At 52.1% G+C, this 60,430-nt stretch overlaps 1 protein-coding gene across 2 annotated transcripts; it reads left to right on the forward strand.

The window, feature by feature from the left end:
* Positions 1–20,709: 20,709 nt before the first annotated feature.
* Positions 20,710–59,693, forward strand: LOC122383572 (phosphatidylinositol 4-kinase alpha-like). Of its 2 annotated transcripts, XM_043370122.1 has the most exons (41): positions 20,721–20,948; positions 21,365–21,484; positions 22,215–22,428; positions 22,602–22,781; positions 23,080–23,353; positions 23,630–23,789; positions 23,930–24,107; positions 24,507–24,716; positions 25,029–25,129; positions 25,445–25,601; positions 25,880–26,072; positions 26,398–26,596; positions 27,308–27,417; positions 32,035–32,194; positions 32,759–32,785; positions 35,201–35,360; positions 36,231–36,373; positions 36,784–36,917; positions 37,201–37,302; positions 37,670–37,843; positions 38,189–38,354; positions 38,745–38,939; positions 39,292–39,517; positions 39,814–39,971; positions 40,263–40,391; positions 40,901–41,100; positions 41,383–41,570; positions 41,800–42,020; positions 42,356–42,545; positions 42,934–43,055; positions 50,939–51,118; positions 51,506–51,626; positions 52,489–52,632; positions 52,870–52,999; positions 53,353–53,512; positions 54,148–54,273; positions 54,658–54,780; positions 55,003–55,126; positions 55,498–55,657; positions 57,933–58,028; positions 58,275–59,693. In XM_043370122.1, exons 2-41 carry the CDS (start codon positions 21,386–21,388, stop codon positions 58,402–58,404), a joined length of 6,264 nt encoding a protein of 2,087 aa, XP_043226057.1. In that variant the 5' UTR covers positions 20,721–20,948; positions 21,365–21,385; the 3' UTR covers positions 58,405–59,693. The 2 variants fall into 2 exon arrangements, with proteins under 2 accessions (XP_043226058.1, XP_043226057.1); XM_043370123.1 differs by lacking the exon at positions 32,759–32,785 and having other exon boundaries at positions 20,710–20,948.
* The last annotated feature ends 737 nt before the right edge of the window (positions 59,694–60,430 follow it).

Consider the following 60,430-nt stretch of genomic DNA (forward strand, 5'->3'; position numbering starts at 1 on the left):
TTTGAAAAGCCAGACAAATGTAAGGGAATGAATGTCATTTTGAAATATGAACTGATTTCTAATCATTAATTTTTATTTTTAACTGTTTTTATCAGCTAAAACTATTGCTGCATGATTATTAAGAATGCATGTCTACAAGCTAATGCTGAATTTCTGAAGATAACTAGAAACTCTGTTCATGGGCACACGTCAAAGGAACTATAACAAGGACATCAATTTCCTGCGTCCACCCTTCCCAGTTTCACATGCATTTCCCCTGTACCACGTGCCCCCACGTGCCGTCCAGCCGTCTGCCACGTGCCCCCACGTGTCATACATGCGGCACGTGTCCGACAGAGGGGGTGGTACCCGGGGGGAGGGCGCGGGGAGGGTGTCTGTCCACACCTGTACGGGTCGTATCGGCCGGACGCGTCGCCCCGGACGGCCGGCCAACACCTTATCAATCTGCCGCGCCTCTATAATGACGGACATTTCATTATCTCATTACCAGTCCAATTAATAGCGGGTAACGAGAGACCTGCCGGACTAATAGCGGGCCAGGGCGGACTGATAGTATAATGAGAGCCGAACGCCGCGCTGGTCGGTCAAACGGCTCGCACTTGTTGGAAGCACCGGTTCGGGCTGGGGTTCTGAAACGATCCAAATTCGACCTACAGATAGTTCCAAATTTGGCCTCCAACGTGGTCCAAAATCAGCCACTGAAACGGTCCCAAAGTCAGAGTCAGCCTCATTTCGACGTAGATTCGACCCTCACACCTGGCCGCCAGGAGTCGGTCACAAAGCTTGACCGGCTCCAAAAACTTTCTTAATTCGCCTTCGCCTTTTGAGTCAGTCGCGCTGGTGCTGGCCCCGCCATGGTGGTTCCTGAACTTGGGATCGGCACTTGTGTCGGGCATTTCCTCCAACTCGGTCCGAACTCACTCCATGAAGCCGGCCGGACTTCGGCCTTGAGCTGGGGATCCTGGATCGGGTTTATACTTCTTTTCAATAAATAGGTACCTATAAGGCACTGGCACACTTCAACTAAACCGTTATTTCCTGCTTATAAGGCAAGTGGATGCTAGTAACTAGGACTAGATTTGGCATCGAGCTCCACTTGTATTATAGATTAACTATTGATTGGATATTTTTAACGGAGAACAATTTATCAAGGCGCTGGCACGGTTCCCCGGTGAAAGAATTTCCATCAATGCTGCGATCGCCCGCTTCCTTCATATATCGGTATTCCTCCCATCTCACTAACTGTGAAACAGATTCTTCTCTGCCGTTAAACGCTCGTTAGGGCGAAATTCTTGCCTAAATACTGTCATCCAACCGGATCAACGTTTTGGTCCATTTGCTAAATGAGAGAGCGGCCCGCTCGGGCGAGCAGTCCGCGGCCGGGTGTTTCGGCGAGCTGCCACCAGGCGGCAGCACCGGCCGCGACCGCCGAACAGCCGCCGCCCGCTGAGGCCTGACCGACGCGTGAAGCGGGGAGACGACGGGGCTTGAGCGATGCGAGAACTCGATACCAGCTACGAAGGGAGCTGATCAGAGAAAGCAGGCTCCTCTTCCGGAAAGGAAGACGAGGTTAAAGGTGACGGTTACAAAACTTGGGCTTATGACACCACACTGAAGACGGTGATTAGACACCTTCGACGGAGAATTAAACACGACTGGAGCTTTACCGTGAACGTTCTCAGCAGCGTTCAGAGACCAGTGGTTTCTGAATTCTGCATGCAGTGCACTGCTCACTAACGGCCATATTCGACGCTTCCCGAAGCGCCACGACATGCGGTCGGCGCGCTACGCTGTCCGTTCCAATGGCTGTTGGTAAAACCGGTAAAACGATGCGAGCCGTTGGGAAGGATGAACGGTCTCGTTAGTCGATGGTGTTCAGTTTCAAGCGCTGGTTAGCGCGCACGGGCCAGCAGGCAGAAGGCCACCAGCGAAGCGTGTCGCTGTGATAAGTCACCAGATCATTTGGATTCCACCCTGTCCACGCCGATAAACATTTTTGAATCAGTTTTGTGTCTTGTCAGCTTGACATAGCTATACAAGAGATGTTTCCTAACTAGAAACATAATAAATGTCACTTTTTCATCGAGAAGCATCGTAATTTCGATCGCGAACCCAATTTCACCGAATCAAATAACTTAACGAAAAATAGTTGTGGCAGTGAGAACTCCATTCCACAGCTGTCCAGCTGAACACTTCTCCATACCCGCCCGGCTCTCTCGGTTCTTCGGCCCTCTGCTCTTCTTCCCCTTTTCGCTCTTCGACCCATTTATATCCCACTTCCACCCAAGTGCTGTCGGTGTCCTATCCGACATTCTCCAGCTCAGTCCCGTCCCATTCCATTCCGACCCACCCCTGAAGCAGACACCACCCTTCGTACCAGCCTCCGCTCAAGCCTGCCGTCTCGCTCACTCCCTTCCCAGTCCCCATCCCTTCTCCCTCGCCAGCCAGCCCCGCACATTACCTGACGATGACAGCCGATCATTAAGTCATCACACCATCAAAGAAGTGTAAAAATACCCTCCCATTATCCATACTACAAGTGCAGCCTGTAATCTGAATAATTAACTCAAAATACTTAATAATGGCCGGCGATTATATTTTTATTGGCGTCTGGCGGCGCTATCGGAACGAGAGCGATCAGCATGGCCGGGAGACAGCTGGGGGGGGGGGGTCAGGTGAGCTGTGCTAATTGGGATAATCTAAGGACGGTAGGGCTGGCCCGCGCGCAGTCCAGAGTGGATGACAGAGCTGACTGCAGACCAGCAGTTCACGGTGGACGTTGGGATGGTTGGGTGTATCAGTACATGTCACAGCACTGTCCGACGGTACAGCATAGCTTCAGGCGTTTGACACGGCCATCTAGCGACACTTATTGCAGCTTTCATGGCCGACTCTTTCCAATGAACAAAATGTTAAGTGTTGGATATTTGTAGACTAAAAAAAAATATCTAACAAAAAACGACCGTATTATCTCAAGTCTTAGCCGCAGGATAATAACGTCAACATTGCATCATCTTGACACCAAGTTCCTCCCAAATGTCACTATGAGATGAGATCGGGTCGCAACACAAAAGCAAACGTGTGTAAAATGTGATTTTGTTTCATGATTGCATGGGGTAAGCCACGTCATGCTGCTTTCATGGACCATCTCTCAAAATGTTTGAAACTAAATCCGAGCCGTGATGAAACCTACTGTCATCGTATGAAGTGTGCAGACTGTGAAACGTGCCGTGATTGCATCAGGTCATTTGAAGGCGGTCTGGGACTCTTCATACAAAACGTCGGTTATAAAATGGATGTTCAGATGTATAAGCACAGCGTTATGAATAGCCTATCACGTCATGAACAGCGAAATAAAGGCGTCAAGACTAAGAGTGACTTGTATACCCGGCCATTATTTGAAAGTGTGAACATGGTTTTTACGACACTACGCTTCCCAACTCACACCGTTGTAACTACTCGTAGTTAGCTAAAATGGCGAGTGAAATTGCACGGGCATTGTAAACGAATCAGCCAAAAGCTATCACTGGTTTTCGCAATGAAATCGAATATTGAATCGTCAAAACATTTTCAACTATATCGACTCAAAACACAATTCTAATTTCCCAATATATAGCATTATTTAGTGGTAAGAAGTAGTTATGTTTCAGAATCCCGGCGCGGTACGACACGGTACGGTTCTGATACGGCACGGTACGGTACGGCACTGGCTCGGTGCGATATGACACGGCACGGCGGACAGCTGGCGGACAGTCGCCGCCGACAAATTGGCCACCCATGACGGCCGGCGATAACTCCTCTCCTACTAACGAGCCGCGGGGACAGGCCTCCGTCCCTCCCTGTCCCTCCCCTGTCCCTCCCCTGCGTACACAGTGGCCGGTGACCCTAACAAATTAGCCACCTTCCGCTGTCAGCCAACGGCCCCGCTCCCCGCGCACGGCCGGAGGTCAGGGGTCACCGCTGACCTGCGCTCGTCACACGCCGGCGGCGAGAACTGAGACTTCCGGACGGCGCGGGGGGATGGACAGCGGGGTCCTGTGTCACAGCGCCGACACCGACACCGCCGGCGTGTGAACTGGTGTTCTGACACCTAAATCAACATTAACGCGATGGGATGGCTACTTCAAAAGCGAGCCGGGTCGTTCTCGAAGATATAGTGGATGAACGTTTTCTAACATCTTTTTGGGAGAATGATGTTGGGACTTGGGAGCGTGGCCCCTAACCTGTGTGCCACCCAAGAAGAGTTTCATTTGGAACGTTTTTGAACGGCAAAAAGAAAAGACTGATTTGGTTTGAAATTTCATTTCAAAAATCGTGGCCTTGATAGAAAGTTTCAATTTATTGTGGCCACCATGCATTGAGTGCAAGATATTTCAGATGATCGGATCGTCAGCCGCCCCTCTGTTTGACCCTGACAAGCCAATTCTTTTTCAGAGAACTATGTGCTATTGTTGAGGAATCACCATAGCCCGATTGTAAAATGCAATACAACAGCTGCTAGGTACATGTTCTATTCAGAACGCCAAACCTTCAGAACGTCAAACTTAATTTCCCTAAACTATGTTCAGCTTTCCATAAAGATCTTGTAGCACATATTTTCAGCAGCTACTTGCTCTAGGATCACCCGTGTTGCTGGGTGCCACCTGCACTAGGTCAGAGGCAGCCTCCTCCATCACTCCCCCCCCCCCCCCACTTCTCGGACAACTGAGAACCGGCCCACATCCTCCCCGGTGACGCGTCTCGCGGTCAGAGGTGCCGCCCGCCGCCCGGTAGCCGGTGCACGGCTCACGTTACGGGCTGTTTTGCCGCGCGACTCGTCACACCGTGACGGGGGTCAGCGACGGCGCCTGCCTGGCGCCAGCCGTCACGGATGGGGTACGGCTCCTCTGCCGTCCGACCCTCCCACTTGTTACCCTTTCCTCCCCTAGCCCCGACCGGGACTCGGAAGCTGCCACTGAAGGTATTTGGAAGGTGAGAGGGCTCTTCAACGCAGCAAGCTAAATCCCTTGATGATCTCCTAATGCCAATCTCAGATTGATTTTTTTTTACATAGGGCACTGGGCTCTGCTTCGTTTAGAATGACTTTCAAAATAAATTTCCTTTATGTGCGTAGTATAAATTTATTTTCTTTATGAATTTCTTTCTAAATTTATTTTCTTTATGCTTCGACCGGCTCTGGCACTCAGCTGTTCTGCTCCGTGCACACGAACACTTACCTAAGAGAAGCTGGGCCCTCTTGACTAAATGGTACGCTCATTTAACTTCCCGAGTGCGCTTTGCTGGAGCGTGGTCAGATGCTTTCGCAATTCGTCGTGGGGTAAGACAGGGAGCTCTCTTGTCACCATGCTTAACAAACATGTTCTTCATGCCACTGATTCAGGAGCTTGATGACTCTCGCCTCGGCCCCATCCTGTTCGGTCACCATATCCCAGTAGTGGCATACGCTGACGATATTCTTCTGATGTCCGGTAACACGAGTGATTTGCAAGGCATGCTGAATGTTGTTACTAGATTCGCGAGCAAGTGGAGGATAGATTTTGTGCACAATTCGCCTAACATGACAAAAAGTCACAGCTTCATTTTCGGCGCAGAGCTCATTACGCAAATACCCCGCTGGCATCTGTGTGGGCAAACTCTCCGATACCAACCAAAGACAGAGCACCTGGGAGTCCAACTGAGCTCGCAGTTACAGGGCGCCAACCAGGTAGCCGAACGAATCCGTAGGGGCAGAGGCGCATTTTTCGGTCTGTCCCCAGCTGGCATGTTCAGTCCGTTTCTACCGGGGGCAGACAAAGCCTTTCTCTGGCGTGCGATTGTGTCCCCAACCATGCTCTATGGCTGCTCTATTTCCCTTTTGAGTTCCGCGGACATCGAACGCTTAGAACGGTGGCAGGCAACTGCGCTTAAGGCAGCGTTAAGACTACCGCGAAGTGCTCATCACTCAGCGCTGATGAAAGCACTTAACATCCCCAATGTTCAGGCACTGTTGCGCCGCTCGCAATTTGCTGCCCTCAGGGATGCTTTTGATGGGGACCATCGTCTCCGTGACGTTTTGTTTAGTGCATTAGCGCGAATTTTTCTGAACACAAGTTCTACGAGACATACTGGCTCGATTGTAAACCATGTGCTCGCCTTGTGTGATGGAAGCCTTGGTAGCATCGTCAGGATCGCTGGCGGCCACGTATCGCCCGAGTGGGTAACATGTCCTACTGTCCCCTGTGGCTTAACCGACTCACTACGATGGCTGATGGCCCAGAACGATGCCTGTGCCTGGAGCCTCATCCTCATCAGACTGTTGACATGCGATGCTCTCAATCAAGGCCATTCATAGGCCCCGTCGGCTGAAAAACTGATCGTACTCGTAGTGTATGTAGGTATAGGTGTGTATGTGTATGTGTACATGTATATGTGTTTGTCCGTCAAGGATGTTGTAATAAATTGATGATGATGATGATTTATGCGTTTTCTTAAAGGGACCCTCCCACCTTAACATTAAGGTGGGAGGGTCCCTTTGTTAGTTTTGAGTTGAGATAGCCAAGTTTGCGGCCAGGCTCAGAAACCACCATTTATCCTGGTCGCAACCCCCGCAGCTTTATGGTGTTCAAGAAATTTCTTCCCTTTACTTGCAGGGTGGGACCAGCGTGGTCCCACCCGGAATCTGAATTACGGGAATTACGGGAATCTGATGACGTCATCAGGCTTTCGAACGTCCCTTAAATGTTTGACTAAAACGTTTTGTAGCACGCGGTGGTATATGCTGCTTTGCGCGCAACAAATGCCGCACTTTCAAATAAAGTCGCTAGGAACAGCGGAGATCCCAAAAAGTAAACAAAAGTAAAAGTCTAATATCTTGAAAACCGGTGAATATTTTTCGATGAAATTTGGTAGATATTCGTTTTTGCTCTTTCTGAATCGAGCGACATCACTTTCATGCCAATTCATTAACTTTTTTGAAGGTGGGAGGGTCCCTTTAAACTTTTTTTATCAAATTTGACGAATCGAAAAGGCGTTCCAAGCAAATTACCTACTCAAGTTTCTCCCGCTAGATGGCACCAGTAGTAGACGCCTGAAGGTATACTGTACCGCCGTACTCACCGACGAGCCTCAGGGCGGACGACACGTTTACCGTTTACAGATGTTGGAGGTGGTGAAAACTTTTTCTGAAGAGGTGTGAAATGAAAGATGGATTTTTTTAAATAAAAACTCTCGTTATTAGCCATTTCCTTGCATTTTTCGTCTTGTCTTATCCCTCACCTCGGGGAGTTATGTCGTTGTGTATTCGATCCGTTTATCTTCCTATATGCGAACCGTTTCCCAGCGAGTGCCGGTGTTTTGCGTCCATACCCTGATTCCATACCCCGTAACCGTACCCGGCATCCGTGTTCCGTATCCGTGCCTCCCTAAATCCGTGTCCCGTGTCCGTGTTTGCTTGTGACGCCCCGGGCCCGTCCGGCCGCGACATTATCCGGCCCGACGCTCGTCACGCATCCGGCAGCAGCATTTCTCCGCCATTTTCCCCGTCATTTCTCGCAGACGTCATAAGCCAGGCGCAATTTACCGCACACTATTCATAACTCTGCGTCAATCCGTGGCATAACTGACATCCTAATTAATTCCTTTCGGGCGGCGGGCGGGGCCGGCCGAGCTTCCGGCAGCGGCCACCGCCGGAAGGGCGGCGCCACCGTCGGGCTGTCTGTGCCGGTTACCGTCTCTCCCTGCCTGCGTCTCGTCCGTCTGATGCTGGTCGACGTGGATGTCTGCCGGGCGATGGCGAAATCACGGGCCTCGCGACAGGTGAGAATAAGCGTGGCGGCGCGGCGGCGCTCTGAAGAGGCGGTCGGCGCTGACGGGTCGACAGCCGCCGGGGAGAGGGGCGGAGGAGGGAGCTCCTCCCGGCGCTCCCTGTCGGACCAAGCACCGCGCGAGGCTCGTGCCGTTTTTGTTGTCGGCTTGCAGTGGCGCGGCGGCGCTGCAGGCGAAGCAAAACAGCGCCAGGAAGCCATTACCGGGCCGGTCGGCCGGCCGGACTCCCGCCGGGTCGGCCGGTGCCGAGGAGGGGCCGGTGCTGCACCGACACACCCCGGCCAAACCCGAACCAGGCCAAGTGTTGACAGCTCAGTTATGACCTGAGCCCTTTGTCCGGGGCTCTGCTAAGCTACCATATGCTACTGTGTGGTTTGCTTACAATGTTTACAGCTGCCATTGGCAAAGAAACCTTGCGGTTGCTTGCAACACTGGCCAGGCCCAGGCCAGAGCTAATAAGAACAACTTGTTATGGTTTCCAGATGTAATTTTACCTCCCCTGGCTTCTATTTCACCTTGACAGTATGCTCAATCGTGGTTCCCTTCCGTGTCCAATTCAAGCCGCCTTTCTTCCTCTTAACATCACAAGGCAATGCTGTCCGCATTCCGTCACCATCGCTGCCCCACCCGTCTCCGTCTCAATGTGCCGACCACTGCTCCCGATAATCCTCCGACCACACCACCCGCCCCACGGCTCGTTACCAGCCCCTCCCATTCAACCCTGCCCCCTCAGCAGTCGCCGCATATGACACCAAACGCGGGGGAGCGAGCGCCGCCGTGCATCGTCCGGTTTCCGCCCCTCCTCTGACCGATGGCGGTGGCTCGCGTTACTGCGCAAACATGATTTGTCACAGGGTGCTCCGGCGTCGGTGACCCGTCCTGACCCGAGGCTCACAGATCCTGACCCGAGGTGACCTGACGCAGCGCTCCCCGCCAGAGTGGCGCCGTGCTGGTGACGGAATGGTCTGACGCCGCTAATTCGTCGGCTAATGAGTGTAGGTGACCACCAGGTGTTGGGCTTCATGCAAGTTCATCCGATCGTGAACATATGATGGAACATGACAAGGCTTGGCTTGGGGATGAACAATGATGGCATTTTATTAATATTTCAATATAATAATAATAATTTTCCTATCTCATATCGCATTTACTACGCCCGTAGTCACTTGTCTGCCCTCCCGCCCTGCCAGAAGCCATTGGGACAGTAAAGGGACCTTGTTCTAGGACTAGCTGCTCCAACTGTTCCCAGTCTCGTTGTCAAATGTCCAGCTGCCACTGACCAAAGACGGGACGATATATGGCAGTCGGGTCATTCCACGATAGATCGACCAAAGCCGTACACCCTCATATTTTATTTTTTGCTTAAAATTGGTCTAATGGGTTGTTATGAACGGGGAAGCCAGCTGTTCCAAGGATTTTTTTCTTCGAACAACGGTTCCCGAGATATAGCCTCAGGCAATTCCTGGAGGTCACGCTGCAACCCTATGTTTGGCGGCTTATAACTCAGAAACTGTTGGTTTTCTATGGTAGAAATTTTATATGGTTCAACTCGCAATCAACCAGCAAACGTTTTGGCTATCTCGGATTTTCGATTTTTCAAAATTTTAATCACGTGACATCTTGATCTTTTTTTTTCGAAGAGTGACCTTGATATTTTCTCAACTGAAAGTCGCAATTTTGTCTGATGACGATTAAAGACTTATCAATTGTCATTCATATGCGACAATAAAAAAGTGGCTTTCGGCCTGCATTGACCTGAGATCAGGTCATTTTTACCTGTCCTTTATAAGTCAATGGCAGAAATAGGTATCGGCTACCACCGAAACGCATCTTACCGGTTCAAATACTTTTGAATCATGTTGAGTTAGGCTATTATTGATGGCACTGGTGCAGCTTTGTATCAGTGACCCGCTGAAAGGTCATCCGAGGTCACGCGTTGAACACACAATAATTTTCCGTTTTTGGCTGTACCTTTTGATCTAATAAAGAAAGAGACGTAAAATAGGCACCAATCCGTTTGCTTTCGCCTAGCGCCAGTTCGTTTTGAATTTCGATACCGATGACCTGAGGTCATGTCAATTTCTTGACCACCCCATTATAAGTCAATTGGGGGAAAAATCAGCTCCATTATTTTTACACTAAAACGCGTCGGAATTGCCTAATATACCATGAGTGACTCCATATGCGACTAACTTTGACTACCTTGAGACCTTGTTTGCTCTTGGTCAACTGTGACGTTGCTCTTGGGTCATGTGACGTCATTAAAGGTAGTGTGCCACCTTTGAAAGATTTCCCATTTTATTTTCCCTAGGATAAGAAGCTTCTAGTTTTACCTAATATCGCAAACAAAATAAAAAATGGGCCTGGAATAGTGCCTTTTTCGCCTAAAAGTTTATCGGTTTTTCGATATGTATAACAACTGTAGTGGGCTGACCTGCAAACAGGCGTCGGCAACAATCGCGAATGCGGCGCACATGTGACAATAAGCAAAGGTCATTATAGAGTTACGACGTACGGGAATGAGTTATCAGCTGTCTAATCGTAGACGACACAATGTCGAGCCTTAAACTGTAAGCCTGTATTGGTATTGTTTCTTTTATTTGGCTGTCGAACATTATTTATGGTTTGAAATATGATTTTATGTAAAATAATTGATATGAAAAAGCCGTCTCTTAAGTTATGACCCCATTTCACCACACGCAAGTGGCAGAAATGACAATGATCAGCTGACGCATTTTTCTTGGCCGAAGTCAGAGCGCGCGGCCCGACGCACCACCACCGCACCACAAAGTATGAGCAGAAGCCGCGCCCAAAGCCAGGGCCCCGGTAACGTGAGGTAGCCGAGTCGGGGCAGCGTGCGCTGACCCAAGCCGGGGCCGCAGCTTTGGGCGCGGTCTACCGCATCCCCGCGGGCAGCCCCGGGCTATCACATGACACCGGGAGGACGCGCGGCCCCGGCTTGGGTCAGCGCACGCTGCCCCGACTCGGCTACCTCACGTTACCGGGGCCCTGGCTTTGGGCGCGGTCTACCGCACCACCTAACAGGCGTGTTCGAAACCGCAGGAGATGATGATGAACGGGTTTATCGAAACTTGACTGGATGAGCATATCGGTAATAGCGATTTCAGTGTGTGCATTTATTGTTTATAGTGGTGTGAAATGTAGTTGGGGTACGACCGACAACCCGTCGGGGCGAATTTCGCACTGGGGTACTCAAAATTTGAAGAATTTAAGACGTTTCCATGAGTTTTGAAGGCATGGATAAGTTCTAAAAATCCGGTTCTCCTTATCTGGGCCATTAACTCCATACGGTCCAGGAAAGGTGGCACACTACCTTTAAAGGTCACCAAATGCTTTTTGCTAATAACTCCTTACAGCAGGGTTACCAACGAGAATTTTTCTAAATCCCAAGATCGCCGCGCGAATTTCCCAAAATCGAGCTCCATATCCCAAGGTCGACAGGACCAAATCCCAATGTGCATCCCAAGGTCTATAGAAACCAAATATAGAGCAAATAAAGTCTATTTGACGTATTTTCAAATCTTTGGTTGACTAAATAAATCAATATCGTTAACATAACTTGCATTCGGCACATGGTTACACACACAGACATACAGAGGCACAGCAAGTTACTTGTCTGGGTTTTACGTTTATTTCCCGTTTCACGCGGTTTCAGTCTGGCGGCAAAACCATCCAAAATGTGCGCTCTTGACTAGCATCGATAACCCGAACAAATATCGGGATTCGGGACAGCTCACAAAAATATCGATATCACAACACACGGTATAATAACGAATCGAGCCACGAGATGATCACAAAATGATGAATCAAAATAAATGAATTTTTTATGTGGGCGAGGATGGATGACATGATTATTATTAATATAACGAGGCTTGAAATGATCTCACGCATGTCAAAGTGTTTTTATTTTAGGCAAAATAAATATCTAAAACAGTAAAAACGCCATCATCAAGTTTGAATAAATTAACATGTTTTTGATTTTCAAAAGCTAGAGCACAATCATATTGTTCCAGGCATCCTCATAGCAGCTCACTTTTTTAAACGTATTGCAATACGTTGCAAATAGTGTGGTACATTGCACATGGCAAGTAAATAATGTACAACAATGTATCATTACGTACGCTACAACATGACATGCACACAATATATCATAGGTACAACAAGGTCAATAAATCTCATCTCAACATCAGCCGCATACATCATCAACACCCGGTTGCAGTAAACATTGACATTATAATCATATTGAAAGACATTGCCGCTGTTCTTAGCTCGATTCCAGTCAACCAGTCGTGAGTCGGGCAAGTCAGTTAGGTGCATGTGTACGTGTGCGTGTGCGTGGTAGAGTAAACATGTGAAACAAAGGGTAGAGATAAGTGAGTGAGTGTATAAGTTTATGAGAGAGTGAGTGAGTGAGAGAGTGAGTGTGTGAGTGAGTGAGGGGTGAGTGAATGAGAGAGGTGTGTGTGTGTGTGTGTGTGTGTTATGACCTATGGTTTACGAGCGTGGGGCCATGAGCTTTTCATCATGTTTAATGTGGGCCTTAGGTCTCTAACCCGCGCCGGGCCGGTGCTCTGAAATTCCGCGCCGGGCCGCGGGGGTGTTTGAACACCCCCCCTTCTAACTCGGCTCCTGGGCCACGTAGCGACACGCGGTAAGCGGCAATCGAAAGAACGTCAAAAATAAGGACAAAAACACTTCGGTCATTTTTTGGGTCAGGTCAAAGGTCAGGTCACCAGAGGTCACCAAAGGTAAAATGTTGACTATTTCAACATTTTGGAAACTGCCAACGGCTATCTCGGGAACCGATAGAGCTACAGCACCGCAAAAAAGCGCATTCGATAGCCCTTTTACAGACCTTTCTGAGCAATGTTCTCAGATTTGACCTCAGGTCAACGGTTAAGCCTCCAGAGGGCAAAAACTCCAAAAATAGCCGTTTTTACGAAAAACGTTTTTTTCGGCAATAACTTTTGACTCAAAAGAGCTATGACATTACTTTTGCCAGCATCGTGTTCCTCTCGTCGAGACGCGTCGAATGAACTATCATTTGACCTTGAAAGGTCAACTTGAAAATTTGACCTCAGGTCAAGGTCATGACCTGACCGGAAAAGGTCATGTTGCATATCAATCGATCCGCAACGTCGAGCCGAACACATCTAAGGCGTTTTCAGCGCTCTAGCACGCCTCTATCAGAAGTTATCATCGAAAAACTGTTAGATTCTGTTCGTGACCTGAGATGACCTCGGGGACATAACGAGGGGTCACAGTTGCCATTTTCTGGTTCAGTGTGTCTATTTTACCTACATCTCGATGTTTGAGAGTGTCTAGAATAGCGTTCGTGCAAAACAGGCGCTTTTCTATTTTCTCCCATTGACTTATAATGGAGAGGCCGCAAAATTGACCTGACCTTAGGTCACCGATATCAAAATTCCGAGATATACATTTTATAGATAGTGTTGCTCTAATCAATCGCTGAAAGTTTCAAGGCAATCGTTCAGTCGGTGTAGCTATGACGAGCATTCTTATTTTTTCTGAGGTGAGGTCACTTGGCGTGACCTGGTGACCTGACCTAAGGTGACCTGGGTCTGAAATTTTCACAACATGTGCGGAAAAGATGCACAAACAGGTGTGCCAAAAACGGCGGCGCTCCGCGCCGCCGTTTTTGAGATATCTGCGAAAAACCGCAAGGGGGGGTGTTCAAACACCCCCCCCCCCCGGCCCGGCGCGGGCTAATTTTGATGGATTCAGTGATTTTTAGTTCAGCAGAATCCCGTCCCCAACCGATTATATCAATAGTAAAGGCGGAGTTGATTTCAGTGCTACTTGCGTTAAAGTGCGAATCAGCAATATGTTCACCTAGTGGGGTGTCTGGTTTTCTCAGGCGAGCGTCACTTAGGTGCTCGTTGAATCGATAACGTACAGGGCGGGTGCTTTCTCCGATATAAAATTCAGTTCGTCCGTTTCTTTCACAGAGGCTACAGGTAATTTTATAGACTATGTTTTTCTTAGTACACTTACCCTTCAGCCCACTCTCACAGGTGTGACAGTGCTTAGTCCGGCTGGGCAGGGCGGTTTAGAGAAGGCGGAAGAGATAAGTTTGTTTCCTATTGTGGGACCACTAATCCAGGCTACTTTGATATTAGTTTTAGATCTTCTCAAAACACCATTGACTCTTCTAACGACGTTTTCGTCTAAATAGGGAAGCCGCATGAATATCTCGTTTTCTTTGTTGCGCCGAGTTTTACGTTCACTACGCTTGCGAAGGTTATTCTTTATGCTCGTGTCTAACATGGCTGTTGGGTACCCGTTCTGCTCAAACAGAAGTTTTACCCGCTTTACGCTGCGATCCCTCGTTCGGTCGTCAGATGACACCCTCATCGCTCGCTTGATCTGGGAATTGAGAACGGCCTTCTTGGTACTCATGGGGTGGGCGGACGTAAAGTGGAGAATGATCGGGGCTGCCATCGGTTTAAAGTATAATTCCGTGGTGTACTCACCGGTGGGGTATACTGTTATGAGGGTATCTAAGAAAGGAAGTTGACCGGTGCTGAAGGTAGACTCCATTGTGAAGCTTATGGATCGGTTGTAAGCATTAATACAGTTGAAAAAATGGTTCAGGCGATCAATCCCTGCTATGAGGATGCCTGGAACAATATGATTGTGCTCTAGCTTTTGAAAATCAAAAACATGTTAATTTATTCAAACTTGATGATGGCGTAATGCCGAAAGCTTGTTTTACTGTTTAAGATATTTATTTTGCCTAAAATAAAAACACTTTGACATGCGTGAGATCATTTCAAGCCTCGTTATATTAAAAATAAATGAATGCTGACGCCCAACGATCTGTATCCTGGCTTTGAGTTGCTCGCTCCGCTCTGCTTTACCCACCGATGACTCCCGCCTCCAGGGAGATGCCTCTTCGGCGGCTGGCTCGCGGTACCTGCGGGAGGGTCCACCTGCGACGGCGTCGACTATGGTGTCCCTAGTCGGCTCGAACTTTAGAGTAGCCCGCACTATACGATACGATACGAGTTGAAGCATGATCCGTCGGGCGTCATCCGTCGGGCGTCGCAATTCGCAAACGGGCGGCCAGGCCGGGTGTTAAGCGACGCAGAAGCCACTGGGTATTTCGCTAACTGCCTCACTTGAGAGCTGAGACGGGAGAAACAAAGGGTCTGTTCCAGTCGCACTTCCTAACACCTCTAAACTCCTCCAAGGTTGCTTCCCTGTTCCAGTGGCAGCTCTAGCCCCCACAAAGCCAAGGAGGGCCCTGCTCCAACCTCCTCCATCTAGCTCTTGGAGGAGTTTAGAGGTGTTAGGAAGTGCGACTGGAACAGACCCAAAGTGAAGACGCGTCAAATAAGGATAACTTATTCGTGCTTCGTTGGTTCATGGTTGGTTGGTAAGGTACAGTGAAACCAAACGAAAGAACGCACGGATGTGTTCGTCCAAAAAAGGACGGTTTACAAAAAAAAGTTAAGTTGTGTTAGATGTGTTCCTGATTCCTTTGCTTGATCTTTGTTAATACTTTTCCTTTTTTCAATGATAACAATGTGCTAAAATTAGCGGCAGTCGTAAGCTCGGGATAAATCCCAAGGTTTGCTGTTGAATCCCAAGGTCCCAAGGTCTGGTTCAATATCCCAAGATCTTGGGACAAATCCCAAGCTTTGGTAACCCTGCCTTACAGGTTTGAGATACACCCGCGCGGAGAGGCGCATTGTGTTCAGCTCGTCAAGGCCCATCGAATGATATAGGTATATGATGACCTTAAGGTCACGTGACCTAAGGTCAACTTTTGACCTTGACCTTTTGAGGTCAACATACACATGTTTCGATGCGGATCGACGAGAGAATCATGATGGTGCTATTAGTTTGTTCCTAGCTTGGACACTTCGAAAGTTATTCGAGAAAAACTTCATATATATGTAGTGCCGCCATTTAGACTTTCTTTTTACCCCTGTGACGTCATCTTTGACCTGACCTGAAAATGATCTGAGTAAAAATTGTAGACCTTATCCATGTGTACCCTCTGCCGTTTACCGCTTGCCGCTATCTTGCTTTGTTCTCGAGATCTCGCTGTCGCTCCCGCTCGTAATAATGGGAAGGTCATAAAAATGACCTGACCTGAGGTCAACGCAGGCCGAAAGCCACTTTTTTCACTTTGTTCTCGAGATCTCGCTGTCGCTCCCGCTCGTAATAATGGGAAGGTCATAAAAATGACCTGACCTGAGGTCAACGCAGGCCGAAAGCCACTTTTTTTATTATCGCATATGAATGAAAATTAATAAGGCTTTAATCGTCATCAGACAAAATTGCGACTTTCAGTTGGGAAAATATCAAGGTCACTCTTCGAAAAAGGTCAAGATGTCACGTGTTCAAAATTTTCAAAAATCGAAAATCCGAGATAGCCAAAACGTTTGTTGGTTGATTGCAAGTTGAACCATATCAAGTTTTTACCATAGAAAACCAATAGTTTCTGAGTTATAAGCCGCCAAACATAGGGTTGCAGCGTGACCTCCAGGAATTGCCCGAGGCTATATCTCGGAAACTGTTGTTCGAAGAAAAAAATCCTTGCCACAGCTGGGTTCCCCGCCCATCACAACCCATTAGACCAATTTTAAGCAAAAATAAAATATGCGGGTGTAAATTTTATTTATTTTTGGTCGATCTATCGTGGAATGCCCCAGTCCCCGCCTCCGGACTGACCTCGCACCGCCATGTTTCTGCGCCGCCACGACCCTATTATCATTACCCAATCGCTTAGCGCGGCTTTCGGCGACGATCCAGGGATTTATCTTTATGAACCGGCGCTACTTTGTTATGGAGGCATAATGGCTTCATATGCGGGCTCCCGCGGCGCTGCCGGCTTTACCGCAGAAATAATATGAATAAACGAGGCGTCCTGAAAGATTCATAATTGCCTAACTTGCTCCATATGCCAAGCCGGTGCCTGAATGTTTCCCTTAATGACACAATGAATATAGATGCTCCCCGGCGCGGAATGGCGAGAGTCCCAGACGATAAAGTTTGCCACTATAAGACGGCAGGCCCGATAAAGGCGCGAGGGATTGCCGCCGGCGCCGGTCTATTGTGGCGCGCTTTTCTCGCCGGGGGCGTTATTAATAAAGTTGCCCGTTTATCCGGCTCGGTGGTTAATTGACGCATTGTCAGATCTGCTGGATGATTAAGCATCTGCGGGATTTAGATGCCAACCAAAAAATACATGCTGAGCTGAAAGAATAAGCAAACAGTCCGTGCCCGTTGCCCCCATGTAATACGTGCATGTCGTGCAATGTGCATGCTACCCCAATGTAGGTAATACCTAATGCTCGCATGATAATACCTGATGCAGTGCATCCCATGGAATAATACGTCCAGTGTGCAGACGCCAGTTCGCCTAAAACGATGTAGGTACTTAGAATAAGAAAACAGCTGAAAGTTAACACGCTCAAAAGTCAAAGATATTACAGGCATGAACTTAATTGTAGGATCACTATCTCCGAACTTTTGATACATGCTATTAAAATTTAAACTGTACCTACAATTACCTGTAAACTGTATAAACTAAACTGTATAATACCTATAACAGTTATCCGTCAATTGACGAGTCGTTGCCATCGCATTGCAAGGCAAATATTTCATAAAAATGTCCACATGTTTTGTCAAATCCCTCCAACGAGACGAGCGAAACATACCTATTGATAACACCGATTCAAACTTTTTTACGATAAAAATATAATTACGACTCTGATAACATAAAACCAAAACTAACTTAGTTTGTTTTAATCGGGAGCAATTAAGATAAATGAAGCTGGTGTTTCAACGAAGCCGTTCCAGCTAAACACTAACGTTTGTAAGTACTTACATATGAAGTTATAGATGGTATTGGTATTGGTAGGGATGGGTAGGGGAAGACAGGGGAACACCGACCCCCTTAACCTTTTAGGGTCTAACTAGTCACGTTATTTATGGCAACATGGTCTCTCAGTTTCATTGGATTGTCGCATTAATTTTACATACATATCAGCCAATTGTTGTCTTGTTTCGTTCATAATTGCTGATAATTCTGCACTGGCCATTGCAGGGCCTCGTCTAACATGTTAACTGGGGGGGGGGGGGGGCAAACCCCCGCAGTCACCGGCCTGCCCCTCCCCCAGTCAGGGTAAAAATGTCACTGCTGGGGGGGGGGCAGCAAAAGCGAAAAGGCAAACGAATTTTTACTGCAAGGCGTCAGTGCACATAAAAACAAATGCGTTAAAGAAACATGGATGCAATGGGAGCACATTGATATACCCGATTACCCGATTACCCGATTACAGCAATACGCTACATTTCGGGTTTTCAGGCGACCTAATTCCGTGTCCCGCATACTCTCTTTCACGTATTCTCCTGTTGTTTCTGTCCTCGGGGCGTCATTCTGTTGTCTCTACCTATCGTCCTCACTACGCGACGTCGAACTTCTTTTTTTTTTTAATTTAGTCCGAACCTTTTTTATAGGAATGATTCATAAGGCAGAGCCACCGTTAAGCGAAGCTTGTTACGGTGACCACTGACCCTGCCCTCTAGGCTCTAACCTCCGGTCGCACAATTCCAGTACTATGGCAGAATTTAGGTAGTATCCAAAGTTTAACGTGCGCACATAACCGCGCACGGCCGGTCCCCTCACTGACTTCGCCTGGCTACGGCCTGCCACCAATCGCAACCATACCTGTCAGGAGGCCCAGTAAATGTTAAGCACCCGTCGCGCTGCGATCCCGGACTGTAATAACCGGGAACGCGTGTTCTTACCACGCGGAGTCCAACGCTCTACCAACTGAGCTACGGGACCGGCAAACTCCTGGCTGGACGGTCACCGGTGTACGGCAAGAGTAGCTCCTAATCGTAATGAAGCAGGCTCCCATTCTGGGTGATCGTAAGCTCAGCCTGGTGGTCTGTCTCTGTGGACGGGAAAGACTAGTGTGGGCTACCAGAGGCCGACGTGGGTCCAGCTCCAGAGGCTGGCATTGGCCATCAGAGCTCGGCACCTGACGCTCAGAAGCCGGCGGGGCCCATTAGAAACCGATGTGGTTCGCAAAAAAAAAATATGCGTTCGTAATAAATTGCTAAGATAAGGTCAATGTTCAGGTCATTCGAGGGCATAAATTGTCCGTTTCGCTCGATTATTCTCAGATAATATTTGGTTACAACGTTTTAACTCTACCTTGCAGAACAGAGCAGCATAAGCGCATACATATACCTAAATAAGTGATGGCTCCCTTATAGCCATAACGGGAGCAAGATTCTTAGATAAACGGAAATAGGTCGCCAAATGTGCCACATTGGAACTCCGACGAACAGTAAAGCATTCATGAGAGGCTGAAATCGTAAACAAATGACCGACTTAAAAAAGGTGTAGCGGGTCCAAAACTAAGGTTTCATTCTTTGTGTGCTTATTAGGTACTGTCTGGTGGGGCAATGTGAGGTGAGGGGGTTATAAACTAATGGCAAAGGCATGGGTCGGATGGTCTATCATTTTTATTTATACCTTACCGGTGTTAAAAAAGTTCACCAGGTTTCAGGGCTGTGATGAAAAATAAGTTGCCTAAATCCGGTGAGAAAACAGGATTTGGGGGTAGGTACCCTAGGTTTGGCTCCTTGTGTCTCTGCCCCCCCCCCCATTGAAAATTTCTTAGACGAGGCCCTGGGTCATTGCCACAACACACATCCAACGGTGGCCAACGGAAGACCAGACTATATCGTCGGTCGTCACTCGTGTTTATTGTCAGTCAGTTAAAGGGACCCTCCCACCTTCAAAAAAGTTAATGAATTGGCACGAAAGTGATGTCGCTCGGTTCAGAAAGAGCGAAAACGAATATCTACCAAATTTCATCGAAAAATATTCACCGGTTTTCAAGATATTAGACTTTTACTTTTGTTTACTTTTTGGGATCTCCGCTGTTCCTAGCGACTTTATTTGAAAGTGCGGCATTTGTTGCGCGCAAAGCAGCATATACCACCGCGTGCTACCAAACGTTTTAGTAAAAGATTTAAAAATCGTTAGATCTCCGCTGACGTCACAAATTCTAAGGGGGCATACCAATGCACTAGCCCCTTAGAATCCGAAAACTGCAAGTTTGAAATTCCATATCTCCGAATTAAAGCATTTGTTGATGTTGTGAGTGCCCAAACCGGTATTTGCAGGCCATGGCCACCAATTTGGCTATCTCAACTCAAAACTAATGTTAAGGTGGGAGTGTCCCTTTAACAGGCCTCAGAACTATAGGACTGTCCGATCCGTGCTCCTGACCCGAAATCTGATCCAAGTTTTTGTACCTAGTTTTGAGTTCCACTTCTTATCGACCCTGTTAGTTGCCTGCTAGCAAGGCCGTTTTAGTGCCCTGGGCCGTATAAGAGATACCATACTAGATACCTACGAGAGCCTGCTAGTAGGTATCTACTATCTAAGCTAATCTTGGTCACCTCAAATATCGATCGCACCACAAGGTGTCTCTTTTAGAAGAATAAAATGGTTAATGGTTTCACATGATCACCTACTGCTTAGCAGTTAGCTCCCCTACATTGATATCCAGCGCAACCAGTCTAACTTTCTGTTTGAGCGTGATTCACTTTGTGCTACGAGATAAGAATGCATATAAATATATATTATTATTTTGAGGCCGTGACTCCCAACTGCCTTGGCAGTACTTTTGGTTCTTTTTTTTCTGGAAATGCGAAATGCTGTTCAGAAACGTTAGTTTGAAAAATGGCGCAACTGCGCCAAACCTTGATTGCTAAGCAACTTGCTGTCAACTAGGCATTCATATAGTCGATTGGTCGAGAATGATTCTTATAATGTAGGTGTCAAGGTAGGGACGAATACCAACAGCCTGTAGGTGGTTTTCGAAGCCGCGGCGATTATATTGCTTCCCTGTGTATTTATTATCGTTTCTTCGTAGATGACAGCCTTGCCTCATGGATTTACCGGGTCTTTCCCTTATTTGTTTTCTTTGAGAGTTGTCGTGCATGAGCCTATCTTAGCCCAAGGCTATACAAACGTTTTAGCATTATCATACCTATCCCATCTTGATCTTCGATTTTGAAAGAAGTGGCTGAAACTGGTTGCTAGTTTTTTTTAGCTGTTTCTTGCTGTAAGTAACATTTTAATTTCAGCTTGACACTTTTATTTCTGTGAAGCATCACCAGACACCAAGTCATGCATTTTTTGTGGTTTGGGTTTAAGGACGCTGTTGTTGAAGAGTTAGGGCGCGCAGCAGCTTGGCTCAAGCGTCCAACATTTAAGGACGCCTCGTTGATGAATGCCTTTTGGCGTTTGAGTTTTTTTTTTGTGTGCAGCATGCTGTTGCAATTGGTTATAATTCAACAATGTACCAGAGGTTGAAAAGTTAATGATGGAACCAAGTCATTTGTTGTTTTCGTTTCCGCAACAATAAACAACAAGTAGGTAGCCGAAAAATGTACATTAAATTAAGATATCTAGTCGTAATAGCTTGAAGTTATACATCATGATTTACTCTCAGCAAATGCCCATGTATTGTTTTTGCAGGATATAGCCATTGTGTGCAACATGTCAGGCACAATGGAAGGGGAGAGGAACTTCTTTGCCAAAGCAACCCAGCACCTGGCTCGTGCACTGGCTGCTCAGAAGGACGCCAAAATTGAGAAGGTAAGCCTCATAACTTTTGATACCAAATACATATATTTAGTTGCTATGATTTTTCCTGTCAGGTGATGACTTTCATGATAGTTAAGTACCATTAATGGTTATTGGTTGGCTATATTATTATGTATTTGATGTATTTATTATTAGACTACCCTTTCCCCTCCCAGGTGTCACCTAGGACCACCTCTTCAGTTCTTCTTTAGTTCGTCCTTCTTAGGTGCTGCCACGCCACTGGCCTCCGCCCACTATCCCACACAGGTGCAGCTGCTGATCAATCAGCCTGCTGCCAGTAGTCTGCTGACCTCCTACGACCTCCCCACCTCCTTCCTTAGGTGCATCCGCTGATTAGCCTGCTGCCTGAGGACTGAGGTATCCCCGACCGACCCCCCCCCCCCCCCGGTCCAGCCGCTGATCAGACTGCTGCTGGTGGTGCCCCTGACCTCCTATGACCCCACCCCCTCAGATCCAACCACTGATCAGCCTGCTGCCGGTGGTGGCCCTGACCTATGACCTCCCCCCCCCCCACACACACACCTCAGGTACAGCTGCCGATCAGCCTGCTGCCGGTGGTGCCCCTGACCTCCCCCCCCTCACCTCAGGTCCAGCCGCTGATCAGCCTGCTGCTGGTGGTGCCCCTGACCTCCCCCCCCCCACACACACACCTCAGGTACAGCTGCCGATCAGCCTGCTGCCGGTGGTGCCCCTGACCTCCCCCCCCACACACACACCTCAGGTCCAGCCGCTGATCAGCCTACTACCAGTGGTGCCGGCCGAGGGACCGTTCTCGGTGAACCGCCGCGGCCAGGAGGCCGTCTGGGCGCTGGCCGTGTTCCTGCTCGAGTCGGGACTGCAGCACCTCGATGCGATCCTGCCGCGGCTGCTGCGGCTGCTCGCCGCCCTGCCCAGGGCCGCACACTTCGAGGATTTTCGCGTCAACCTGTCTGATCGTAAGTGCTCAGGCTAGATTTTGACTGACTCTCCTAGTTCAACTTGTATTTGCAGTACATATTGAAAACTACGAACGCGTCTTTTTTATGAGCAATTTTTTTTTGTCGAGACTGACTGAACGCGTTTGCTAAGTGCTACTGTTCACCGCACCCCTCCCCCACCCCTCCCGCAGGCGTGCCTTCTAGCGAGCGGTTTGCCTTCTGCCTGGGTACCATGCTCTCAGACGTGGCGGCGCGCCGGCCCGACAAACGCCAGGCGATTCTGAGCGCCCAGGTGCGCGTCTTTGCCGACCTGGTGGCCGCCGTCCGGGCACACAAGGAGAGCACCGACAATGGCAGCATGGCCTCAAAAGGTGGGAGACGAGTTGTTCGTGGGTGGGTGTTTGTTGGTTGGTGGGAATGGGTAGAGACGAGTGTGCGTAACAGGGTCATCGGTTAATGAACCGTCTTATGAATGTTTGCACCTTGGAATAGGGGGTTCTATTTGGTTTCGCTTAAAGGCTGGTAAAATGTATTATTAATGCATACTTTTAAATGAATTTCGTTAGCTTCGAGCCTTGCTCTCTGTTCCAGCATTCTTGTTTGTTTGGTTACCAATGGTCTCTTTCTGTTCAATTCCAGCAGTGTGTCACATGTTTCTTTCCGTTCCAGTCCAGCTGTGCGTCACCACCGTTCCGCTGCTGATCGGTCTGGCGCGCGCCATGGGACGCTCCTCCGTCCAGGAGCCGCCGCTGTTCCTGCGCATCTTCCCCCGGCCGCTGCCACCGCCGGTGGCCCCAGCGCCGCCGCCTGTCGACAGCCGGCCGGCCAAACGCTCCTTCAGCCACTTTCGGTCCATCATTCCTCGCTCGATGAGCAGTAACTTTCCGTCCGGCACGGACCTGAGTGTGGTGGATGCGTCACGCAACTCCAGACAGGACGTCAGGTGAGGGGCTTTGCCATGCCACAGTCAACTGGTGGCTACTGCTCAAGGCTATCCTGGGGAATACAATATGACTCAATATAGTTGTTGTGACTGTTTTTTCTACGTTGCGTCTTTTGCTGTTATATCATAACCAGTTTGTTCTTTTTATGTCCGCTTCTTGACTATTCTGAACCGAGGAACTTGCAAAGTTACATTCAATTGTCGATTGCCAGCCAGCCACCATTATGTCCATCGTGTGGCTGTCTGACTGACTGGCTCCGCTGTGTGTACCGTCAGGTGGCGGACGCCGGTGCTGTCCACCCAGCCGTCCGTGCCGCTGGACCCTCAGTTCCAGTTCTTCTGCAAGTTCGGCTCCAGCTTCCAGCCCAGCCTGCCGGCTGTGGCCGGACAGCGCGAGTGCAAAAACCCGCTCGTCTTCTCCGTCAAACAGCTGGAGGTAAATCGCTACGAAGAACTATGTAGGTTCATGCGGGTCTCCGTGAAAATACTAGTAGCCACACAGCTGAACACCGCTAATGTTAGCTTTCCCTTAAGTGAGCCTGACGTTGAGCCGTCTGTCTGTGCCTTGCTCCCCAGGAGCTGTTGAGCCTGGCCAAGTACCTGCTGCTCAAGGACGTGCTGAACTACCTGGACAACCAGGCGACGGACGTGTTTGCCGCTGAGCTGCAGGTCATCTTCCCCTACCAGACGTTCAACGAGATCCTGAACCTGACGATCGCCGCCCTGCTCAGGGAGCTGCTGCAGCATCAGACTGGTGAGAGAAATGGAGAGATCGTAGTGGAGTCACAGTGAGAGATCTTTTGAAGCATCGTCGTTAGCAACAGGGAGGAGAACAAAGTACACTGGTCACATCTCAAAAGTATCATGCGAAATTAATAATGTACGGCTTGAAGGCGCTGAAAACCCAACACCCTGGCCTAAAATATCTTATCTGATCTGAGTTAATGCAACAATCACATTAGCTGGTTAGCATGCTCCTTGAAAGGTCTCCGTGTAATTAAACGAGATTGTTGATGTTTTCGGACCGTTGCTAAGCTAAATTAGCCAAATCAACACATTAAATGTGTTGATAACGAATCTGTCGGTAATATGGAACCTTATTTCCATGCACTGCCGATAGCCCATCTCACGTCGCCACATCCCCCACCCACAGACCTGCCGGCTCCGTTCACTCGGGACGTACAGGAGTTCATCAAGGGTCTGTTCCTGTCGGGTCAGACCGAGCTGCAGGGCCGCCAGCACGACGCCGAAGAGAGCGCCGACCGACGGCACGCCTACCAGGTCGTCAACAAGTACAAGCTGAATGTGCGCGCCAACGCCGCCTGCGTGGAGCTGCTCGTCTGGGCCGTCCAGGATGAGGCTGGTGAGTGACAGAGAGGGTTTCGGGGTAGGGTTTTCTGTGTGTGGAGAGGAGAGGGAAATGTGGGCCCCTTGGCTCTGCTTGTGTTGTGCGTGACAGGCCGTTTAGCTTTGATGTGGTTGGATGTCTGGTAATGGTCTGAATCAGTGATTATCGCGCTTGACGGTCTAACTCCAGTCCTGCTTCAGTCAGTATGTGCTTGACGCCGGCGTTGTGATTCTCTGTAGTGTGTTAACGTTAAAGATGTGTCACGATATTCCATTTCCTCTCAATTTCAGTAACTCTAAACGATCCTCTAACTGATTTATGTTCCAGGTGCCGACAGTCTGTGTAACCGTCTGACCGAGAAGTTGACCTCCGGTCACGGCCACCGGATGGTGTTGGCTCACATGCCGCTACTGCTCGTCTGTCTACAGGTGAGAGATCCACGTACCCTGGTAGACCAGATAATACTTCAGATGATGTGTATCTTTTGTGCTTTCAGTAGCCGATGAAATGTGTTCGAGCTGTTTCCTTGGCGATTTGTTCATCGTTTGGTCTTCTTTGACTTTTTTTATTGAAAATCACGTCTTTATGGAAGATGACTGATAATTCAACTCTGTTTGACCTATGATGTGTGACAATGCTACTTGGTCTGAATGGGTGTGCTACTCTATCGCGTGTCTGATATGTGATAATTTTATCTCTGAGCTGATCTCGGCTGATCTCTACATCCTTTCCCTTCTCCCCAGGGTCTCGGCGAGCTGGCGCAGCGATTTCCGTCGATCGCCTCCAGCTGTATCCGGTGTCTGCGAGACTTCCTCGTGCTGCCCTCGCCGATCCTTGCGCGCCTACAGCGGCAGCAGAGCGATCTCACCACGCCCGCCGGGCAGAACATTACTCTGACGGGTAAGGAAATGTACAGTCGCGGCAGCTTCAGAGCGACCTGACCGCACCCGCCGGGTAAAATATCACACTGCAGGTGCGTTTGAGGAACGCCACGCGACTTTTGTACATGCAGGCGTTGTCAGTTGGACCGAGACGCTTCCTTCCCGATTAAGCATATTAAATGATTTAACGACTATGTTGGAGACGTTTCGCTGATTAACCCTCCCGTCCCTCGCGTCAACGTTCAACGCTGACCCCATTACGCCATTTCTCCAACTAACCCCTTAGTTTCTTTCCAGTGACAGACACGAGCGGGGCAGCGCCCGGACGCACCAGCCGCGTCACTGACTCGGCCCTGGACCAGCTGAGAGACGCGGCCATCGAGAACCTGTGTGTGGCGCTCAAGGCCGGTCACTCGTACGACGATGTGACCATCAAGGCGTTTGTGGCATCCGTCTCCAACCGGCTCTTTACGGCCACCCACCGCGCCAAGTGAGACGGGATTCGGCGTTTGTGTGTGTGTGGGTGACAGAGGAGGACGGCCATTGTCAGTCCATCACTGGGAAATGATTAGCTAAATGGGCTACGGTATCTTTACCTTGATTTTTTGAAAGTTTATGTCAAAGTGTGGCGTGTATCTGTGCCAGTGGAGATTTCCATTGTTATGCCAGAAGTGTGATGTCAGTCAGTTTTTTGCGCGTCATTGTATGATTCCAGTCAGTGTGATCCACCTTAGAAATGAACCATTACGGCACTCAAGCTCGCTGACCCCCGATTATTATCATCATCAACCACTATCGCTCCGTTCCACCGCCAGCGCGCGTACGATCGACTACAACCTGATCACGTACAACATGATCATGGCGCTGGGACACGTGGCCGTGGCTCTGAAGGACACGCCGGACACGTCGTACTCGATCCTGCAGTTCTTCGTTCAGATCTTCTGCCGTCGTCCGAGCGAGGTGGACGTGCTGATTGTGGACCAGATGGGGTGCATGGTGCTGGCGCGCAGTGAGGTGAGAGGTGGGGTGTGAGAGAGGGATTGTGGGAGCTAGGACAGCAGGGGGAGGGGGAGATGTGGAGTGGCCGTGGTGATGGAGGTGACTTAAAGGTGCCAGGGTCTTGGCAGGTGAGGTGCGGATATGGTAGGCTTTCATGTGGCTGTAATGGTTTGCGTTATGATTTAGGCGCTGTTGATACTGCCTAAAGATGCTCTCATATTTCGACACCTTTTTTTAAACCCCACATTTGTTCTCCGGTGAATTTCAGACAAGTTGGTTAGAGACCTTCAAAAAAGGTATTATCACTCGATTTTTCTCAAGTTTGTCTGTCTTGGCAGATAAAGCAATATCAGAACAGGCTTACGAACACACATATTTGATCAGGATCGGACGATTGGACACTTTTAAAAGGAGATCTTTCGTGCCTCCCGGAAATTCACGGGAGAGCAGATGTGGGGTTTAAAAAAAAGGTGTCGATTTAAACGTTGTCTTGTCGAGAATCCACTACAGCTTCACTAAATGACTCCAGGTTCAATTCTGCCTGCACTTTATCGCCTTACCATCTCTAGTTTAAGTGTAATCTAATGCAAACTGACAAGTTACTTGGTTAATAGAGTTTGTTCAGGCAAAAGTTCGCTCTGGAGTATGGTACTGCTGTGTCAACTAATGGGTCCCGCTCTCGCTTACTGTTAAATGTTAGCTGACCCTCCGACGTCCCTTTTTCAGCCGCGAGTCTACGAGGAGGTGATGAAGGTGTTCACCCAGATCACCGTCGAGTCGAGCAACACCGTCTACTCGGACCAGGCTGCCAGTGAGGACCGCGGCAAGGACTACAGGTGAGAGAGACGGCTGCCTGAAGTCATCTGCCGCAGATGTAGGGGAAACGTACCCAACAGGTCAGCAGCTGGCGTAATGACACAATTCAAATCCTGGTGAGAGCCTAGCGGGTTACGCAGCCGAGGGGCGTCAGAAACATAGTTATCTTCCAAAGTGTCAGATATGCTGAGAAAACCACAGCAGGAAATGCCGATATCGACTCTGAACTCAATGAATCAATAAATGAACTGATAACAGAGGTCCATCGTCGATAGCATTTGCCGTATCGGCTCCCGTATCAAACTTCAGTGTCAATGTGTCAATATCAGACGTATCAGTGTCAGTGTCAGATTACGTCTATGTCAGGTACTATATCCGTGGTCCCGGCCTACCTCCCTGTCCTCGACATGACAAAGCACGGACAGCCGCCGTCCTTGACCGGCGCGTCGGCTGGATGGGAATCCGACAGGTGCTGACGGTATATATTCGCTACATTCGGACACGTGCACGGAGGTTCTAAAGAGAGCTATGCAGCAGCAGCAGCTGTGTCCGGAAACATTTTAAAGCGTGACTCAGTACTTTGCAGTAGTTTGAGTGGTAGAATCCTATTGATCTGGTTCTTAAAAAAACAATTGTTTTTTGACAGCATCTGTCTTACACGTAGACTGAGATTAAATGATGAGAAATAGGATTAAATCCGTTTTGCGAAGTGATCGGGTCAGATTAGCTAGGGTGTTATAGGTGTCACCCGAGAGCAGCTGAGCTGGGCTGAGGCTGACGTTGTTATTAAAGTTGAAGTTGAAGTTGAGGTTGAAGGTTTTGTGCATGCTTTACTGGAAGAATTATTGGAACTGAATGGCTACTACTTTTCATTGTTTGTTCCAAGCTTTACACCGTCTGATGCCGTACGAACTCTGGAAATGTGAGCAAGTGCCCCGGCTTTTCTGTTCATCTAATTGTATCAAAGAAGTTATTCAGTTGCATTATAGAAATGCATGACATGTATTTACACATTAAAACACACTGATGTCTCGTGATAGCTGCAGCGGGCATACATTTCTATGGCAGCAATATCTCACATTGGCAGCTGAATTCACAAGCATCTTGTAAAGCACTTAAATTCTCCTAGACGGGTATTTCGCTCTAGTAGACTGGACGCCTTTCTTAGTATACATTCACTGCTCTTGGTCTTCAGGTCTCCACTAAGCTCAACAGCTGCTCCAGTGACTTGCTGTGATTTCATCAGACTCCGACAGTTCCCCTTCGCTCCTTACGGTTTCGGGATCCCCTTCGCTGCTTACGGTTCTGTCGGCTCACGGCTACCCACGTCTTTATTTCTCACAAAAAGGAAACTCCAATCTCCTATCTACCTAACTAACACAGCTCATTACCGAGCAGTTTGACGCTGGTGAGCTGGGCCGGGTCGTACCGACTGCGGAAGTCGACCACGAAGAACAGGGTGACCACGTCGCCGGCCCGGTGCCCGCCGTCCCACATCGTGTTGTGCACCGTATAGACGCGGTTGTCAGTCGTCTCCAGCTGGTCGGACCACATCTCCAGGTTCGCCAGCTCGGTGTCAAACTCTAGCGTGGCGTTCCACGTCTGGGTGTCCACTGGGAACGTCAGGTTGACGTTCATGCTGTAGCCGAGCTCCCAGGTCTGCACCACGTCCATGGCCTTGCATGCGGAAAGAGCGGCGTGACGATCCCCGGAGAGGGCACCGAGGCGAGCCCGAGAAAGAGCACCGGAGGCGGTCACGGCCACCAGGAGCAGCAGACAGGAAACACTCAGTCGCAGCATGGTGTGTCTAAACGGCGGTCGGCAGTCGGCGGGGAGAAATCACAGCTCTGAGGCGTCGGCAGTGTCTGCCCGGGCCGCTGATAGTGGACGTTTATGTACCCTCGACTGAGGCCACAGGAGGGGAGGGCATTCGGCGACCTCCGAACGGTAGTATGTAGTTCGAAGGTGACGTCGGTGCTTCCGCCTCCACGCCAGCGGTGGCGTGGGAGTCGCCAGCTGCCGGGCGATGACGGCACGCGGCGGCCTCTGCTGTGATATGCTCGGGAAGAGGGAGTGCGTCGCGTCAACGTGATGGGACTCGTGCCGGAGGGCCGGATGTGACTCTGACGTGGGGGGGGGGGGGGTGATCAATTTGGATTTGGAGGGTCTTCCCATATGGAGACCCCATGCACTCAGCCATTAATTCTCACATCCATTTACATTTATTTTGACACTCTGTATAACCACATTGATTCTGATTAGCTAGCTGTTGTGACTTGGTGAGTAAATGACATACTTTGTGCCGTGGCAAAGTCTGGTAGTTATTTCCTTTTTGTGTTCTGTGATGTAATTTTCATTTGATGTAATTTGCATTGATTTGACTTCTACCTTGATCTGAGTCAATGCAACTTTCAACTGTGGGCGTCATGAACCCTTTTCTAACCTTTGATAACAGAGAAAAGCTGATCCATAAATCGACTCCTCCTTTCAGCGGTCGAAAATAAAAGTTGTCGATGGCAAGAAACTCTGGAATGGTTTGTAAAAGTTCCTTTAGAGAAATTTGATCGGTGGATTTGAATGAACTGCAGATCAGTAGAATCTGCTCTCCGATAGTTGTCGGTCCTTCATTTCTTTGAGAATGACGCGACCTTCTAACAATCTGTGGCATACTGCGGAGTTCACATGGCCTGTAGCTTGGGAACTCAACATGTGGCTGCATTTGGTACGAAGGTCTTGCCCCGAGAATTTGCGTGACTATGAGAAATTTGGGCCTCAGAGCCAGGTCCGGTTCAAAGGACATTGTTTTTCGGTCAGGGGCGAGGCTGGACAAACGAAAAATTGTTGATAGGGCGATTAAAGTCGTATCGAAGATATTTGTGTGGTGATAAAATATCTTGCTTATGTTTTTTTTTTCTTTCAGATTTCCGTTTGAGACTGTGATTTGGATATTTATAAGCCTCAAACTTTTTGTAGCCTATGAAAACATGACAAAAAAATAACTAAAAACTCGTAAGTTTAGTGCGTTTCAGCTTTACGTATCTCAGTTGCAATTTCTAACGATTGCTTGTGTTTGATATAATGCTGAAATAAAGCATCAATGTCATTGAATGTGTTTTTCCTATGTGTCGCACAAACATGAATGACTTTTAGCTGCGTCAACCTGACATTTAGGTTTCGTGTTGTTTTCTGATATTTTTTTTTCTAACGAAAGAACATTCGATACGAGGTTGTGCATATTTTATTCATAAATACGATCACAATCCAACATCAATACAACTTGTACATGATACCAATACATCATAACTCCCATGACATCGGTAACGCTAGAATAATCTGATGTTGCCAGGCTCTTTCGGGTCGGCATCAAGGCTTGCTGCGGTTACCGTTACTATAACCTTGAATCGTGTCACTGTCTTTTGAGCGTTACCGACGCTTTAAGTCGGCTTCTCGATGGTTCAGAGTCCAGGCAGACTGGTTATTGACACTGGCAGTATCAGACGCGCTCCTCCAGTAAATTTCAGCCTATCATTCTCCAGTAGTCTGTCTCCGAGTTTGCTGATTGACCGGCTCGCTCAGGGCACGACACACTTCTCCTGGCCGTCCAGTTTGACGCTGTACACCATAGGCGTGGCCATGTTGTCGGCGTAGTGGGCGTTGAAGCTGATGGTGAGCGTGGTGTTGGCGTTGTGGTGGCCGTCCCACGGGTTGTTGCTCAGGCTGAAGACGCGGTGGTCGCTGGTGCTGGCCGGGTACGCCCACTGGTTGAACGTCTGCAGCTCGTGGTCGAACGCCACGTCCACGTTCCACGTGTCCACCTCCGTCTCAAAGTGGATGTGCAGGTCGCCCGAGAAGCCGTGGTCCCACACGGCCAGCTCCTCGTAGGCGCAGCTGCGCACACACAGCGTGTCGGCCGGGCTGCCGCACTCGTCGGCTCCGGCCGCGGCCAGCGCCGCCGCCGCCACCAGCAGAGCGAACTGGGGGAACTGCATGGTGCGTGTGTGTGCGAGGGTCTGACAGGGACTAGGAGGGCGCGGCGCAGGGGCGACGTTTTATGCGCGCCAGGACCGTGGGAGGACACCGGTGGTGCGGCCCCACGGGGGCGATAGGACGGCGCACGGTGCGCGGGCGGAGGACAGGCGTAGGACCCGGGTCCAAGGTGGATGAAGATGCTGCCTGATCACACACCGAGCTCTACTTCTCACGCGATGACGTCAAGAAAGAAGAGCAGAGATTTGGGAGGAGATCCGTTAAAATGACATGATTCATGAATAGATTTGTGCTGAACATTTCTCTGACGCAAGCTTGACGAAAAAGACGGTAGCTTCACTTCGTATGACGCCCACAGATAAGTTACGTAATTTGACCTGACCTCTATGCCCTGTCATGTCTAAACTTCTACCTCGTGCCCGTTCCGGCTCCCCTATTAACAGGCAGCTCCCGGCAGGTGACCAACGCCCCTGCTTCTGACATGGTCTGCCCTCGTTCCGCTGCCGACAGACAAGTGATTAACGGCTCTGCCTCTCTCCTGACTTGACCTGACCTCTGACCCCGTGTCCCTGCCGAAAGACACTTCTCCCAGCCGATCTGCCTCAGCATCTCCCCTGACCTGACCTCTGACCCTGTTCCCCTGTCGGCAGGCACGTCTCCCAGCCGGTGATTAACGCCCTGGCCAACATGGCCGCCCAGCTGCAGGGAGAGACGGAGCTGCACGACCTGCTGGTGCGTCTGCTGGAGCTCTTCGTCCAACTGGGACTCGAGGCCAAGCGCGCCTCCGAGAAGGCCATGGGATCGCAGAAGGTTAGTGGCGGTCAGCCTGGGCTGGGTGGGGTAGGAGGGAGAAGGACGTATTGTTAGTGGAAGGAACAGGTGTTTTGGTGTTGGTGTGAGAATGACTGTAATTCCCTGGTCTTTCATCGCGTCAGTTCTTGTCAGCGTCGTTGTGGCTCCATATGGTAAATGTTCAGTTACTGCCTCTGCAGTTAGGTTAGCCAGTTGTATAAGTTTCAAGAGTTTTAGAACACATTTAGCCATAATTTAGCCCTCTACATATAATGTTCTACTATGGTAGCTTTTGCATTGCAAGTTTTTACCCATACAAAATAGCAGTTGGTCAGTTTGGCCGACCTAGATAACTTTGTCTAATTATGTAGCTGCTTGTATATTTCAATCAGTTCTTTTTGTTTGGCGTTCGAGCGCCATGTATACTCGCATAGGCAGCAGAATGTCTCGGTAGACTGAGCCCGTGCCAGCTGAGTGAGCTGTAGTTACCTTTTTGGCCGTCGCTGTCTGTCTGTATGTGCGCGGCCTGTCGTCGTTTCCGGCCGGATCACGGCAGTCATGGTGCCGCCGTTACCGTTACAGGCTCCGTCGGTCACCAGAAACATCAAAGTGAGTCGTCCGCCGGCCGCGCGCGGTCCGTCCTACTCGGTTCTCTAACCTGTCGCTGTCCTTAGTGTGTGTGTGGTGTGAGTGGAGGTGACCGGCTCTGACGGCCAGTGACCGCCCCGCGAGTATCGCTACCGGCCCGTAGTAGGTACTCTTGTCACTAACACCGACACTGGTCTGAATGATTACTACCGCGGAGCACGAAACACTGACACTGACATCGTCATCACCGCTTCCCTCTGTAGTTACTCCTGAACACTGGCATTGACGTCGACACTCTGACACTTCCACTTCTCCGCTCTGTAAATATTTCAATCACCAGCGGACGCTGACACTGACACGCTTCCGCTCTGTAGATACACCTGGGATCCATGGACTCTTCAGGTTTTATGCTGGCTGACCAGTGACCACTGCTGACCACTCAGTTCATGACTGGTTCAGTCTGGTTCAGACTGGTGACTTACGACTGTGGCGTGCTAGCGCTATTTATTTAGCTGCGGCGTCTTCCCCAGCCCGGCCGCTCTTTGCGCCGCCAGATTGTGGGTAAATTCCTTTCCTCCGAACACGCCCATTATTGCCCATAGACTCACACGACCGCTGATGCGAACTACTGACCGTTGACTGTGACCATCAATCACATACATCTGCTGATCATTCCATTCAGGAAACTTTTCTGATGACCTTTTTCCCTATGATCCTTGATCGTTGACTGACTGGTTTTTGACAGTCATGAAAATGTTCCACCCCATACCTTACAAACAGACTGATCTCTGGCACTTTCCGGCGTTTTAGGCCTACTGCACAATGCCACCACACAATGACGCACTCATCAATTCTACCCTAACCCACTATAACCATTGACTACTAACCACTGACATCGCATGTGATACATTCAGCTCCTCCCATTACTCTTTATCTCTGCTATGAGTTCCACCCGGGCCTCCCCGTGTCACCACATTACTCGAACGCGACTGAGAGGGCCTGTGCGCTACTGTAGTTGGTGCTGCCTTTGGCGACCCGGCAGGATGCTAGAGCATGGTGGCTATGACAAGATGCAAGAGGATGGGACGGTCTGCAATTACTTCTGTGCCAGATTCGGCCCAACAGTAGCTTGTGCTGCTCGATGACCGACTAACTTTTTTAGCAGTTGAATAACCATGCGCCAAGACTGATTTGAAATATGAGTCACAACAGCCTTCCTTACTTGAGTAGGTAAATGAGTTAAAAAGGGGGAAAAATATCGATATTCAACGATGTCCACCATAGATTTAGAATGGCACTATTGCGTTCTAGCACTGTTTCCTTCTTGATTTTTCACCTGTCTTTTTTTGGCTTGTAATAATGGTGTTCTTTTTCCGTGAACTTGCATATTTCTCGGATTGTTAAGCATCAGTTGCCGCCTTTTAAACGGCGTTTTTAAAATAGTTTTTTGTTAGTCTTTTATATCTATAGCTTATAAGTCTTTGTTAGTCTTTTTATTGTCATTTATTTCGATTAGCGTGTAAATACACTTACGAAATCAAGCCTCTAGACCTAAAATCTGAGGAGCGCAATCCGGGGTAGTTTTCAACCAGTTGGGGTGGTAACAGAGACTTAGTTTTCTCCCTTTTAGTAGTTCGCTTTATTGGCACCAGTAGTATTTTATAGAAGCCACATTCGACGGCACTGGCAGCAACCAGCTCAAACTGCGCTGGCTTCGTAATTATGTAGTGTTGACTTGCACGCCTCACGATGCATATGTATAGCTGCACGATAACTAACTCATCCCACCCGGCGTGGTACTAAGGGCAGTATTTGTTGGTGTTCAGTATCATGTAACCAAACAATAATTGTTTTGTTTTTGCATTTTAGTACAGTGATGTAATAATGTTTATATTTTTATTCCATTTTATTTACGATGGGAACAAGAATTACGGCTGCAGATTTAATTCGTTCCATTGGTGAGCTTTAAAGACGACGAGTGTAATCGTGAGCTAAAAGTTGTTAGTATTTCATCCGTGAACTCTCTGTTGTGTAATTTTGTAGAGTTCCTTGAGTTAGAAGGTATGTTCTTGTGATGCTACAAGGCAGTTACTATTGACGACTCTAAACGTTATGAGAACGTTGGCCCTTGGCCACTTCAAGTACTACTTATTCCCTGATTAAGCCCCATCGATATCATAGCCTGATCTGGTAGTTTTCTTTTTCCACAGCTGTCAATTCTGACCCTTTCAGTCCAGTGCTCGCCGGTTCGACACCTAGCCGGTGACCCGGGCCCGGCGTGGGTTGAGCTGCCATCTGTCACATCCGAGGTCGTCGCCGTTCCCTTTACCGAGCTGCCAGACCCTCGTGTACTCCCTGGTGACCATGGTAACCTGTGGCTGCAATGGTGACCCATGGTGACCTGTGCTGACCTCTTATGACCGCTTACGTCCACAGGCGTCCAGCTCGGCCGGTAACCTGGGAGTGCTGATTCCCGTGCTGGCCACCCTAGTGCGCCGCTTGCCACCCATCCGGAACCCCCGGCCTCGTCTTCACAAACTCTTCAGGGACTTCTGGCTGTACTCGGTCGTCATGGGCTTCACCGTCCAGGACTCGCGTAAGTCGTTTAGTGGTGGTTCGATGCATGGTATCAGTCAATGGATGGGGGTAGGTATATTTTACCCACATCCATTGTACCCGGTACAATATACTACCGGGACCATCGTGTTACATATCTCAGTCTCGCTTTCTCTGTCCGTCCCATCCCGACCGTTTTTACTTTACCAACTGTACATACGTGCGGGGGAGGGTGGGGACACACGTGTGGGCGATGAGCGTGCGACCATCGCGGGACCGTACCAGGTGGGTAACAGGACCGCGTCTCTGGGCGGCCTGCGTCACTGCCACTGTGACCTCTGGCCCCATGGGGACCCATATCAGATGACGTCACAAAGAACGTTACATCACTCACTGGGAATGCCGAAATATGGCACACCGCATCCCTTGAAAAAAGAAAATATGGGGAGGATGCTGAAGCCAACGGGCAAAGTGTTTATCAATATGAGTCTCTACCTTAACTGTTGACCCCGTTATGACCTTTTATAACCTCTGAGTTCCGAATCGCTCATGGGGTCTGGTCGGTGACATTGTTCAAGTAACGCTCCTCACGTATTCTTCTGGCTATGACGCTGTATAACTCCCCCCCCCCTTGACTTTTGGGTGCGCCAGTGTGCATTAGTGTCCAATGTATGTAAGCAGATATGTCCCATGACCGGACGTTGTCCCTGTCCCCGACAGATATCTGACCGGTGAAGTGGTACGACCAGCATTCACTCTCTTCATGGACGTAACCTATACTTATGACCGTTGACGTGCGTGCCCAAGGCAGCCCTCTGGCCGGACGTGGAGTGGTACGACTAGTGTCCTGTCTCGCCTGCAGCCTGACGTGCCATGTGATGTGACCCATTCTGATCCCTGCCCGCCTCAGACATCTGGCCGGTCGAATGGTACGAGGGTGTGAAGGAGATCGCCATCAAGTCGCCGCTGCTCATCAGCTCACAGACCTCGCTGGCCTCCGAGATGCGCGAGCTGCAGCACACCTCGGCGCTGCGGAACGACGCCGTATCATTGGTGAGTGGTCGTGGTGGTGATGGGTGGTGAAGAGGGGGTGTGGTTGTTCATAAATGAGTTTGTTGTTTGGGTTTGACGGAAAACGGATATGTTCGATGAAAATGAAATTCGCATTCAGATAGGTTATGGTTGCATGGACCGGTGTTACTTGCAATTCTGGTGAATGGAGAAATCACGCTTGCTCTTGCTTTATCAGTTTTAGTTTCTCGTTCCAGGCAAATAGGTTTATTGGCCCCTGCGTCCCCCAAACGCTTTTCGTTTCGACTTAATCGTTTCAACTCTGCTGTTCCGGATACCAACTCTGCTAACACCCCTCCTTCTTCTTCGTCACTGTTAATGTTAATGTCCTGTAGCCTATCGTATTGTGTCCTTCGTCATCGCCACCAATATCCCTTTTTTTATTTATGCAGACGGAGCTCCAGGAGCTAAAGACTCAGATCCTCAACTACCTGGAGCAGCCGCAGGACGTGTCTGCCATCATCAGGCAGCTGTCGTTCGCCCAGTGCACCTACCTGCTGTCCGTCTACAAACTCGAGATGCTGCGGTGAGCTCAAACGCTGGAATGGGGATAGCTTTCGGTGGTGCAGTGTCGTGACTTGTTACCGACGATTGTGACTGGTGCATGTGAATGTTGTGATTTGGTGTTTGAGCACGCATATTTGCGTTTACCATCGTCATTTGGTATTTTCACTGGAACTTCAGCATTTTTTTTTTTTTAAGGACTTTTGTTGTGCTGTCTCTGTAAGTCCTGGTTGTATATAAGTTGTGTTTCGTGTTTCACAGAGTGCGGTTGTGTTTGACCTTCGGCGTCCTGTTGCCTTTCACAGAGTGCAGAACCAGGAGGAGACCAGTTTCCACGCCATGTTTGAGTACCTGAACGACCCAGCCATTCAGAGGGACAAGTACAACATGTGGGCCTGCATGAACAGGTGAGCAACTGAGCGCAGACCAATACTAGGGTGGAGTCGTTCCGAACAAATCTATGAACTTAACACACCTTTCCTTTTCCAGGTTTCGTTTCCTTCTTGCATCTGAGAACTGGTTGGATGCTATTGTACGACTCTTGTGTTTGTCATCTTTTTATTTATGTGTACGAAACAGGGTATGCGTTTTTGTATACTGAGTGTGGAGTTTTATCAGCTGACCCAATCGCACTGTGAACGCTGACTGGCAAAGCATCCATCTTGACTTGTCAACTTTCATATTGTTCGATATGTTCTTCACTTCTTCTCAACAACCCCTGTCATGACTATCCTGCGCTTAAACTGACCGTCCCCGAACCTGTCCTTCCGGCAGCGTCGGTGAGCGCGTGTTCGCCAGCTTCCTGGACGTGATGGCGCACAAGCCAAAGAACACTGCACGGGAGCGTGAGCTCGAGGGTCACGCCCAGTTCCTGCTGGTGCACTTCAACAGCCCGCACAAACAGATCCGGCGTGTGGCCGACAAGTTCCTCTCGCAGATGGTCGATAGGTGAGTGGGAACAGTTAATACAGTTAGGTAACACTTGTGTTTCATTGTGTATGTAAGGGTCACAAGGAAGACACGAGGCAGATTTGAGGTGTATTTTGATCAGTCCCCTGCCGTTTACTCATGTCGCACTGTATGTATAAATATTTGTACGCCAGTGTGAAGAAGCAAGCTAATTTGCAGTGTTCACTATAATTCTTTAAGACAACTCTGTGAACATATTTCATGTTCTTTTAAGCTCTACTAGTTGATTTGTTTTAAGCCCTGGAAGGATTTATATAAAGAACTACCGACACTCCTGTTCATCTGTCACCTGACCACACGCTGACACGTCTGTGTGTTCGGCAGGTTCCCGCACATCCTGTGGAACGCCACCGTGCTCACCACGATGCTGGACATCCTGCAGCTGCTCAGTGAGTCGCTGCAGCAGAACCCTAATGAAGTGTACCCCGACCTGCGGGTGCCCGGTACGCCGTACTGCCTGGTACTGCAGGACACCACCGAGGCGCGAGAGGTACGGACTACGCAGAGTGGTACTGAAGTACAGTGGGAGGTAAAGTTGTCCCTGAAACTCCAATTATCTCAGTGTATCATGGGATGAGAGTGGGCTGTTGGTGGATGACGATTAGGGTCTGTCGGCGGTAGGGGAGATATGACATATTTTGTGAGATAGCGTTAGCAGATTCGCCAAAATTTGATTCGATCAGTAATCATGCATGGGTTGGGTTGGTGATCGTAAGCTGGCTTTTTGAGGCTCTTGCGATAACATTAACCAGAGTGAACACTGAACATGCACTAAATGTGTTCTCTTCACATTCATTCTACCTCAGTTCCTTCCGTCTGAATTAATTTGACACAATGCCAGGCCTCCCTACCCTGACCTCCCTGACCTTTTCACCTCCAGACGACGGTGAAGGACTTCTCGGCGCGCTGCGAGGGCATCATTGAGGAGGCGATGAAGTGGGCGCCGGCCACGACGCGCTCCCATCTGGCCGAGTACCTGACGCGGCCGGCACCCGCGCACCACACGGGCCTGGCACTGGCGCTCGAGGCTGGACTACATTTCGCCGGCCCCAGCCCGCAGGCGGCCCCGCTGGCGGTCAGTGGATAAGGATGAGGGGAGGAGAGGGGATGCTGGGTTAGCGTGGTTAGAAAATAGAGCTTCCCACAGAATAGAAAAGGGCTGCATGCGGGTATCTGTCGTGATTGGTCAGTTGCTTTTGACAAGTGTTCAGTGGGAGTAGTTCCCCTTGGACTCTCCAACGCAACTCAATGTTCAGGAGTAAATATGCAGCTCCCAAGTCCCAACCCTTACAGACTGCTCTATAACAGCTACCTACTCACCACAATGCAAAGCGATTTGCCTCCCTGCTTACTATTCGGCTATTCTCCCCCTGTTACTCCACCCATACACTCTAACTCACCCTCTCCCCACCACGCTCCACCGGCAGGCGGCGACGCTCTCCAAGCTGCCCGAGTGTGTGAAGAGTAACAGCTCCGAGCTGGTGACGGCCGTGGCCCTGCGCTGTCTCTACTCTGGCGAGGTCCGAGGTCTGCAGGCGGCGGGGACTGACGGTCAGCTGGCGACTCAGCTGAAGGCTACGTGGACGCGGAAGGATGACGCTGCGCACAGTCCGGCGCTGCTGAGGGTTACCGCGCAGCTCATCAGCACTACGGGTGAGTGGGAGAGAGGGAAGAGGGGGCGAGAGGGGAGAGAGGGAAGAGGGGGCGAGAGGACAGAGTGAGGGGATGGGACGACGGACATTCGGGGTTTGACTAGGGAAGGAGGGTATCCCTTCTCCCCTCGAGAGGTGTCTTAGAAAGCACAGACGCTGTCTTGGTTGCCTACAGAGCTTTGGAGGCTAAGAATGATTACTGATAACTGGTCTAGTTTTGGAGAGATATTGACAGAAATGTTTTGTAAGTTTGACTTTGACGAAGATAACTTGAGCGTTCCTGTGTCTATCCGTCAGGTCTGGACCGGGAGCTGCTCCACCTGGTGGCCTGGTCTCCGGCCATCATGTTCACCGAACCGGCCATGCGTACCGGTATCCAGTGCTGGGAATGGGTGCTCTCGGCGCGGCCCGACCTGGAGATCAGCTTCCTGCGCGAAATGTGCGCCGCCTGGCAGGTCAGTGAAACGATGTGGGATATATGTCAATGACACGAATATACTTGATACTGTCCACGAATTGTTTCAGCTAAAGTATAATCCAAGTTACGTGTCTTCTTGCCTCGGTCTGATCTGACTGGATGGTCTGACTGCTTGGGATCTTTTCATCAAGTATACTGTTGACAAGCATCTCCCTCTGACGTTGCCCTCTGTGTTTCAGTACGCGATCGACAAGCTCCGGGTGTGACTGTAATGTAATAGTCTGACTGACTGTGATCTTTCTATTTCACTGTGTCTTCTTTGTTTCAGTACACGATCGACAAGCGCCTGGGTCTGTTCAGTGAGCAGGAGCCCGAGGTGAACCCGCTGGCCGTCTACGAGGGCTGCTCCATCGAGGCCAAGCCGCCGTTCGTGGCGCCGCACCACCTCTGGGTGCAGGTCAGTCTCAGCTGCCCTGATAAACAGTATGCTAACGCCTCCGGATGCAGGCCATCCCCACTTTTCAGTTCCCACCACCTCTGGGTCCAGGTCAGTCCCAGCTGTCCCCAGGCCCAGTCCCACCACCTCTGGGTCCAGGTCAGTTCCCACCACCTCGTGGGTGCAGGTCAGTGACAGCTGCCCTGACAAACACCACAGAGGCACCTCAGGGTGAAGGCCATCCCCCACTCCCCAGCTCGACCACCTCTGGGTTCGGGTCAGTTTCAACTGTCACCAGTCCCCAGCACCTTTGGGTGCAGCCCAGTCCCCAGCAACGCTAGGTCCAGATCAGTCATGTGTGTTTTATGCATTTTGAGCCACTTTTGCTCTAACCGCTCTGCAGCGATTGCTTTTTGGCACATCACTTGATTATCACCTTCAGCTGTCGTGCCCTTCCGGTCTGTCATTTCCCCGTTTTCCAAAAACCTCCACCTTGACGTATGACCAGTGGCCGTCTGTCCCCGCCTCAGTTTTTGCTGGAGCGTGTGGAGATCGCCCGGTACCGCAGCCGCGACCAGGTGGACCTGTTGTGCTCCCTGCTGCACAGCACACTGTCCTTCTCCGTGGGCGGAGAGCGGGGCGCCATGACGCGCCACGTGGCCGCCGTCGGCACCCGGGTCCGCCTGCTCACCTGTGGCCTCATACTGCTGCAGTCGGATGTGCTGCCAAAGTGAGTCAGACGGGGCTACCAAAGTGAGTCGGATAGGCGGTCAAAGCAAGTCGGACGGGATGGGTAAGTGAGTCAGACGTGCTAGGAAAGTGGACAGAATGTGCTGCCAAAGTTAGTCGGGTTACTCGCAAATTTAATTTAACTGCTGTCGTAACAAATGCTGCCACAAGCCATGAATCAGTCTGTCACTGTTTGGCAATGTCTAACGTCCGAAGTCATGTCCCCTTTTGAGCCTGCTTACAATTCGCACCACGGTCAAGCCGATTCATCTCCCCACGGTAGGACGCAGGGTAAGGTGGCGCTGCGCGAGCGGATCTACTACGCGTGCCTGGACTACTTCTGCGGCCGGCCGCGTTTCCCGTGCCCCGAACAGTCGGCCACCACTCTGCGAGAGGACATCACCGTGCTCATCCGCTTCTGGCAGAACATGCACTCGGACAAAAAGTACCTCAAGACCAGCATGATGGGAGGTGAGTGCCCTCTTCATGCTGATTGTAGCGTGGACCTGACTTAGTTGATGCAACGAAGCGTGATTACCCTGTTGCTAAGATCCGCAAACTGTGGTTTTTCAATGCGGTCTTTGAACGATGGAACAATTTTCATGCCATTGTGTTAGCCTGTGAACAAATTAACCGAGTGTTCCACCTCCTCGCCATTTCCCAATTGGTGAGTCTGACCGCTCCGACTTCGCTCGAGCAGGGTTCAACCAGTGGAACGTGGCCGGTACGCGCGAGGTGGCCTCCTCGGCGCGGCCGCCAGCCAGCGAGTTTAACCCGTCGGTGACGGGCTGGTTCAACACGGTGCCCCTCACCTCCAACAACTCGACACTGTCGCGCCGCTCGGCCAAACACCGGCTGGCTAACCCGGATGTCTACGTCAAAGACTACATCAAGAAGAGGAACCTGATCCTGGCGCTGCTGGTAGATGGATGGGATGTTTTAGGGGGTGGTGGGTGCTCCTGAGACTGGAGTTTGATGGGATGCGGTGCGGATGGCTGAGCGAAATCTGAGGAAAGTGGAGTGCAGGGGAATACGCTTGCGTTTTAAGGGTAGCCCGGTTTTCAATATTGCGATAAGTCTCATTGCTTAACTTCAATAGTACGTGTTATGTTTACTTAGCACTTCCTCAAGACACTCGCAAGGTACAAGGCACTGAAGAATGCATCGTACCGACTTCGACATGCGCCGTCTTTGTATTGCAGGCAACCACTCCCACCACTCTCCCTCGTGACCTCTCCCTCCCTCTCTGTCGACAGGCAGCCGAGATCGAGCGTCTGCTGACGTGGCACAACCCGCAGAACAGAGCCGAGCTGCACATGGCCGGCGAGGAGAACATGGCCGCCTGGCGCGCGCAGCCCATCTCGGAGAAACAGTGGCACGACCACGTCCGGCTGGCCTGGGACATCAGCCCCACGCTGGCCGTCATGCTGCCAGAGCGGTTCAAAGGTCAGCCGCCGAGAATGATACATTCACGTCTGACATTAATATTTACGAGTGGTCACTGATCGTACGTCAAATTTTTGCGATATATTTTTGCTATCATTTTGATTCCTCCATTTTTCTTCTGTTATGCTTATGCTGAAGGACATTGGTTGATTTTTCAGTCGGATGGACATGAGTGCTTCTAGAAAATACATTGGTGTTGAATCTACTGATCTGAATGTTTTTATTTTTATTCTTCCGGGTATGTTCCATTTCATCAGGTCCGCTGTCTTTCCGTTTCACTACCCCAACGAAAATCATTACCCTTCTGCCTCCCTGACCCACTCAGCCCGCGCTGCGCCGGTACCCCTCAGCCATTTGACACCCCTCCTCCCTCCCCTGCCGCCACCAGACGAGGTTATCACCCGCGAGGTGAGCCGTCAGGTGCGCAGTAAGCCGCTGGCCGTCTGCCGCGTCCCAGAGGCTCTCCAGTACCTGACCACGCCCGAGCATATCGTCAACGACATCATCGAGGTGAGTTTGGGGTCTGTAGATGCGTGTACACTGGATTGAGATAGAATATGAAATAAGTGGCCGTAAAAGTGGGTAGATGTATGGACCTCAGCCAGCCGATTGAGTGCACTAGCCGTAGCCGATAAGTCGATAAGTTCATGATTGATAAATGTCTGGTCTGGTATTTGAGTATTTAGGGCGCTGTTTTTAATCTCATGTCTCAAGTTGGATTTTAGAGGACGAGGAAGGTTCAGGGAAGGTCACCAAGATCCTGCGGAAGATGGAGGGTGCTGCACCGGACGTCTGCCCAGACCGGGCCATCAACGGGGACTGCGGGCAACTGCTCGCGGAGGACCGGGCCAAGGCCGAGGCGTTCGTCCGCACGTACGCCCACGTCAGTAGAAACGTGCGCCAACCCAAGCGCGACCGGATCGTCAAGACGGAGCTCCGCGGCCTCAAGGCTGCCCCGTGCTGCTGCAGGGGACAGCGCACCGACCAGTGTCAACCCTTCACCGAACAGGAAATGCACGACCAAATCCGACACCTCGGGACGAAGAAGGCGCCAGGACCGGACCAGGTATGCACCGAACACCTGCGGCACCTCGGACCGACGGCCTACCGGACCCTTCTGGCACTCATCAACAGATCGTGGTCCAACTTCGAGACGCCCGCCTCATGGCGACGGGCGACCATCATCCCCATCTTGAAGGCCGGCAAAGACCCCAAACAAGTGGGCAGCTACCGCCCGATCGCGCTCACGAGTCACATCGCCAAGCTAGCGGAGCGGATGATCGCGGCCCGGACGACCTACCTCATCGAGCGAGACCGACTGGTGCCCCCCGAACAGGTCGGGTTCCGCCGCGGGAGGTCGGCGGAGGACAGTCTGGCCCGCTTGGTCCAAACCGTTCAAGATGGCTGGAATCGCCCCAAGCCGAGACGAGGCCCGGAGGATGGCGTGACGGCGGACCGCTTTGTCCTCCTGGCGTTCGACTTCTCCCGTGCCTATGACACGATCGATCACCGGATGTTGCACCTGAAGCTCCTCAAGCTCCTCCCCAGATGTCTCGCGACCTGGATATTCCGGTTCCTTCGCGACAGGCGGGCCCGTGTAGAGGTCAACGGCGCGCACAGCAGCGAGCGCGTGTTCCGCGCGGGCCTGCCGCAGGGCTCGGTCCTGGCACCGACCATCTACACGCTCTGGGCGGCGGACCTTATCGAGACCCTGCGGAACGCCTCGGACCGCACGGACGTCCTGATGTATGCGGACGACACGGCCACACTGAGCGCTGGAGCCACCGTAGAGCTCGCGGTGGCTCGCGCCCAGAAGTCGGCCGACGCCCTGGCCCGATGGGCAAGGCACTGGAAGATGTCCATCGCCGGACAGAAGACCCAGGCGCTGCTGCTGACTCAGCGGAGCAGGGACGAGCGTGGCGTGCAACTCCTGGTGAACGGCACGCAGGTCACCGGTGGCACCAGCCTACATCTTCTGGGGGTGACCTTCGACAGACTTCTACACTTTAAAGACCACTGCGACTCTCTGCGGCGGAAGGTCCGGCCGCGGACGGCACAGCTGCGGAGGATGACCGGCCGGACCTGGGGTCTCCGCGAGGCGCAGCTCAGGACAGTCGCGAACGGGTATGTCCGGGGAGCCCTTGAATACGCGGCGGGTGCCTGGCTCCCGGCCGCGTCCCCGTCACACGTTCAGCTGGTGGAGCGCGAGCTGCTGGCGGCCGCCCGGGTGGTGACCGGATGCCCACGGTCCACCCCCAGGGATCCCCTGCTGGCCGAGGCAGGCATCCCTTCAGCATGGTCCACCAGGAATACGCTGGCCGCGCGAACGCTCTGCCGAGCGCTCGCCCTGCCGGAGGACGACCCTCTTCGCCGCGTCGCGGAGGCCGACCCACCCACCCGACTGCGGTCTACCACTGGCTGGCGACAACTGGGGCGATCGGCGCTGATCGAGGCGGGCGCCGAGGGAGTGACGGTGGAGCCGCGCCTCGAGGTTCCCCTCCTCCCGTGGACAACCTGCCGCCCGATCGCCTTCAATCTGGACGTGGGACCCGGCGGTCGTCGAGCCTCCTCCAACGAGACGCGACGAGAGGCCGCGCGGCAGCACCTGGCGGCGCTCCCAGCCCAGGCCACGTGGATTTGGTCCGACGGCTCTGCGGACGCTGGGGTCAGGCGAGGAGGAGGCGGCGCCGTCATCTTCACTGCGTCGGGGGAGACTCTCGAGGTGGAGGTGGCGGCGGGAGGCCTCTGCTCCAGCACCCGCGCGGAGCTGTTCGCCCTGAGGGCGGCGCTGGAGCGAGTCCGGGATGAGCCGTCCCCCGCCCCGCTGGTGGCGTGCTCTGACTCACGAGCCGCCCTGAGCCTCCTCAGCGCGGGAGCGGCCGCCCAGACCACCACTATCGGCGCGGCGATCTGGAGGACGCTGCTGGACATTGCCGAGCGCCGGCAGGTGACCCTGCAGTGGGTCCCTGCTCACTGCGGGCTGGCGGAGAACGAGCGCGCTGACGCCCTGGCCAAACAAGCGGCCACCCTGCCCCAGGGCGCCGTGCCCTCGGACGCTCGGTCCCTGACACGAGCAGTTCATCGGACGGCCACACGTCAGTGGCGCGAAAACTGGCCCGACTCCTTTTTTAAGACTATCTTCGGGAGCACCCTGCCGCTCCCCATCCCCGGAGAGGACCGAGAGGCCGCCATCTCGGTGCACCAGTTGAGGGCGGGCCACTGGGGCCGCTCGCTCCAATACCTGCACCGGATCGGCCGCCACCCCTCCGTGGCATGCCTGCAGTGCCCCGATAAGCGGTGCCCCGCGGCGCTCTGCGCCGTGTGCCGGGAGGAGGCGGACGTGCCGGAGCACGTCTTGCTTCTTCTTCTTCTTCTTCTGCATCCCGCCGCCAGCCCGCTCAGGGGGGCGGCGGCGCAGGCGGGTCGAGCGGCGGCTCGGTCCGCCCGACACCCTCGATGAAGTCGACGACCCTCGCCGCCGGGCCGCCGAGGACGTCGACCAGGCGAGGGTCGACACCCCAGCGGCGGCGGCGGGCCGCCTCATAGGCCGGACAATCGGTCAGCAGGTGCGTCACGCTGTCGGGCTCCCCGCACGCGGGGCATTCGTCGTTGGCTGCCAGGCCAATCTTGTAGAGCGTGTCGCGCGTCAGCGGTGATGTGCCGGTCCTCAGCTGGGACAGCGTCACCGACCCCCAGCGCGCCAGGGAGTCGTGGCCAGGCGTGTGGTCCGGGTGCGGGTGGGCAGCGGTTGTCCTCCGTCGCGACAGCTCCCGGACATGGCGCGTGACGGCGGCCCGCGCACTCGATAGGTCAATCGGTGCACTATCTTGGTCGCCCGCCGCGGCCTCGCCAGCCAGGCGGTCGGCGGTCTCGTTGCCGTCCAGCCCGGCATGGCCTGGCACCCACTGGAGCACCGTCTCGGTGCCGTTCTCGGCGAGGGTGTTCAGCAGCCTCCAGACCTCGGCGGCCAGAGCCATGGTCTGGCTAGCTGGGCCGCGGCCGAGTAGTTGTAGCCCAGACCTTGAGTCGGTGAGGAGGCGGACCGACTTGGTTGATGCCAGCTCCCCTTCCTCCAGGCCGGCCACAGCCGCGAGCGCCTCGCGCATGGCGGTCAGCTCTGCTCTCAAGCTGGAGCAGACCGCCCCTGCAGGAGCGCGCACGGTTTCTTCATTGTTGAGGTGGTGAAACTGGATCAGCGCGCCTGCGCCGCCCTGTTCCATCCCGCCGCGAGCCGAGCCGTCCGACCAGATAGTAATATCCGGTTGCGGGAGCTCTGCAATGGCTCGCAGGGCAGCTTCCCTGCGGACTGCAGGCGGGTCCGACCGGCGGGTGGCCACGGGCAGGTCTACCCTGAAGGTGGTGCCGCCGCGGTGGCCCAGCCATGGCGGGTCGCAGCTGTAGAACGCCATGGGCTCCACCGGGAGCTCCTCGATTCCTGCCTCCTCGGCGAGCCACTTGCCGACCCTCCTGAGGCACGGTCGGTGAGGGAGTGCTGCAGTTTCGTCTGGAGGCTTGGGCGGTGGTCTTCCCGCGGTGGTGGCGTCGTTGCATGTTCTTTGCCATGCCTTGTAGGCTCGGTGTTGGAGGCGCGGCTGTACCTCCCTTCGGAAGAGGGACTTGCCCGGGTCGCTCGGGGGCAGACGGATTACACGCTGGTACTCCGTGCCTGCCAGCTGTAGGGCCCGAAGCGAGAGTGTCGGGAGGCCAGCCTCGGCCAGGAGGGCGTCCTTCCGGGTCGCACGTAGGCAGCCGGTGATGACGCGGGCGCACTTGTTTTGCTCGGCTTCGAGGCGTCCTCTTACCGACGGGGCGGCGTATGTCCCGAAGACGGCGGCGCCGTAGTCGAATAGGGCCCGGATATAGCCGATGTAGGCCGCTCTGATGGTTCGGCGGTGGCTTCCCCAGGTCTTTCCGGCCAGTGCCTGTAGGCATCGCCTCCGTCGAGACATCTTGGCTTTCAGGTCGTCGATGTGGTCCGCGAAGGTGAGCTGGGGGTCAAACTTAATGCCCAGGAAGGTCGGGTTGCGGGAGTAGGGCAGCTCCTCTCCGCGCAGCGTCAGGTGCGGCTTGACCTTCCCTCCGCTCTCTCTTGGGTCGAGAGTGAACAGGGTGGCGGTGCACTTCGTCACGCTGGGCATGACTTTCCAGCGTCGCAGCCACGTGTCCACCGCGTCCAGGCAGGGCTGGAGGAGGGCGTCGCACTCTCTGGCAGTGGGGGCGCATGCCAGCAGCGCCACGTCGTCCGCGAACAGGGACCGCGAGACGTGCTCCGGCATTGCTACGTCGATATCATTGACGTAGACCAGCCATAGGAGCGGCGCCAGCACGCTGCCCTGGGGGAGGCCCTCCTGGAAGACCCTGAGGTCTGAGCGGGCAGCGCCCCAGCGGACGCGGGCGCGCCTGTCCGACAGGAAGGCCCTCAGCCACTTGATGAAGCAGCCGGGGACTCCCAGCCGAGCCATCTTGCAGAGCAGGGCGGCCCTCCAGACTCGGTCGTAGGCTCTCGCGAAGTCCAGCAGCACCATGACCGCCCGGTGAGGTTTCTTCTCCTCGAACGCGTCGAATATCTGTTGGGATATTCGGCCGAGCTGGTCCATGGTGGAGCGACCTCTGCGGAAACCGGCTTGGTTGGGGTTGAGCTTCCCTCTCGTCTCGAGCCAGTGTTGCAGCCGGGCCTGGATCATCCGCTCTGCGAGCTTGCTTGTGGTGGAGAGCAGGCTGATCGGGCGATAACTGGACAGCTCTGACGGCGGCTTGCCTTTCTTGGGGATGGCTACGATTTCTGCTGTTCTCCAGCTGGCTGGGACGTCCGCTGCTGTCCAGGACTTGTTGATCAGGGCCAGGAGGAGAGTCTTGCCTGTTGGGCTTATCTGCTTCAGCAGCTCGTTGGGTACGCCGTCCGGTCCCGGGCTCTTCCCGTTCTGGAGCTTGTTCAGGGCTGCGTCGAGTTCGGCGGGTGTGAATGGCGCGCACGGTCCACTGCGTTGGGCGTCGCATGCGCATGCACTCACTGCAGCGCGCGCCTCCAGCTTGATGTCGCGATCCTCATGTTTGTTGTGTGGGATCCGGGATACTGCCGCATATGCCTGGCATAGGGCGTTGGCCTTCTCCCTGTCTGTCACTGCTGGTCGAGCTGGGCGGCCAGGTGGGCCAGCGCGGTTGAGGGGCTCTGCTGGTTTCGCCGGTGGTTTGCGTCCGTCCAGGGTGCGGATGAGGCTCCAGAGGTCGGTGTTGGGCCCCAGTTCCGCGATGCGCTTGCGCAGGAAACTTGTCTTTTCCTCGCGCAGGACCGTGTCCGCGTTCTTCCTTGCTTGTTGGTATTCCCGGACGTCTTCGGCGGTATGGTTTGGCGCGGCCACCTTAGCGCGAGCTTCTTTCCTGATCGCGATTGCTTCGTCGCACGCCTCGCTCCAGAACGGCTCCCTGGTCCTTCCGCCGTTTCCGTGTGGGATGGTGCGGCGCGCGGCGCGGGTGATGGCTGCGGTGAGTCGTTTGTCGAGTTCGCTCGCCGTCAGGTCTCCGTGGTCGTTCCAGCGGCCTGTGATGTCGTCGAAGGTCCTGCGGTACTCCTGCCAGTCTGCCTTCCTCAGGGACAGGCGGCCTCTCCCTCGGCGCTGCGGCTTCGGTGGAGCTACAGGGATGCTCGTCGTGATCGGGAGGTGGTCCGATCCCATCGTCTCGCCGATCTCCCAGGTTGTTCCCCTCGCCACGGCAGCGGTCGCCAGGGTAACATCCGGCGTCGACAGGCCGCCCGTGGCTGGGTTGATGCGCGTGGCCGAGCCGTCGTTCAGGATGGTCAGTGAGGCGTCGATCGACCAGTCCTCGACTTCGTGGCCCATCGCGTCTTCTGGTTGGTGTGGGTCCCATACGTGGGCGTGAGCGTTGAGGTCGCCTGCGATGACGCATCTCGGGGGAAGGGAGATGCGGGCAGGCTGGAACGGTTGAGCTTGGGTGCCTTGCCCTGCCACCCACCTTGCTGGAGGTGAGTACAGGTTGACAACGGTTATTGACGGTGTTCCCTGCGGGTGGAGCTCTGTGGCCGTGATGTAGGTCTCTTCGTCTGGTTCAGTTGGCGCATACCGAGGCGTGGTCCGCGAGTACGGTAGTTGGTCCCGCACTAGGGTCATGACTCCTCCCTTACCCTTCACGCCGCGGGTCCCGTCGCTGCCGGTCGGGGGCTGGGGCTGGGTGGCCGTCTGCCCGGTCCCGCTCGCTGGTGGGGCGCGTGCCGTACACTTCTTACGGCTCTTGCAGCCCGCGCACCAGGAGTTGCGGTCCGACGGGCCGCGGCGCTTGCAGGTCCAGCTCGGTCCAGGCGGTGCTCCCTGCCCACTGTCGGCGGGGCGGGCTGCTCCGGTGGTTGACGGGCTCGGGTTTGCCTGGTGTGGCCTGTCTTGCCTCGCTGCTATGTTGTAGCCTGGGAAGCGTGGGTTTTCATCGCTTTCCAGGAGTCTGGTTTCTTGGAGTAGGATGACGTCGGGTTTCTCGTCTTCAATTCTCTTGTCCAGTTCGGTTTTCCTGGCCTTTAGACTGTTGCAGTTGAACTGCAGGATCTTGAGGAGGCCGCTGATGGCTGTGGGTCCTGTCTGGTTTGGGTTCCGCCCGGTGCGCGGGGTTCCCGGCGCCGGTCTCACAGCCCGCGGAGGAGCGGGCGGTGGCGGCACCGTGACAGGCGCAGGCGGGGCCGGCGGCGCCGACGGCGGCGTCCGAGGCGGCGGCGGCGGCGGCGGCGCGATGCAGCTCGGGCACCACCAGAGGTCGCGTGTGCGCGCGAGTCGGGTAATGTCCGTTGGCCTCAGTCCGGCGCATCGACCATGGTGCCAGAGGGCGCACCCGCCGCAGCGCACCGATGAGCCGCCGACTCCCCGGCCGCATACTCCGCACGGGTAGCGCGGAGGGGGGCCTGGATTCGACTCCACGTCCCCGGCCCGCATCAGTAGCAGGGCGAGGTGGGCCAGCCCTCGTCCCGCCGCCAAAAACCCGCCCGCGCCGGTCCGGCGAGGCAGGCGGTGGTAGTCGTCTTCTTCGAGGGTGTGGATGTGTGTCGGCGAACTTGGCTCCCGAGGGAGACGCCACCCCCACGTGAAGGGGTCGCCGATGGTGGCAGCACGTCTTGCTCCGCTGCCCGGCCCTCGCTGGCGCCCGCCTGCGGCTAACTGGCAGCATTTACGTCGACCCGTCGCGGCTGCGGGACGCCGTCCTGGTGGCTGCCTTGGAGGCCGGCTACCTTCGTCATAGGGAGCCTCTCGGCTATGGTCCTCCGTAAGGAGGGCCCAGGGGGAACAACAACAACAACAACAATCAAAACTAACTTACCACTAGTCAGCCTAACGTCTAACTGAATACCCTCGTACATGACCTGACTCGACCTCTGACCCGCTCCTGTTTCACAGCTATCTCACGCGCTGACGTGGGCCAAGCTGCCGCCAGTACGGGCGCTGGCGTACTTTTCGCGGCAGTACCCTCCGCACCCGATCACGGCCCAGTACGCGGTACGGGTACTCAGCTCGTACCCGTCCGATACGGTGCTGTTCTACATACCGCAGCTGGTGCAGGCCGTCCGCTATGACACGGTTAGTGAAGCAGTGGGGTCTGGGAAGGCACTCGGGGTTATGAGTAGTCACTTAACAGTGCTGTTCTACATACCACACTTGGTGCAAGCTGTCGGCTATGACACGGTTAATGGACGAAAGGGGAGGGGGCGGTGGTCGGATTTTATGGTGAGCTGAGTGTTGTGTTATCGGTGTTCAGCGAATGGGGAGTGTCACGTATTGCGTTATTTTGCTTATTTCTTACGATACTATAGCGGACGTAGCTGGGCTATCATTGTATAGCGTTAGTTAGCTATTTTGGCGCGACTAAAACTGTAAAAGCAGTTCGACTCAGTGGCAAAAAGTTTGCAATGTTCACTGCATTGACCATAGCAGGACATTCAGCGTATCTGTGTGCGTTTCCCCCAGATGGGATTCATCACCGAGTTCATAAAGCGGGCGTGCGCCAAGTCTCAGATCCTGGCGCACCACGTCATCTGGAACATCGAGACCAATAAGTTCCGCGACGAGGAAGGCCTCGTGAAAGACGGTACGTGTGACCGCAGTGGGCAGTGCGGGGAGGTACAGCTCGTAAAACGTAAGATAGAGTGGAGAGTGGCGAGAGGGACGAGCGATATGGTAAGGCCGTGTGAAGCTGGAAAACAGTCACGGGATAAAAAAACATGCAGTGTGTTTTATTAAAGGGACCCTCCCACCTTCAAAAAAGTTTATGAATTGGCATGAAAGTGATGTCGCTCGGTTCAGAAAGAGCGAAAATGAATATCTACCAAATTTCACCGAAAAATATTGACCGGTTTTCAAGATATTAGACTTTTACTTTTGTTTACTTTTTTGGGATCTCCGCTGTTTCTAGCGACTTTATTTTAGAAGTGCGGCGTTTGCGGCAGATGTTGCGCGCAAATAGCATATACCACCGCGTGCTACAAAACGTTTTAGTCAAACATTTAAAAATCGTTAGATATTTGCGCTGACGTCACACATTCAGAGGGGTATTCCTAAGCATTAGCCCCTCTGAATCAAAATGCTGCAATTTTGAAATTCAATATTTCCGATTTAAGGCATTTCTCGATGTTGTGAGTGCCGAAACCGGTAATTGTGAGCCAGGGACCCCATTTTGGCTATCTCAACTCAAATCTAATGTTAAGGTGGGAGGGTCCCTTTAAGCTTTTCTGTCTCAACGAGTTATCGGATGGATACTTTCGTCAAGTGACCAGCACTGCACGACTCCCTTGAACTGATACATTTTCCATCAACTTGTGTGTGTTTTTTTTTTTGCTCTTCTGCTCATTGCCCTTCAAATGATTCATTGCTCCTAATGTTATCTAGTGTTAGCAGTTAAGATGGCCTGACATTGTCCATCAGTTGACCTAACCCGACCTCACGTCCCTCAGCTGATCTGTACGAGCCGTTGGAGAACATCCGAAACGCCATCGTCTCGGCGCTCTCTGGGCCGGCCAAGGCCTTCTACGAGCGAGAGTTCAGCTTCTTCGAGAAGATTACCAACGTGTCGGCTCAGATCAAACCGTTCCCGAAAGGTGAGCAGCAGCGGGAGTTTTCGTTAATTGTGTGCGAACTTGGCTCCGCTCAACAAAGCCTGATGAAGTATTGTCATGACACCTGATTATTTATTTTGTCATGGTAACGTCCAGTTGTCACATGCTGTTCCTTATCTTTAAGTATCCACTATCCGGCCTGTTACACCGTGATAACCTGTGTATTAAACCCCTGGCGTTGTATAATTGTGTGTGACTGTCCCGACTGTGATCCGTCAGGCCCGGCCCGGAAGGAGGCGTGTCTGAAGGAGCTGAGGAAGATCGAGGCGCAGGAGGGCTGCTACCTGCCCCCGATCCCCGACTGCCGAGTGCTGGCCATCGACTATAACAGCGGCACGCCCATGCAGAGGTCAGTAACGTCGGACGAACTGACCGTGTCAGCTAGCAAATGTCGCCTGGGACGGTATTCCGACCCAGCCAACCACTTCTCCCGGGGGACGGCTGTTTTGTACGTCTGGCCATGAGCTCTCCGAGATTTGTTTGGTGGTAGAGTGCTCTACGCCGTCCCGGTGTATGCGTAGGAGTGTCTGCGATGAAAGAAGTAACCACAAAAGTGGCTTTGTTGGCATAATTGATATCTGTATCGTGGCGCAGCATGTCATGGGCTAGCTTGAAACTTTAGTACCATCCTGCAACAGCTGTCCCCAGCGAACGTTTGCATCACCCACCGCTCACCTCCCTCCGTCCATCCCTTGCCTGCAGCGCGGCCAAGGCGCCCTACCTGGCCCGGTTCCGTGTGGAGCGATGTGGAATCAACGAGCTGGAGCAGCAGGTCATGCACGTGCTGGACGGGCCCGATGACGCGGCCGAAGAGAGACGACCCTCCATGGGCGTCGAGAAGTGGCAGGCCGCCATCTTCAAGGTAGGAGAGAGAGGGAAGGGTGGGGGAGGAGGTGATATTGAGAAGAGACTGGTGATACGACTCTGGAAGAAGGAATGGTGCTGAACTTAAGTTTGGTCGTCCGTCGCTGTGTTTGGCAAGTTAATATGGTGACGCAGCGATAACCGCGGGTTGTTTGACATAGACAAACACTATTCGTTAGAATTGTGTTTTTCTATTGAAAAATAACCGGAGCAGTCCTCACTGGGGTGTTTCCCATAGTTGGCAGCGAATCGAGACATCCTGACAGGGCCTAAGCGTTGGCTCCGTTTTTCGTAAAAAGTTCAGTATGGAGGACTGATTGACGCGAGGGCTTTTTGCATTGTGTGCTTCCCTGCATGTCTCGCTGCCATGTTTCGCATGATTGTAACTTGTAATTATCCGGTCCTGTAAGACTGAAACGTAAAGACTGTAGACCAAAACGAAAGTGAGGCTTAAATTTTGTCACTTGGAACGTGAAACTTTATGAGAATGAAGCTGTGAGGGTGCGCTCTCAAGTCTCATGATACAGCTGTATGTACATCATAGCAGCCGTCGCTCTGACGCCCTCCAAAGTATCCTTCCCGCCACGTGTCTCTGAACACGCTGTTACTGCACCCCGGTTATCTCCTGGACAGGTGGGAGACGACGTGCGTCAGGACATGCTGGCGCTTCAGGTGATCGAGCTGTTTCAGAACATCTTCAAGCAGGCCGGCCTGGACCTGTTCCTCTACCCGTACAGGGTGGTGGCTACATCTCCCGGAGTGAGTGACAGGTGGCCCCAACCGGCGCGAGGTAGCTCCACGTTTCACTCAACGACCTTGGAATGGGGATGGATTGGAAACGGTAGTTCGGTTATCATTTGAGCCTGCTTTTTTGAAGGTAGTCATTGAGGATATCTTTCGCTTTATTTTGTTATTAGTTTGGATTTGAAATGCATTTTCTGGGGTAGAATCTTCAGCTCAGTTATATTGAAAGTGATGTCTAGTGTTTTTCGGCTTTGTGGCCGTAGGATTTGTCGTGACTCTAACGTAGTTTCTCATATGAATCTGTCGATTGGCTTACCGCTGTTGTCCCAACCTGACCGCTTTCAGCTCCTAGCGCAGCGTGTGTCGTGGTAACGAACCACATGCGGCGTCTGTTTCCAGTCGGGCGTCATCCAGTGTGTACCAAAGGCCAAGTCACGCAGTGACCTCGGCAAGGAGACGGACTTTGGTCTGTTTGAGTACTTCCTCACCACCTACGGACACGCGTCCAGCGCCAAATTCCAGGTGAGTCTCACTTGACATTACTTAGAACGTCACAATATTCTGCTAGATATTTAGTAATTAAAATGTACATACCATGTTTGTAATGTATCGATAAGGTATCACATGTGCAGTGCGCATTTTGTGTACAGTATTGTAGTTGCTGTTTAGTTTTTTTTCGTTACTAATATCTGCGTCTTCCTTACCCTCATAACACGCGCTTACATTATGTCCAACCTCCGGCAGGACGCCCGCCGCAACTTTGTCAAGTCGATGGCGGCCTACTCGCTGGCACTCTTCCTGCTGCAGATCAAGGACAGGCACAACGGCAACATCATGCTGGACGAGGACGGCCACATCGTACACATCGGTAGGTTAAGTTTCACAAAGACCAGAAATGCCGAGGTGTTCGGCCTTGTAAGGACCCATTGACAGAGTCACGAAGGCGCGGTAGTAGACAGTTTTCTCTGTTCCCCTGCGTTTTATAATCATAACGTGATCTTCTAATGTCGTGACATGGGCGCCGATGACCACTGTAGTCCGGGCGCCCAAAAACCCCAATTCATCATCATCATCGACAGTTTTCTGAAATCAAGCGGAAGTTTATTGTGATTTGCGTTTTAATGTGATTATGAATTACGAACGGTGGTGGCAGTGGTCTCGCCATTTGTAAAGACTAGGAGCTTACTGGCGCACTAATCTGTAGCCAGCACCCTCACCACACCCTCCTGCCTTGCGCAGATTTCGGCTTCATGTTCGAGTCGTCTCCGGGCGGCAACATCGGCTTCGAGCCGGACATCAAGCTCACTGCCGAGATGGTGATGGTGATGGGGGGCCGGGTGGACGCCGAGCCGTTCAAGTGGTTCATGGAGCTGTGCGTCCAGGGGTACCTGGCAGTCAGGTGAGCTGGCCAGATCAGCTGGGGGATCTTACACCTAGACGCGCTTAGGGGGGCGAGCGATCTGCTATCTTAGACTCAAAATCTCTTCAGGTGTGTCTTATAGCGGTCAGGGTGAGTGAGTCGCGCAGAATTGAACCGTGCACACTTTAGGGGAGCGTGTAGCTAACCGTGCTGGTAACTCAACGAGTGGGAGGTCCCTTTAACCCGGTCCAGTCCGGTCTTGTGCACCAATGGTGTTCACCCAGAGCTAGTATCTGATAGCCAGCTCGTCAAGCTAGGCTCACCAGTCGCATCATTAGTTGTATCCATTTCTACACCTTTTGTCAGTTTATTTCGGTACGTGCGCGTCCATTTTAGACCTAGCGGATTCTTTGTAGACATACCGCAAGGCTATGTATCAGTATAGCATTGCATGTCGGCCGTTTATAGCGGTGCTCGGCATTAGAGCATTTAATTTCGGCGCAGCAGCAAAAGACGCCCGGTTTCGGCGTGTCCGCATTGTATTTCGGCGATGCTGTTGGAGATTGGAGACGGCCGCACGATATTCAGAACAGCAGCAACCAAATTCGGCGATATTCATTCAATTTCGGTGGCTATTTGGAAGCAAGCAGAGACTTCTTGCTTACAAAATTAGCTTGTTGGAGCATTGTTATTCAGTCAAACGTTTTTCAAGGTGTTTACTGTTGCCACTGTCTCATTGTCTGGACTTGAGTGCATGCCTCCAGCCCTCCACCCTCTCCGTTATGGCCGAATATTCCTTTCGCCATCGCCAGCGATGAGCATGATTTCATGTCCGTGCTTTCTGTGGGTTAAACAAAGCATTACAATGTGCCTATTAATTTCTATCAAGGAAGTACAAATAACATAAGTTTATAGGCACCTGCTTAAAACGAAGCTGGCGGAGAACAAAACCAGGCCGACGGGGTACGCGACTACTGAACTTTGACCCCGCCCATGCGCCAGAGACGCCCGTCGCCCGGTGTCGTCGCGCGGTTGTTGAAAGGATGCGCCGAGCGCCGGATGGACAGTCAGATGCTCAGGGAGGGGGGGGGGGGGAGAAAAATACACCTGCCGCAACTACGAGTCTTGTCCATGGGACGGGTTAGAATGTTGGCGCTAAGCCTCTGGGTCTGGTGGGGTGAGGGGAGGCGTGATGATACGATACGGAATGATTAATTTATTTTCGTGTCCTTCTGCACACAGTAGGTAAGGGATGTTTGATATTTCACGCTGGCAGTTGATTAATAGGAGATGATTACAGGAAGTGCAACGATAACCGATTGGTAGGACTTATTCTGGTATGGCTGAGCTAATTGTGTTATGTTTGATTGACGAGGTGATGGGTTGCTTTCAAAGTGAAGTAAAATAACAGGTCTTTTGATAAAATGGGTTCATGTTTTGGGCAAATACTTGGCACACAGTGACAACAGCACAGACGTGCTTCAATGAAAGAGAATCGGGGCTTGCCTCGAGTCCAACAACGATTGGCGTTTGCCTTGTCGATCGTCGTCCGCCATGTGCGGACAGGAGCGGGTACTGTAATACAAAAAAGAAACCAGCCCACCACAGATGTTATCTTTTTAGGATAAATAGTGCTAATTCAGTAAAGTTTATCAATTTTCACATCAGAATTCGAAACGGGAAACAGCGAAACGATCTTAGGTAGGTACTGTGACGCTAAACAAACAATGGCCTGCTTTTCTCCCCCTGAGAATATCTCAAAGCCACAAAGCTGTACGAGGATTCATTTGATGCTCAAGAAGCGTTCCTGAAAATATGAATCACCTGGGTGCCTCCGGTTACCCGCCGAAATTGAATGAACAGTGCCGAATTTGGTTGTTACTGTTGCTAAATAGCGTGCGCTACCTCTAAACCTGTGCTGGCGCAGCCGATTCTACTTGCGTTATCGCTGAAAATGGAGCGTTTTGCCGCTGTGCCGAAATTGAATGCTTTACCGCCGACTGCCTGACCTGCGCCGAGATATTATGTGATTCTTGTACATAATATTGCGGTGTGTCTACACACATTTCGTTAGTTCTAAAATGGACGATTACGCCCCGAAATAAACTGACAAAAGGTGTAGTTCATAGTAACCGTCGGGTAGACTGAATTCAGTGCTGCCACACCATGATACCATTGATTTTTTGTTGCTGTTTTTTCTATTTGCTGATGATTATGATTTCATGTGGTGATAGATAAGAACGAGTAATTCCTGCTGGTTCTTGGCCTGGTTAGCTCCCTGGCTGATTGTCACCGCCACCCTTCGTTGTTTCAGGCCATACTGTGAGGCCATCATCTCCCTGGTATCGCTGATGCTCGACACTGGACTGCCCTGTTTCCGCGGACAAACCATCAAACTGCTGCGAGCCAGGTAGGAGGGAGAGCAGGACAGGGTGGACAGGTGAGGTGGGGTCACGGTGGATACAGCGCTGCCCTGGTGCCGCGGACAGATCATCAAACTACTGAAGGCCAGGTAGGAAGAGAGGGGAAGATAGGGCAGCAGAGCGCACAGAACGCTGGGGTGGGGTGTAAATCAGAGCATCCCGGTCAACACGGCCCTTATTCAGTGCAGTGGGTCGCACCCAACTCGCCCTCCTAACCCTCTCATCTGCTGCAGGTTCGCGACCTCCTCCAGCGAGCGGGAGGCGGCCGCCTACATGACCAAGGTCATCAACAACTCGTGTCTGAGCTTCCGCAGTCGCACCTACGACATGCTGCAGTACTACCAGAACCAGATCCCCTACTGAGCGACTTCCGTCGGGCGCCCTCCGCTCCCAACAGACGGGCCCGTGAAGGGACCATTTCGGAGCTCTCCGACATACCGACGAACCCCGCGAGCGAAATCGATCCAAGCCGACACCATTTATCACTCACCACGGGCAGATGCCTGTGTTCTGTGTGGGATGTATGCGATCATTGCTTTACTTTCTGTAGAGCTGTCGAACACTCGGTCTCGTCCAGCTATCGCAGCTAGCGTCGTAGCATCTTCTTGGTGGCTAAGGTTGTGCAAGCTGCGGTGCTGTATAGCGGTGTTTGAAACTGCACTCCATTTGGCGACGCATGCATCGATTTTTTGCGGCATGGGTTCCGCGGAAGGACGCCAAGCTGAGCCAGTTTGCAGGAACCCTATCTATGTGTCCGGAGTGTGCTGTGCTTCACTAGCGGTACCTGTAGGCATACATGTTTATGAGAGCTGTTATGTTGTTGGCTGTTGTTGGTGTTACCTGAGAAAGAGCTAGATTGTCCGTTTGTGTGCGGGGCTGGAACCCAGTATGTAACACCCTGTGGGCTCCGCGGTGTCGGGCACGGGTGGTCATTGGTTAGCACTGTGAGCTTGGAGTAAGGAAATGTCTGGTGACACCCAGTCGTGCGCTCTGGTTGGGTTGGGCGTCGCGGTATGATTATTATTTCCGCTCTACGTGCCGTGACACGCTACACCGGACGCAGACAACAGAGAGCCCACGGTCGTCTAGTCGTGGTGAGAGGCTTGTGGGGACGTGTGATGTGATCTTATCGGTGATATCGGTCTACATCTATTATCTGTTACTTCAGATAGCCATATTTAGTCTCGCAAATATTTGTGAGTGATATGCCGGTAGCTTCTTAGAGAAAAGTCGAGGCATAAAAGCAGAGGAGTGACAATATCAGGGTGCAGTCCACGTAAGATTGATTTGTAACTTGCACCTAATTGTCAGTTCCCAACCGAGGCGAAATATGTTACTTCGAAGTTACGTTTTGATTTTTGGACGGTGCTAGGAAACCTGTGGAGTGTGGGGTGGGGATATGAGCCATGTTTGTTACCTACCGATGCGGGGTAGAATGTATCCCAATGATACGATTTATTACTCGTGATCATATAACATCGATCATTCCCGTGATCAGTCTACAGTCAAATAACTGGAGTAATTGTTGTCGCGATGTTGTAGACCATGTTATTCGTGTGTCGATACTCTATATCCCGCTGCGTGTTTAGTGTGAAGTAATTTTGTGCAGTGTCACTATCACGAATATATCGAAAAATAAACCGACTGCATGAGCTACTTGCTGGATGCAAGGACGCACACAGGGGGGGGGGGGGGGGCACACGGGCCCGTGTCCCCTCCCCTCCCATTCGGAAGGCCGCCTTTGGGGGGCCCAGTTTGCAGATCGTGCCACCCCCATAAAAAAAAAAATCATGTGTGCCGCGCGCCTGGCTGGATGCAACTAAGCCGGACTCCAAGATGCGTTTTCGCTTATTTTAGCGCACTTAAGCTGAAAAGGGCTGAACCTTGTAGGCATCTTGTCACCTTGTGAATACTTGGGTCCCCGGAATCCGATGGGGAGGGGAGGGGCACATGCGCTCTGCCCCTGGCTACGCCACTGGGTGGCGGGTGCAGATAGAGAATGCAATTGGCGGTGCGAGACACCATTGCAATCGTTCGTCCTCCCTTCGGAAGGTCGCCCATCCGACCCATGATTTTCAAGTTCAACCCTGGGGTGGGACCCAGGTCCGCAATGTGCCGACAAGGAAATTGGCTACAGGTTGTTGTAGTTACGTTTACGGTTTAGTATGTAATATTTAATAACCAACAACGACATAAGCGTAACTTTATATCTCTTTGTGGGTGCTCAAGCACCCCCAATCCTGAGCTCAGCACCCCCTGCCTCCCTAAAGCACCCCCTGCCTCCTTAAAGCACCCCCAGCCTCATCAAAACATTCCCAGCTGACTCAAGGCCCTCAATAATCAGTATTTTCTTCTCCAGTATTCTCCAGTAACAATAATTTTCTTCTGT

Source organism: Amphibalanus amphitrite, unplaced genomic scaffold (assembly GCF_019059575.1).
Source record: "Amphibalanus amphitrite isolate SeventyFive unplaced genomic scaffold, NRLGWU_Aamphi_draft 000167F_arrow, whole genome shotgun sequence".
Lineage (NCBI taxonomy): Eukaryota > Metazoa > Arthropoda > Thecostraca > Balanomorpha > Balanidae > Amphibalanus > Amphibalanus amphitrite.

What these genes read in the sequence shown, in the direction of transcription:
- LOC122383572 (XM_043370122.1), top strand. Translation starts at nt 21,386, where the DNA reads ATGTCAGGCACAATGGAAGGGGAGAGGAACTTCTTTGCCAAAGCAACC. An exon ending in AGGACGCCAAAATTGAGAAG is followed by an intron (nt 21,485 to 22,214) that starts GTAAGCCTCATA and finishes CACACACCTCAG; the next exon opens with GTCCAGCCGCTGATCAGCCT. An exon ending in ATGTGGGCCTGCATGAACAG is followed by an intron (nt 37,303 to 37,669) that starts GTGAGCAACTGA and finishes TCCTTCCGGCAG; the next exon opens with CGTCGGTGAGCGCGTGTTCG.